Source organism: Muscardinus avellanarius (assembly GCF_963383645.1).
Source record: "Muscardinus avellanarius genome assembly, chromosome: 14".
Classification (NCBI taxonomy): domain Eukaryota; kingdom Metazoa; phylum Chordata; class Mammalia; order Rodentia; family Gliridae; genus Muscardinus; species Muscardinus avellanarius.
Genome location: NC_137800.1, coordinates 74,484,093 through 74,556,181, shown reverse-complemented (window position 1 = coordinate 74,556,181; position 72,089 = coordinate 74,484,093). Strand labels below are relative to the sequence as shown.

The 72,089-nt window shown below is 44.0% G+C and overlaps 1 protein-coding gene across 1 annotated transcript; it reads right to left on the bottom strand.

Annotated features, from left to right (window-relative positions):
• Nucleotides 1-27,074: 27,074 nt before the first annotated feature.
• STMND1 (stathmin domain containing 1) lies at nt 27,075-57,847 on the bottom strand (the record flags this gene model as incomplete). The annotated part of the gene is made up of 5 exons (XM_080710719.1): nt 27,075-27,356; nt 28,196-28,327; nt 37,389-37,540; nt 43,427-43,607; nt 57,767-57,847. The coding sequence occupies 5 exons, from the start codon at nt 57,845-57,847 to the stop codon at nt 27,075-27,077; spliced, it is 828 nt and encodes a 275-aa protein (XP_080566845.1).
• Nucleotides 57,848-72,089: the final 14,242 nt, after the last annotated feature.

The window sequence follows — 72,089 nt, the reverse complement described above, 5'->3', positions numbered from 1 at the left end:
AGAGAGATCCTGTGAGCTGACTTGCTCTGCCATCCGCGCCTGGACACCCAGCAGTATGGCCCTCAGTAGTAACTTCCGCTATCTCCATCTCTTCGCGGGACCCCCTCCCCCGGAGCGGAGTCTGCCCTCATGTGACCCATGTTACAAGATGTGCTTTTCCTCCCTGGCCAGGGCCTCTCTTTTTCTCACTCCTTTTTCTCTCGAAACCTAGTTTCTCATCAATCTTTCGGATTTGTTTGTGGTTCTTCATGCTAGTTGCATATTAGAATTACCAAGGGGGCAGTTTTGAGATACTTCCCTCCCAGGAATTCTAATATATTTAGCCTGAAGTCGGGAGGTTGGGCCTAAGAATCACTGCTTACAAACAACAACAACAACGCTGCCCAGGGAATTTAATGAGTTGCAGGTATGAAAAGCCTCAGTTCTCTGTGTAGTGACAGCTGGTCTGACAGTTGTAAGAAAGATGAAGTCCTTTAAAAAGAAAGCAGGCAGAGCCAGGTGCGGTGGCACACGCCTGTAATCCCAGTAATCCCAGTATTTGGGAGGCTGAGATGGGAGACCAAGGTTTGAGGCCAGCCTTAGCAGTGTAGCGAGACTCTCAGAAACCTAGTGAGACCCTGTTTCAAAACAAAAAACAAAAAGGAGCTGAGGGTGTAGCTTGGAGGTGGAATGCCCCTAGGTCCAATCTTCAGTACCACACAACACACACACACACACACACACACACACACACACACACACACAGGCAGGCAGAAGGCACTAGAAATTCCCTAAAAGCAAACATTTGAACAGCTTTAGTGAGGGGGTGGTCCCCTGAGTGTAAACCACAGAACTCAAGAAGATATATAAGAAAGGCGGCCTTAGAGGAGCCCAAACGGAGATGCCGGCTCTGTTCTGTAAGCTGGGAGTGAGGGGAAGGAGTTTCATTATTTAAAAGCCACCTGGATAGTTTTGGTAACCAGTGAGATTTCAGAGCTAGTCATCTAGAAGCCCTTTGCCTGTCTCCTGCCAGGCACAAGGCTTCTGAAAGTCCTCCATCCTGTCCTGCCCGCACTTGGGCTCCCGTTATCTTTTTTTTTTTTTTTTTTTTGGTGGTGCTGGGGTTGCTGGAAACCCTTCTATCTCCGGGCTACACTCCCAGACCTATTTTATACTTTTTATTTGGAAACAAAGTCTCTTAAGCCAGCACGGCTGGCTTTGAACCTGCGTGATCCTCCTGTCTCTGCCTCTCAAGCTCAGGGATTACAAGCATGCGCCACCACGCCTGAAGGGCTCCAGTTATTTTACAGGTCTGAGCTATTTGAGCCAACTCCAGTCCACATTCGGCCTGGCGGCGCACCTGCACCCCAAGTGCACAGCAGGATCGCCCGGCTGCATCTTTTAACGGATTCCAAGGCCCTGTGAGAAGAGCTTCTAATCCTGAAGTCTGGGGTGTGAGAATTTGGACCTCTATCAAGTGCCCCAGGCCGCTCCTCGATGCCATGCTTGGAGGAGCACCGTGATTGCCTCCTGCATCCCCTGTGACCCATGAGCACCTATGGGGTCAAGCCTGACCGTGAGCAGGGTGCCGGGCGCCCCGCTCCTCCACCACCCGTGTTCTCTCCCACTGGCAGGCTTTGCAGACACAGTCACCGCCCTGAGTCCCTGGCTCCTGTTGCTATATTGGGCAGACTCCCACTCGTCAGTCAAGGCTCTGCTTAAATGTCACTTTCTCCATGAAAGCTCCACAGAACCGTTGAGAAGTGCAGAGTTTCTCTCTCTTCTCTGCACTCTGATCTAGAGCGCATCTCAAGGCATTGTGTATCCTGTTTGTCTCTCTCCCCCTTACGGGCCCTGAGCCCATATCAACAAAGCAAAGTTGTGTCTTTATTTCTATATTCTCTGTGTCCCTGAGAACCACCGCAGTATCCAGCATAGAATGCATGCTGAATAAACATTGTGTGAGAGACAAAATCAGAGCAAACTACATAAGCGAAGAGTTGGTTGATTTTTTTTTTTCCTTAAAAAAGACAAAACCAGCCGGGCGTGGTGGCGCACGCTTGTAATCCCAGGACTTGGGAGGCTGAGACAGGAGGATCGCACAGGTTTGAAGCCAGCCTCAGCTACTTAGTGAGGCTCTCAGCAACTTAGTGAGACCCTGTTTCCAAATAAAGTATGAAATAGGTCTGGGAGTGTAACCTGGATGTAGAAAGCCCCTGGGTTCCATCCCTAGTACCACTCTCCCTCCCCCCAAAAAAAAGACAAAACCACTCTATTTTTTGGTAAGGGTCCAGGGAAACTGGAAATTAAACCCAGGGGCATTCTACCACCAATCTACACCCCAGCTCTATTTTTTAAATTTTTAAATAGGATCTCACTAAATTGTTGAGGATCTTGCTAAATTGCTGAGGCTGACCTCAAACCTGTGATTCTCCTGTCTCAATCTCCTAAGCACTGGGATTATAGGCCTGTACCTCCATGCTCAGTTCACTCTGTGTGTGTGTGTGTGTGTGTGTGTGTGTGTGTGTGTGTGTGGTACCGGGGGTGGAACCCAGGGGCCTTCTACCTCCGGGTTACACTCCCAGACCTATTTTATACTTTAATTTGAAACAAGGTCTCACTAAGTTGCTGAGAGCCTCACTAAGTAGCTGAGGCTGGCTTCAAACCTGTGTGATCCTCCTGTCTCAGCCTCCCAAGCACTGGGATTGCAAGCACCCAGCTAATTCACTCTTTTTTAAACACTTTTTTTTTTTTTTTTTTTTTGCGGTACTGGGATTGGTACCCAGGGGCATTCGACCTCCGAGCTACACCACCAGCCCTATTTTTTATTTTTTATTTTGAAACAGGGTCTCACTGAGTTGCAAACTGCCTCATCAAGTAACTGAGGCTGTCTGTGAACTGCTATCCTTCTGTCTCAACTTCTCAAATGCTGGGATTACCACTCTCGGCTTAAATACTTTCATTAGTGCATTGCGAGTATACATCACAGTGAGTTCAAAGTGATACAAGGATATACAGGTGCATAGCACTGGTATATTTCCTCTGCACACACACCCTGCTCTCCTCAGAAACTACTCTTTAGATGGGTATTGGGCCGGGCGTGGTGGCGCAAGCTTGTAATCCCAGCATTTGGGAGGCTGAGACTGGAGGATCGCGGTTCACAGCCAGCCTCAGCTACTTAGTGAGGCCCTCTGCAACTCAGTGAGACCCTGTTTCAAGATAAAGAATAGATGGGTATTGGGTATATCAGTTGAGCAGACCCTGAAAAATGTTTTCAAGACTGGATATTGTGGAAAAGATATAAATTTTCAAAAATCATTTCCTAATACACTGCACTTTCTTTTTTCTTTTCTTTTCTTTTCTTTTCTTTTCTTTTCTTTTCTTTTCTTTCCTCCTCCTCCTCCTCTTCTTCCTCCTCCTCTTCCTCCTCCTCCTCCTCTTTTTCTTCTTCTTCCTCCTCCTCCTCCTCCTCCTCTTTTTCTTCTTCCTCCTCCTCCTCCTCCCCCTCCTCCTCCAAAGGAATTAATGCCATTCTCTCCATCCCTCTACCACTTCCTAAAAAGCACTTAGCACCTTCAATTTTATTGGTCCAAAAGAGAGCTCGGGTGTGGTTCCCTCCTTCTGAGCAAATGAACTACACATTTTTCCACCTGACAAACAGCCAGAGAAATGACTTAATAAAACTCTTCACCTTTGAAATATAAGACATGCTGTGATTTAGAGGACAGAGAATTAAGGCCGTTTCCTTTTATAAGGATGAATAGAAGGATTTAGGGTTTAAAAACACATAAGTGGTCACTGGAGAAATTTAGCATGGTTAAAAAAAAAGACAAAAAACAAATTACAACCATTCATTCTCAGGTTTCTAAAATATGTGCTAGGCTGGAAAACCTTAAGTTTATGGATGACTCTAAGAGTGATGCTTTTTGCTGTTGTTTTGTTTGTTTTCTGTCCCTGGGTGGTATTTTATAAAATATGTCTTTTGTATTCAGCCTTGTAGCATTTAAGCCATGAAGAGTCGTATAGTCAGATAAAAGCAGGCTCCAGCAGAGGAAATTGTTGGCAGAGCGTATGTTGGTCAATGATTTACAAAAGCATATGAGTTGATTTGTTCTGAGTTTTAATCTTTTCTTTCAATAAAACATTGGCCAAGGACTTGGAGACCTGCCTGTGCTTGTTCTTCAGAAGGACAAGGTGCTGTGTGTCAGGCGTGAGAGGTGATATTTGTGTGCCGAGAAATCTGGGATTCAAGCGCTAAGGCAAGGCGGGCTAATCCTTCATTTCTTCAATCAATCGACACGTTTGCGTGGAGGGCCAGCCATGTGTCAGGCTCTCTCTGTGGATCCCGGGATAAAGCAGAAATGAAAGAGACACCAGTTGCTGCCCACAGGGGTCTTATATTCTGCTTGGAGAGAGGCAGGCAACAGACTAGTGTGAGCCCCTACGGAGAAATGCAAAGCCAGAGGCAGCCGAGAACCACCACGGGATGGTGACACAGTGGCCTTAACCCAGGTGGCCTGCAAGAGGGGGAAAAGCGACCCCGGCGGCTATCTGGGCAGAGCTATCAGAAGTGGGACTCATGCCTGGTGTGTTCTAGAAATAGCAAGGGCTGGAGTACTGCAGGGAACCCGTCAGAGGGGAGCTGCTCAAGTCCCAGCGCATGTAGGGGCAGGCTGGTTGTGCACGGCCATGTAGGGTACTGCAACAGTTCTGGTGTTTATTTGGGAATCCATGTGATGCTCTTAGGAAAGCGATAGAGTTTATTTTACATTTTAACAGGATTGTCCCAGCTTCTGTCTTCAGCATGGACCTGAGAGAGACAAGACCAGAGGAGGGTGATGATCATCCAGGTGAGGGGGGGGGGAGTGGAAGGAGGGAAGGAGAGAGAGAGGGAAAGAGAGAGAGGGCTATGTCTTGGATGAAGATTTTAGTGCTTAGAAGGTGGCAGGTAGGCAGACTCTGATCTGTTTTGATAATGTGTTGGACAGGAGCTACTAAAAGCCTAGGTAGACCATGAAAGCAAAAGAGATATTAAGGATAGCCTCAGATTTTGGGCCTGAACCACAGGGCTGGGGGAGTTGTTATCCTTGAGATAGGAGAGTATATGGGAGAAGATGTGGATGCTAAGATGTCTGAGTGGAGCCTGAGGTAAGGGGTGATGTCTGTGCTGGACATATTCATTAGAGAGGCATCCTCCTGTACATGATCTTTTATCCACCAGGGTAGAGGAGGTCACTAAAGATGATTGTGTAGCTAGAAATGAGAAAATGTCCAGTGGAAAAGGTTCTGGGCTTCCCAATGTGAAGGGGTCAGGGACAGGAGGAGGAGCAGGCAGGAGCTGGGAGGAATCCTGGGGACTGTGGCCCCAGGGGCAAAGAAAGGGAAGGGAGCATTTTTGAGAAGAAGGGAATGATCAGTCATGTCAAACGCTGTGATTGATCAGGCACTAAAAGAGCTGAGACTTGTCCAGTTGCCTGAGTAAGCTTTGACCTTAACAAGAATGACTTCAATGGAATGGAGGGGTGGGATAGCATTGGAATTGGACAACCGGAGTAAAAAGAAATTGGTGTGTGGGTAACTCTTTGAATCCTATCAGCTGTAAAAGGAAGGAAAGACATGGAGTGGGACCTAGAAGGGGAAGTAGGGACAAGAAGAAAAACAGGAGCCCGGTATTGTGGTGCACCCCTGCAATTCCAGTACTTGGGAGACTAAGACAGGAGGATTGCAGGTTCAAGGACAGCCTCGGCAGCTCAGTGAGATTCTGTTTTAAAATAAAATATTTTAAAAAGGGGAATGGGGGTGTAGCTCACAAGTAGAATGCCCCTGAGTTCAATCCCCAGTACCCTGAGAAGAAGGAGGAGGAGAACAGGTATTTAGGGAAGTTCAGGTGTAGAAAGAAAGGAGAGAAGAAAGAAGAACCTATTTACACGAAACTGGGCAAGATTCGGAGGAGAAGAGGGATTTGTACAGTTGACATCACCACTGGAATGGGCTTTCTCACCAGGAACTCAAGCAGGAAGGTACAAAATTGGGGCTCAAACAGAGGCAGGCGGGTGGGTGGAGTGTGCGTTGGGGGTTGTGGAAGTTCTCTTTCGGTTGCTTCTGGTTCTCAGTCACTGGAGTGCGAATCAGGAGCATCCTGTGAGGACCAATGCCCTAAGGAGGATGCGGAGTGGGTCCTGGAGTCCCCATGGAGGGCAGGGTATTTCAGAGTCCATTTCTAATAGAGTTGAGTGGATGGAGTAAGGAAGCAGCCAGGTCTCATTAGGAGCCCACCGGATACCAGTAATCATGGGCTCAGTCAGCACCAGGAAGCACTTTACAGGTGATCACAGAGGGACCAGTCAGCGGACTGGGAAATGCCGCTTAGGAACGACCATCAGCGTGCTTATTGGAATTACCAAGAATAAAGACAACAGATGTGTTGGAGAGTGGACAGATGAGCCCAAGACTAAAATGTTGAAGGGTAGGCCATCTATACTTTTAATTATTATGTGATCAAGCAGAAAGACTTAAAATGCCATCATCAAATCAACCGATTTTTTTCTCGTCTATTTAATTTGCAAGAGGCGTATTGATTTTTATTAACTATCCTTTGGCGCCACCTGCTGGACACATCTCAAAGCAAATAAATATAGGAAAGCGGACTTCAATTTCGTGACAGGTGGGCTAGACGCGCTCTTAGTGAACTGGGATTAATTAGAAACGCCGCGTTGTAATTTCACCATGTGTAATCAGTTTAGCAGAGCTTGGTTTCTCAAAGATCTAGAGGGAAATACATAATAAAGAGGAAAGTAAAGGATGGGATTTTAGCTCAGTGGTAGAGCGCTTCCCTAGTATGCGTGGGACTTGGTACAATCCCCAGTACCCCCCCCCCCCGGAAATAGTATGAATAATACTAGAAGAAAACTTGATAGGAGTGTCTAATTAAGCTATTATTTGTCTTTGAAGAATTATACTTTCATCCTGTTATTTATTTTTCTTTTTCCTTTCTTTCTCTCTTTCTTTCTTTCTTTTTTTTTTTTTTGTGTGTGTGTGTGTGTGTGTGTGTGTGAGTCTGGGGATGGAACCCAGGGGCATTTGACCTCCGAGCTACACCCCTAGCCCTATTTTTTATTCTTTATTTTGAAACAGGGTCTCACTAAGTTGCGGAGGGCCTCACTAAGTAGCTGAGCTCACTAAGATCGAGAACCGCCATCCTCCAGTCTCAGCCTCCTGAATGCTGGGATTACAAGCGTGGGCCACCATGCCCAGCTCTGTTATTTTTCTTTCTAAATCAACTAAATTCCTCCATAATCAGGTACATCATCTTAAACATTGCCTGTGATATACCCTCTCTTTTGCTGCATCTTGTGACACAGCTATGCAAAGAGTAAATGCTTAACGTTTACCAAGGATCAGAGTACTGAGAGTAAAGATTGTTGTACACCAATGTAAACATCCATCCTTAACACCACATAATTATACACTTAAAATGTTAAGAGGGTAAATTTTTGTTATGTGCATTTTAACCACAATAGAAAAATAGAATAATTTAAAGAAGGCAACATGAGTCAGACTTACTGGTGCTTCTTTTTTTTTTTTTTTTTTTTGGTGGTACTGGGGTTCCTGGAAGCCCTTCTACCTCCGGGCTACACTCCCAGACCTATTTTTATATTTTTTTTATTTGGAAACAGGGTCTCCTAAGCCAGCAAGGCTGGCTTCGTACCTGCGCGATCCTCCTGTCTCTGCCTCCCAAGCGCGGGGATTACAAGCGTGCGCCACCACGCCCGGCTGGTGCGTGCTTCTAATCCCAGTACTAGGTAAGCTGAGACAGGAGGATCACAGGTTTGAGGATAGCCTCAGCGATGTAGCAAGGCCTTCTGCTGCTTAGTGAGATCCTGCTTAAAAATAAAAAATAAAATAGGGCTGGAAGTCTAGCTCATAGTAGGATGCTCCTGAGTTCAATCCCCAGTGTGGCAAAAAATAAAATAAAAAGGACAACATGAAAGATATTGAAGTGATGGAAATTTACTTATTTTTTTATACTGGGAACTGAATGCAGGGGTATTCTACTGCAAGCTATGCCTCCTGCCCTTTTTATTTTTTTATTTTAAACAGGGTCTTGCTAAGTTACTGAGGCTGGACTCAGACCTTTGATCCTTTGGTCTCAGCCTCCCAAATACTGGGATTACAGATATGAGACTCCAGTGTGATGGAAATACTGTATATCTTGACTGTATTAATGTCAATATCCTGGTTTTAATATTGTATTATGCTGGGCATGGGGGCGCACGCTTGTAATCCCTGCGCTTGGGAGGCAGAGACAGGAGGATCGTGCAGGTTCGAAGCCAGCCTTGCTGGTTTAAGAGACCCTGTTTCCAAATAAAAGGATAAAATAGGTCTGGGAGTGTAGCCCGGAGGTAGAAGGGTTTCTAGGAACCCCAGTACTATATATATATATATATATATATATATATATATATATATATATATATATAATATCTTCTCGCTATATATATTATATATATTATATATGTATATATGTTATATATTATATATACCTATATAATATATAATATATATATATTTTGTGTGAGATGCAGAAAGGGAACATGGGCTCTCATTATTATTTGGAGTTGCAAACTGCAAAGTTTAATTTAAAAAGAAGAAACATGTAAAAATATGATTGGGTATTCAAATAAATTGACCACAGACTAGAAGCAGAAATGGATTCTTTCTTGGTGGAACTGAAAGGATAATCCAGAGCTCATTAGTGTGGCTGTTGCCAATTCAGCAAAGTTGGATGTAAATTATTCAAATCCCTTGAAGATAAATGATCAGAAGGAACAATATCAGAAGATTATCGGACCCAAATCTAGCTGATTGAGAGGAAGATGGGCTGCATAATTTTAGGCTCAGGCAGAAAATTCTTAAGACATTCTTATATAATAAAGAAACCCAGGAGGCCTGTTGTGGTGGCGCATGCTTGTAATCCCAGCATTGAGAGGCGGAGACCTGAGGATCGTCATTCGTAGACAGCCTCAGCTACTTAGTGAGGCCCTTCGCAACTCAGTGAGACTCTGTTTTAAAAAATAAAAAGACTAAAAAATAGGACTGGAGGTATACCTTGGAGGTACAATGCCCCTGGGTCCCATCCCTAGTACTGAAAAAAGAAAGAAGGAAAGAAAGAAAGAAAGAAAGAAAGAAAGAAAGAAAGAAAGAAAGAAAGCCAGCCAGCCAGGGTGGGGCGTGCAAAGTGGTGGTGCACGTTTGTAATCCCAGCATTTGGGAGGCTGAGACAGGATCAGCTACTTAGTGAGACACTGTTTCAAAAATAGAATAATAACAATTAGGGCTGGGGGTGTAGCTCAGAGGTAGAATGTCTTTGGGTTCCATCTCCAGCTCCACAAAAAAGAAAGAAAGAAAGAAAGAAAGAAAGAAAGAAAGAAAGAAAGAAAGAAAGAAAGAGAGAGAAAGAAAGAGAAAGAAAAGAAAAAAGAAGGAAAGAAAGAAAAAGAAACCAACATACTAATGATGCAAAATTCAATTAAGATATTAAAAATGCAGCCAAGGGCATTATATTAAAATAATAACACTGTGGCTTACATTACCACCTGCCTCTACAACATCTCTTTGCACTTCTCATTCCGTTTGGGATCCGATTTTATTCAGGTACTCATCCATCCCTTTCCAGCTTGCCTCAGGTACAGCCAGCCTATCCTACTCCAAAGGACGTTTGTTTGCTGAAGACTGACTTCAACTCCTTTGACCTTGACTGGTTTGGTAAATGGCAGAGACACAGTTTAGGTATCCAGCATGCAAGGAGACACTTTCAGGGCCTCGGGAAATGTTCTCTTTGCTTTTGTGGGGGAAAAAAAACTTCCCTAAATGACTCTTCTACTAGATGTAAAAGAGGAAGTACACAGCCCAGTTGCCACATGCCATCATGGTGCCCAAAACACCTGATGGAGACAACTTAGAGGAGGAAGGGTTTATTTGGGGCTCACTGTTTCTGAGGTTCAGTCCACGATCGGTGGGGTCCATTGCTCTGGGCTTCAGGTGAAGCAAAGCATCATAGTGGAAGGACGTGGTGGAGGAAAACCACTCAGCTCATGGCAGCAGGGAAGGAGGGTCAGGAACAAGATAAACCTGACCTATTTCCTCCAACTAAGTCCCATCACCCTTCACTTCACTTGGTTCTAATGGTTGAATCCACAATGAGGTTGGGGCCGCAATGATCCAATCCTTGCCTCACAAATCCCCACCTCTGAGCCTTGCTACACTGGGCACCATGTTTTCAATGCATGAGTTTTTTGGGGGACACTCCAAGTCCAAACCCTGACACTACTGAAAACCATCTCATGATCCCCAAGAGTATGAATGAAGCTGATACTGCAGGTAGAAGACAGTAAAACCTGAGTCCTGGATCCCTGTTGAGAACCGGATCAGTCAGCCATGAAGCTGCCTTACTTTTTGTGTTCTAGTTCGGACATCTATACACCTCTTTACTCTTTAAATTTGTGTGAGTTGGGCTTTTTATTAGTTTAAAGTGAAAGCATCCTGTCTTAGCATTCTCACTGCTATAATTGAAAGAACTGACCATACAATTTAGAGGAAGGAAGATTTACTTGCTATGGTTTCCTTGGGGATTAGGAGTTCAGTCCACATGAGGCCCGGGACCGGGAATCTCAGGGCATGGCAATAGGATGTAGAAAGAAGGAAAACACAAGGCTTCAGTCTTATGCCGTGGAGGTCAAAAGCAAGAGAGCAAATGAGGGAGGAGGGACCAGATATAACCCCCAAGGGTGTATCCCAGGGACATCCTACCAGCCAAGATTACAACCAAGTCCGATTTCCAACATTGCTACCTTGTTTCCCTGAAGGCCAGGGGGACATTCTATTTCTAAATCATTACACATTCCAAGTGACAGAATAACTAGACTGGGCATTTAATTCAGGAGTGACAGTGGTGTTCTCTCTTGGCAGAAGATGCAACATAATTTGGTCCATCAATAGGTTGGAGGAGAAAGGCAACATGATCATATGAATAAACATCAAGGGAACATTGGGGGAAACCCCAAATAGATCTGAGGGTGAGAGGTTCTGTCTTTTGAGCAATGAAGGTAAAAATACTTCCAAGCCCTCTCAGAGCCTGCAGAGACACTTCAGGACTTAGTTATTTGAGTGTGGCTGTCTCTTCTTGGTTGCTCCCAGGTCCAATTCACATGGATCTTCCGAACCAACCAACCATTGGGGTCTATAGGAAGCTGGATGAAGGCGTCTCATGTTTAGTTGGACTCCTGCAGAGAGAACCAGCCCCGGAGGGCAATATCAGAGTCAGGTCTGACAGTGCTGGGCATTGACAAGACTTCAGTATTCTGAGATAAAAGAGCCCTAGGGAAAATTACTCCTCAACCTGACCAATGGATATGGCTACTGGGCCTCCATAGAGGCCAGAAGAAACTGAAGGGGCTAATTCCTCCCTGCCCATGGGATTGGTAAAGTATATGGAGACCTCTATCAGGAAGAAAAGGCCCCTGTGCGTCATCAGGAATTGGGAGGCTTATTCTACAAGGTAACTGCTTGGAACAGGAAATTCTTTGGCTCTCTCTTCCTGGCTGATGACCTTTTATAGTATATAAACAATTTTACTTGTGTACCCCAATCAAATATTTAACAATGAATCCTACTTAAGGAAAGTTGTGGCCGTGTACCCACGCGAGAGAAATTGTCCAACACCAATTGAGTTTGTAATGGTCACACTTTATTACAGGTTTGAACCTGTACCCAAGCGCATCTGTCTCAACAGAGTCGGCAAGGGCCCCGATTCCAGCAAAAGGGGTGCCTTATATACTACTATTTTGCAAGTCATTCTTATTACATCAGCCTTAACATTCTTTTTTTTTATTGGTGCACTGTATTCATACATCATAGTGGGATACAAACTTTTGTAGACATACACGCACACATCACCCAGTCAGCCCCCACCCAATCCCCACCCCATTCTCTCCCCATCCCTCCTTCCCATGCTTGGCTTAGTGGTTGACATCTAGTATTATAGCAATTTATCCAAAATTAAAAATGATAATCTCACATAACAGTTTCATTTGTCTGATACCAAGCTTTTGATGACTTAAAGATAACATTTCAATATTTCTTTTTACTTTCTTTCTTACCAGAGAATATTTTTTTTCTATTTTTTTAGGTGAAACTATCATATATTTATTTTTCAGAAAAAAAAATCTATCCTAATATGGAATATGGATTCTAGATACCCAAAACGATCTTGAAAAAGAACAAAGCTAGAAGATATATATTTTCTGATTTCAAACCATATAAAGATACAATAATTGAAACAGTGTAGTACTGTTATAAAGGCAGATATAGAAACCATTGGAGTTAAATACAAGCCTAGAGCTAAATTCTTCCATATATTGTCAAGTTATTCTTGACAAGGTTTCCACGAACATTTGGTGGTAGAAATAATAATCTTTTAACTAAATATTGTTGAAAAATAATACTTACATGGAAAAGAATAAAATTGGACCCTTACCTAATCCCATATACAAATATTAACTCAAAATAGATAAAAGACCTAAATATAAATCTTAAGACTATAAACTTTTAGAAGAAAATCTGGGTCATAAAACCTCACGACATTGAAATTGGCAGTGATTTCTTGGATATGATTTCAATGGCACAGGCAACAGAAGAGTATACAAACTCCCTAAAAAATATTGTATATCCAAAGACAATGTAAACAGAGTTAACAGTTACTAATAGAATGGGATAAAATATTTCACAAATGCTATATCTGAAGGTATATTAATATTCCAACTAGAAATCCTAAAAATTAACAACAATAAAGGCAAACAATACCCTTTAGAGATAGGTAAAAGACTAACATAAATAATGAATCTCCACAGATAACCAATCTTCGTTGTCTGTTGGATGGAAAATCTTGTTTCTCTGGTTCTGGTGTGTGTTACCTATTTCTTCTTTGTAGTTAGTTGAGTATTTTCTCTAGCACTGGTTTTGAAGACATAAATTCCTTCACTTTCTGTTTGTCATGGAAGCTTCTTATTTCTCCATCTAATTTGATAGAAAGTTTTGCTGGATAGAAAATTTTTGGCTGGAAGTTGTTTTCTTTCAGAGTTTGGAATATGTTACTCCAAGCCCTTCTGGCTCTCATGACTTGGTTTGGGAAGTCTGGAGTGATTCTAATTGGTTTGCCTCTGAATGTCACCTGGCCCTTTGTTTTTGTTGCCTTTAAGATTCTCTGCTTGGCTTCCACATTGGTCATTTTGACAATTATGTGGCGTTGGATCCTCTTCTCTGATCCTGTCTAAAGGGAGTTCTATAAGTTTCCTGGACCTGTGTATCAACCTCTTGCTCTATGTTTGGAAAATTTTCTGCTATTACTTCCTTGAAGAGATTATTGATCCCTTTGGTTTCACTTTCTTTTCCCTCCTCTATTCCAATTATTCTTAGGTTAGCTCTCTTAAAATGGGCCCATATTTCTTCAATGTCAGATTCCTGCTGTTGGATATTTTTTCTAGATTAGAAACTATGCGTTCATTTTTGGAATCATCATCTTCTAAGAGCAAGATTCTGTTCTCCATGTGGTCTAATCGGTTGTTTGTGCTTTGAATTGAGGCCTTTACTTCATTAATTGCATCCTTTATCTCCTTTTGGCTCTCTCTGAGTTCTTTTCGAAGCACCTCTATTATTTCTACAGTTATTTTCCTGATTTGATCTTCTAGAAATCTCTGATTTTCAGTTTTATCGGGTTCTGATGTTGTGGGGTTGTGGCCATTTATTGCTTCAGTATTATTCCTCTTTCCCATGATTTCCGATGTTTGTGCCTTCTCTGGGTTCGTCCCTTGGGTCACTATGACTTTACTTAAGGTGTTCTGGATCTCGAGTCAGTAGTATCTCAGACCCCACTACTCCTTTACTGGGTTGTATCACAGAGTCTCCGACCCAGAGAGTCGATAGAGGCTGCTTTAGACTGTGGGGGGTGCCAGGTTGCACGTTCTCCTATGGTGTGATATCTCTGCCACCATCACTCCCCCACTGGGTCAAGTCCCAGGGAGTACAGTACTGGGATTTCTCCTCTGTGGCCCGCAATTTGACTCACTGTTCTTGAGTTCGCAGATGTAGCTGTACTGGACTCGGTGAATTCTCTGCTGCTGCCGCCGGTGGCAATATGGCGCCGCTGCTATGCCCTCGGCTGTGAGGCTGGCTTATTTCTTCTTGGTTTTGAGTTCCACTCTGAGTCCCTGCAGCGTGTGCTGAGCTCAGCCACTGGGAGCTTTAGATGCTCCCTGCGCTGAAAAATCCCGCCTGGCTGTTCCGTAGCGGCTCACCTCGGCTTGTTGTAGCCGTCCGGTGAACTCGCCGCTGCCGCCGGCAGTATGGCGCTGCTGCCGCGTCCTCGGGCGTGAGGCCGGTGTATCTCCTCTGTGGCTCTGAGCTCTGTTCTCAGTCTGCTTTCTCTCTGGAGCCTGGTGATTTTTTTGTTTCTCTGGTGATGGTGTTTTCTGGCTATGAAAGGCGCTGATTTTGTGGTAATGGAGATTGGTTGTTAGCGGGGCTCTTAAGCCCCGCTTTTCTCAGTCGCCATCTTCCCAGAAGTCAGCCTTAACATTCTTAACACTTACAACTTCTATATTTTAAAGCAGCTTGCAAAGCACACAGGTGTTCCAGAAGATAGCAGGGACACATAAGTGAGGGTCTTTTGTCTAGGGTATGTTTGCCTGTATACAAGGGTGGAGCTGGGTTACGGGCTACCGCTTTCTTTCTATATCGGGAACCTTCTTGCAAACTATTCCCATCCTGTGCCTGACTTTTTAAAACTTTAAGATGGCAACAGGCTTTAAAATGGAGTCAGTATTATTCAGGGCTGGGTTAAAACTCTATTAAAGCCCACTCTCTAAAAACACTCCAAATTATTAATTAAAACATCTTAATACATCTATACTATTAATTTAAACTAAAACCTAAATATTTAATTAAAAATATAAAGCACAACAAAGTCGCCTGTCAAAATCAGGAAAAGTTCTATTATATAGGATACATTTTGGGGGTGGGAGAGAGCACGGATGGGACCGAATGAGAGAACTTATTGACAATAGAGAAAAAAATCTCGGAGGGTGAAAACCGTAATTTTCCAATTAAGAAATCTTAAAGATAAAAAAAAAACAGATGTTAGCTGGGTGTGGTGGCACATGCTTGTAATCCTAGCATTCGGGAGGCTGAGACAGGAGGATCACGGTTCGCAGACAGCCTCAGCTACTTACGCCCTTTGCAATTCAGTGAGACCTTTTTCAAAATAAAGAATAAAAAATAGGGCTGGGGGTGTAGCTCAGAGGTAGAATGCCTCTGGGTTCCATCCCAAGTACTGCACTCCTTCCCTGTAAAAACAGATGTTTACTGTTAACGCTCAAATGAACCAGATACCTGTAGTTTCAGTACTTGGGAGGCTGAGACAGGAGGATCACAGGTTTAAGGGCAGCCTCAAAGACTTAGCAAGGCCTTCAGCAACTTAAACCCTATTTCAAAATAAATAAATAAACAAACAAACAAACCTGGGGGTGGTGGTGCATGCTTGTAATTCTAGCATTTGGGAGGCTGAGACAGGAGAATCACAGTTTGTGGACAGCCTCAGCTACTTAGTGAGGTCCTTTGCAACTCAATGAGATCTTGTTTCAAAATGAATATGAAATAGGGCTGGGGGTGTCACTCTAGGAGATAGAATGCCCCTGGGTTCCATCCCCAGTACCTCAAGAAAAATTAATTAATTAATTAAGTAAGTAAGTAATGAAATAAATAAGGCTGAGAGTATAGCTCAGATGTAGAGTGCCCTGGGTTTGATCCCTAGTACTGCAAAACAAAACTTAAATGAGTGCCCTGGAAGAACAAGGGGGAAAATAGAAAAAGCAAAGAAAAGGGAAAAAAAAGCAAACAAAAAAACCTCAATGACTACAAAAAGAAAGTAAACCAAGCCAGATGACAAGACACTTTAGGCCTGGAAGTCTAATTCTATCGCAGAGCTTTAGAAGAAGAGGGAATACTGGATTGTAGATTGAAAGGGCAGACTGACTACCAGACTGCATTCATGAGAAGACTTGCATGTAGGCAATGTCCAATAAAATTCCTGAATTCAAAATAGAAAAAGAAAACCATACAATCTTCAGGCATAAAAACCAAACACTTTGCTGGGCATGGTGGCGCACGCTTGTAATCCCTGAGCTTGGGAGGCAGAGACAGGAGGATGGCGCAGGTTCAAAGCCAGCTGCACTGGCTTAAGAGACCCTGTTTCCAAATAAAAACCTAAAAAATAGGTCTGGGAGTGTAGCCCGGAGGTAGAAGGGTTTCCAGGAACCCCAGTACCACCAAAAAGAAAAGCAAACAAACAAACAAACACTTCTCCCCCAGGAGGATGAGGCTGGCATTGGGCTTCTCATAGGTGATGACAGATGCTAGTGGAATTGACTCTGTAGACTTCTTAGAAAAAAGAACTTCTAATCACAATCTTATACCCAGCCACAATATCCCATCTCACGGGGTAAAGAAAGAAATTTGAGAGTGTACAAGAATTCAGAAATTATACTAAGTATCCCCAAGTGAGGGGTTTGCTCAGGGAATACTCTAAACAAATCCCAAATAAACCCTCATAGACATGAAGATAGGGCGAGAGGAGGATGAGAAGACACGAGGTTGAGTGATGAAACTTGAGATACTTACATTTATAGTCTATCCATAGCTATCTAATTACCTAAGCGAATAAGGTAAATATGTAAATAAGACTGTCAGGGAATCCGTTCTATAAGCGCAAGTATGGACTCTGAAAATAAGAGCATACTTTATGGGTAATTTAACAATACAAGAACACACTAAAGCATCTCAGGAAAATGGGAAATTGAAGTGAAGGGGTGGTAACCAAAATCATTCTAAAAGTTTCAACTTAAGATCCAGGAGAAAAGGAGAAAAAAAAGATATTGAAAAATAGTCTATGATATTATGAAAGTGATTTCGAGAACAGAGGAGAAACAGTTAATTGACAGCCACCTGTGGGAGGGCTTTATGCTGGCTGATAGCTACAAGATTCCAGGGGACACTCTGGGGGGTTCCCAGTATTCCCACTAAAAACCTAAGCTTTCCCACCTCATCTTTCTGTCCTGCGTATTCTTGCCTGAGGGTGTGCTGTTTATGCAAGTCCTGAAATGCTCCTTGACTATCAGAAATAGCAGGCTCTACTTAGGCTGAGCGATGTAAAATTGCCAAGGATCGTGAAATGCAATCCTTCCACCAAGCCAGCAGTTCAAGGCCATCTTCCAAGGACATCCTTGGCTGTACGCTGTGTTGTATTGGGGATGGTTGTCTTTCTGGTAAATGTGTGCAGGCCCTAATTGTTCGTTCCCACTCAAGTGCAGACTCAGGTCCAGATGAATTTCTCTAGCTCAGCTGCAAATGGCGATGGCTTGTTTGTTTGTGCTTATTGTTGCCGGCATTCAAGCTGCACAGATTTTTCACAAGTTCAGAAGGACAAAGGAATAAACAGTCCCTCCTTGAAACAAATGGTTCCAAATCGTCTGGGCTAATTAAGCCATCACTCAATGTCACAATATTTTTTGTGGGAGTGGTAATTCTCTGACATTGTCAGATTCTCTGCGATGGTAGATACAAGATACAAAATAAAAATTTCCATTTTATTTACCTTACGAGATTAACTGTAACTTGAACTTAATAAGCCAGCCTTTCTATGTTAAAGATGAAATCATTTACAATAATTTATAATGTTGATAAACTGAAAATAACCTAGACTTCTTTTTTTTTTGGTGGTACTGGGGGTGGAACCCAGAGGCTTTCTACCTCCGGGCTATACTCCCAGACCCATTTTATATATTTTTGGAGACAGGGTCTCACTAAGTTGCTGAGAGCTTCACTAAGTAGCTGAGGCTGGCTTCGAACCTACGCGATCCTCCTGTCTCAGTCTCCCAAGCGTGGGGATTACAAGCATGCACAACCACGCCCGGCTTAACCCAGACTTCTAACACCAGGGATTGGTTAAATAAACAATAGTAGCATCTTCCAATTTTGTTAGAATTGCAAATCCCCTGATGTGGTTTATGAAATATTTTTAGCAATTTTGCATAGCCTATGAGGCAGAAATACTTTTAAATACAAAATATTAAATTTATTGTAATCAACATATTAAGGATTGTATTATAACATTTTCTTAAAATAGTTACAGCTAGTTTGGGGAGAAATTATTCATTAAGAAAAAGTAGTTGTAAAATAATAAGAAATATACATATTGGTCTCTGCCCTAGTTCCTGACACAGAGCTTCTAAGTCCCTTGGACTTTTGTGGGTGATAGGATCGTCTTTTGTTCTAACGAGGAGACCCCTGGTGGGCCCCTGAAAGGAGGTTCATCACCAGAAAGACCAAGCTATGCTTAGAAGCTTACAGCTTTGAGATCCCCTTTCAGTCTTTGGAGAAGGGAGAAGGAGAGGGAGAGGGGCTGGAAATGGAGTTCATGATCCAACGTACCTGTGTAATGAGGCCTCTGTGAAAATTGTTCAATTGTGGGGTTCAGAGAGCTTTCAGGTTGTGCTGGAAGAAAGGCACGCCCAAATTCCACAGGGACAGAAGCTCCTCTGTTTGGGCTTAGCTCCCATGCCCGTGTGTTCTGTACATCTCTTCCATTTGGATATTCTTTGTATCTGTATCTTTGTAATATCCTGTATAATAAATGGGTTAATGTAAGTAAAGTATGAGCCATTCGATTAAGTTAATCAAGCCCAAGGAGGGGTCATGGGAACCCCGATTCACAGCCAGTAGATCAGAGGTAAAGGTGACAACTTACTACTATGGTTGGCATTGGAAGTAGGGCCAGACTTGTGGAACTGAACTCATAATCCGTGGGATCTGACACAGCTTGCAGGTAGATGGTGTCTGAATGAAATGGAAGTAGAGGGCGCTCAGCTGGCACCTACTAGAGAATTGCTTGATTGCTGATGGGGAAAAATAACGGGGTCACATTTTGGTGACAAGTGGTAAAATGTTCTGTGTTGTATTAAATATTTGGGAGTAAAAGAAAGAAAAACATCTAGGTTTTTTCTAGTGGACTATCAATTAATAATTTTAAGACCACCACGGGGTCTTAAAAACAATACTTAAAAGCATCCCAAGTATTTTATTTTAACCTAAAACATTTACATACAGTTTCATTTGAAAATACTTTGATGTGACATCAGTCATGATTAAAATTCTTACATGAAGCACATCCATAATACATTATCTATAATTACAGATTTAGTCCTCTTAAATTAGCGGTGAAATTTGGACATGTATAAAATTATGTGAGTGTAGAATCCTTTGAAGATTTTGTGCAAACTTGTCTATTCTTTTCCCAGTCAGTTTTTTTAAAGTGCTAATCAAAATTAAATATAATAACCAGTACAAATTGCATTGGTAGGTCTTGGAGAAACCCAAATTCATTCAACCCTTGGGGATAGAGGTACTTGGGTATGCTGGAAAGTTATCTGTTGTCATCAGTGTGTAACTTATCATGGGTATGGCCAGTATGTTTAAGGGTTGAATGTAAAGAATAGAGCCAGGTCACCCAAGAGCTTCATAGAACCCAAATTGCTGGGTCCCGTGATCTGATACAGAAGAACTGGGGTGGGGCGTGAGCACTTACATTTATATAACAAGTTCCCAGGTGGTGTTGGAGCTGCTGGCCAGGGGTTACACTCTGGGATTCACCGGCATAAACCTTTCCAGTAAGTTGGCAAATGGAAATCGGATATGTGATAATCCACTCTACGGTCTTTCTCCTACTTCACGATTGCTTTTTATTTTAAATTAAGTGTCAAAAAGCATGCATGGTCATCATACCCATTTTCCCTTGAATATCCATGGTTTCTAAGATTCAAAGATTCAACCAACTATGGATTGAAACTATTAGGGAAAGATTGCATCTGCACTGGGCATGTACAGACTTTGTTTTCTGGTCATTATTCCTTAAACCATGTAATATATAATAAAGCGAGTGTTTCCATAGTCTTTACATTATTCTAGGATTTTTTTTTTTTTTTTGGTGGTACTGGGGGTGGGGGTGGAACCCAGAGGCTTTCTACCTCTGGGCTATACTCCCAGACCTATTTTATATTTTATTTGGAAACAGGGTCTCACTAAGTTGCTGAGAGCCTCACTAAGTAGCTGAGGCTGGCTTAGAACCTGTGCGATCCTCCTGTCTCAGCCTCCCAAGCGCGGGGATTACAAGCGTGTGCCACCACGCCCGGCTGTTCTAGGTATTTAAGCAGTCTAGAGAGTCGAGAACCCTTGGATTTTGGCATGTGGACCAAAGGGGGACTTAGAACCAAGCTTTGAAGGATACTGAGGGGCAGCTATATTACATTTGATTTAGGCATTGAATCATATTAAGACGGAGAGGGGATTTATGTATTAAATACTTGAAATTAACACTGCTTTCATGACCTCGGTGTTTGGAATGATTGCCCTCAGAGCTAAAAATAGCCGATCACTTGATTTTTCTGACTACACTTTTTTGTTTCTAAATGACGAGAGAAAAATTCCAGGCCCTTAATAGCAATCACTTCTCCTCCGATAACAGTAAATGTGGCCAGTCTTTATTGCTGATTGATGAAAAGCCACGTCGGGTATAAGAATATAGCAGTTACTCTCTTCTTCTCCTGTAGGCCTCTGAAGCATACTTGAGCCCTTGGTGTGCAGAATAAAAACTGTCAGGCGACGAATTCAGTTTCCTGAACAGGAGAAGAGTCTGGAGGTGGATTTGCAAAACAGGCTCCACCTGTCTTTCAGCGTTGCTTAGTGCTCGGGGCTTTCATAGAGAGCAACCACGGTGCAGAGGAGAAGGATGTGGGTCACAGCAAGGGCAGCTTCTGCTCTCCAAGGTGCTGAGACTATTCTACTTTGGTGGGAGAATACTCACCTTCTTTTATTTATCAACATTTTCAAAACAGAAATGGAAGCATATGGCATACATACCTCAGACGATGGGAACCCTTCAAGACACGACAGGGAAGCTATCGTGTGGTTGTGATGTTCTTGTATCACAGAGGCGGATGGTTGAGAATGAGGCTGTGGACATGGATTTATTTACACAGAAATTGTTGCATGGGGCGGGAGGGGGAGCAAAGCACAGAACAGCCTATGCAGTCTGAGTCTATTTTTGTAAGGAAAAAGTACTGAAGTACATAGAACAGAATCTTACCAGGAGTTATCCTACGGGGAGGAGAAAAAGTGTGAGATTCCTGGTGTTTTTTGCTTCTCATATTTTTCAGTATTTTTTATTAATTGTTCCTCATGTGATTAAAAAGAAGAACAAAGACAAAGCCATTTTTTTTTTTTTTTGGAAGTCAGCACAAATAACACAGGGAAAAAAAAATGTCACTTCCCACAGTTTATTTTTAAATAACGCTCTTTCTTGACCTGTTTGGGACACCGTTCCACTATCCCTGCGGAGAGGTGTTGTGTATGCAGGTTTTGTGGATGTGAAAGTGGTCTACAGGCTGACACAATGTGGAATTGCATCTTTAGCACGCAGTAGTTACTGTGTAACTACTCCTTGGAGCACTAGCTATTGACAGATAATGGAGCAGAAAACACAGAAATAGGCACAGTTCTAAATTACTGCTAGTGTCACTATGGCAACAAAATGACAGATTCTATTTTTGTCTCAGTGATTACAAAATTAATTTTACTAATGTATTTTACAACATGTGTCATTTTAAATATGTGTAAGATATTTAAAATGTGTCTCTTAAATAATATTTAAAATATGTTAGCTTAAAAATGAGTCTTCATTTAAGTCTCCCAGCCCTAGAGTTAGAGGCTTACTAATTTTTTGGTTTTTTTGGCGGATCTGGGGATGGAACCAAGGGGCATTTGACCTCCGAGCTACAACCCCTGCCCTCATTTTTTTTTATTCTTTTATTTTGAAACAGAATGTCACTAAGTAGCTGAGGCTGTCTGCGAACCAAGATCCTCTGGTCTCAGCCTCCCAAATGCTGGGATTACAAGCGTACGCCACCACACCCGGCTGAGGTTTACTAATATTAAAGTATCTTTTTTTTTTTTTTTTTTGGTGGTACTGGGGTTCCTGGAAGCCCTTCTACCTCCGGGCTACACTCCCAGACCTATTTTATATTTTTGAAACAGGGTCTCTTACGCCAGCGCAGCTGGCTTCGAACCTGCGCGATCCTCCTGTCTCCACCTCCCAAACGCTGGGATTACAAGCGTGCGCCACCACGCCCGGCCTTCTTTTTTTTTTTTAACTGAAGATTAAGCCTCAGGGCATTCTACCTCTGAGCTGCAGAGTTTTGAAGCAGAGTCTTACTAGGTTGCTGAGAATCTCACTACATTGCTGAGGCTGGTCTTGAACTTGTGATCTTGTCTCAGCCGCTGTGGTACCTATCTTTTATTAGGTACAGCAGGGTCATCTCTCATAAGGAAAACCATACAGGCATTTTTTTCAGTTGCCACGAATGAAGATGATTAAAGAGACATTTACATAATTTATGTTCCCCTGGTTCATAATGTCCTAAAAGTTGTGATTTTAGCTGAAATAGCTTGATGACTATTTAAAACTTGAGAAACCATAGATAAGCAAATAAGGTGATCTAACTGAGGGGGGTAGAAGGGAGAAAGAGGAAAATTCCCTAATGTATATAATGTGCATTCACAAAAAAGTCAATCACTAAGCCAAACATGAGAAGGAAGGGGGAGGAAACGAGGGAGGGACTGAGTAAGGGCTAAATGTGTGCTGTGTGCATGTGTGCCTCTACCGTCTTGCACTCCATTAAGGTGTGTGACTACAATGCACCCATAAAAAATTAAAAATCAACAAAGACTGAGAAAACCAAAATATTTCTTTTCTTTTCTTTTCTTTTTTTGGTGGTACTGGGGTTCCTGGAAGCCCTTCTGCCTCTGGGCTACACTCCCAGACCTATTTTAAACTTTTTTATTTTTAGAAACAGGGTCTCTTAAGCCAGCGGGGCTGGCTTCGAACCAGCGCGATCCTCCTGTCTCCGCCTCCCAAGCGCGGGGATTACAAGCATGCGCCACCACGCCCAGCAAAAACCAAAATATTTTATTTCAATACATAAGATTAGCATGACCTCAGAGGCTATGTTTTAGAAATCTCAATCTTTCTGTTTTGAGTACTCTTCAGTGTAAATGATCCTTTAAAAAAAAAAAAAAAGATGCCGGGTGTGGTGGCGCACGCTTGTAATCCCCGCGCTTGGGAGGCAGAGACAGGAGGATTGCGCAGGTTCGAAGCTAGCCCTGCGCGCTGGCTTAGGAGACCCTGTTTCCAAATAAAAATGCAAAAATAGGTCTGGGAGTGTAGCCCGGAGGTAGAAGGGCTTCCAGGAACCCCAGTACCACCAAAAAAATAAAAATAAATTAAAAAAAAAGATGATCATGGGACAAGTCACATTGATATTTGAAGTTAAGAGGAAATGCTAAGGGGTAGAGTTGGCCAGATAGGATTCAAGTCTGAGCTTCGTCTTTGTCTGGGCTGAGGGCGGTGAGCGGTTCTGCTGTGGGAAGTTGCCTTCCGTCTCTGAATCCCTGCTTCCTCACCCTCAAACCTGGAGTGTGTGTGTGTGTGTGTGTGTGTGTGTGTGTGTGTGTGTGTGTAGTAATATAGACAGAACTTTAGAGAGGTTCTGGGCTCCTAGTGTTCAAATTCTGACAATCTCCTTCCCCATCCTGTTAAAGTGGATGGGGTCACTAAGAAAAAACACAGATTTTCATTGGAGACATGTAAGTGTGTGTGTGTGTGTGTGTGTGTGTGTGTGTGTGTGTGTAGTAATATAGACAGAACTTTAGAGAGGTTCTGGGCTCCTAGTGTTCAAATTCTGACAATCTCCTTCCCCATCCTGTTAAAGTGGATGGGGTCACTAAGAAAAAACACAGATTTTCATTGGAGACATGTAAGTGTGTGTGTGTGTGTGTGTGTGTGTGTGTGTGTGTGTGTGTGTGTGTGTGTAGTAATATAGACAGAACTTTAGAGAGGTTCTGGGCTCCTAGTGTTCAAATTCTGACAATCTCCTTCCCCATCCTGTTAAAGTGGATGGGGTCACTAAGAAAAAACACAGATTTTCATTGGAGACATGTAATTTTGTGTGAGTGTGTGTGTGTGTGTGTGTGTGTGTGTGTGTGTGTGTGTTAACTGTATATATGTAGAGAGCCTTTCAAGCCAAGAGTATCAATGGCAATGCTCCTATCTATGCTATACAGTCATTTCTAGATATCCAGGGGAGGATGATTCCAGGTTCCCTCCTCCAGATACTGAGAGCTGATGATGCTCAAGTCCTTATATAAAATGGTCTACAATCTATGCATATCCCACTGCATACTGTAAACCATCTTTAGTGACCTTATAATACCTAATGCAAATGCTATGTAAATGGTTATTATATTGCATTGTCTAGGGAATAATGACAAGGAAAAAGACGGTACATGTTCAGCACAGATACTATTTACTTTTTGAATATTTGCAACCCAAAGCTAGTTGAAACCTTGGATGAGGAATCCACAGAGACGGAGGGCTGACTGTATACATTTCAATTCAACAAACATGTCATTCAAACCACTATATGAAACATAAGCAAGAGCACAAAGTTCCAAGAGAAAGTATTATTTCAATATTTATGAAATTTGTGAATTTAATTTACAAGTACTCTAAATTTGTATTGAATATATTTTGCGGTAATTTAAATTTTACAGTTGGCAGAGACGTGAATGACATTCAAATCTTCTATGTCTTCCTGTGCAATCATTTTAGCTGACATTTTATAAGATTGGCACATGCCATCATGGGAACACCTCTTTAGAAAAATCCTGGGATGGATGAAAAACATCATGTTGCTCACATAGGACTTTATTTAACTAATATTTTATAAATATTGTGTCATGTTCTAGTTTATACAATTTAATTTTTTTTTAATTGGTGCATTGTAGTCATACATCTTAATGGAGCACAAGATGGTAGAGATACATGCACAAATCGCTCATTTAGCCCTTCCCCAGTTCCCACCCCATGCATTAATTCCTTTGATACAACTTGATGTTAGTGACTATCCCAAAATATCATATAAGGTAACTGAAGCACAGAGAGCCCACATGCCCTTCCAAGGCCATGCTATAAATAGTTATTATACTGCGAGTAACCTCTGACTCTAAGGGTTTTGATTCTATCATATCACTCCCCATCAACATCATTACCATTGTATTTCCTTGGCTCCAAGGGTCCAAAGAACTAGAGGGAATAGGAATACAAAGCATTCTTTCGCAAAAATCCCAAGGGAATGTATAAATAGGAGATACTGAGCGATCCTCAAGTCAAACTGGTACTTCTCCCAGCTACTAGATCCTTAGGAATAACCCATCTTCTGGGATGGCCCTCCAGCTTCTGGGAGACCTAGGGACATATTGATCCGTCCACGATAGCAATATTTACACAGCACTTCTCATATGCCACTCACTCTTAGAGGTTAAAAAAATGCAACCACAATCAAACTGGAAAATGCAGGAAACTGCATTTCCTGGCTTTTGTGGGAGCTGAAGATGTCTAGCGGTGAAGATGGAGAGGTACCATGAGTCCAACTCATACACAGGATAAGAAGTGCAAAGACAGAAGTCCAGGGCGCCAAAAGAGGCTGAGGAGACAGGGGCATGACCTGCACTGGGGGTGCTGGAGGAAGAGTCGTATGAGCTGAAACAAGACGACATCCATCAAATCAAACAGCGAGAGAGAAAAGAGGAAGAAGGAAGGAGTGTCTGCAAAGTATGCTGAGTTGGAGGAACTGGAAATTCACCTTGAGATCTTTAAAACCTGAGATCCTTCCCCACAGAATGCAGTCTGGATTTTACCTTGAGAATACAAGGAGGCCAACCAGAGGTCTAAGACCACAGTTGTGTAAACACGGAGGCAACTGTTGTAGTAACCTTGTGGAATGAAGGTGGGTGGGGTGGTCTGCACTGGGTGGAGACAGGAGGAAAGTATAAAAATGGATGCAAGAGGTCTTCCAAATGGAGACTCCTTAGATGTGATCATTGGATAGTAAGGGAGGGCAGGACCCAGGTGTAATTCCAACAGTACGAGGCCAGAAGACTCCCCAGTAGAGACTGCCCCTGGGAAGGAGAGGCCCCTGCTTCCTCCTACCATGGCCCAATTGTAGTTTTTCTTTTGCAATATGAAGAAAACTCAATAAATCTGGGTGTGGTGGTTCATGCCTATAATTCCAGCGTTTGGGAGGCTGGGACAGGAGGATCGCGGTTCGTGGACAGCCTCAGCTACTTAGTGAGGCCCTTTGCAAATCAGTGAGACCCTGTTTCAAAATAAAGAATAAAAAATAGGACTGGAGGGTGTACTTTGGAGGTAGAATGCCCCAGGGTTCTATCCCTAGTAACAGACACACACACAAAAAGAAAACTCAATACTTTACATAATTGGGAGACTTAGATACTGCTTACTTAAATTATTTGAAGGAAACTGTAACTCAACAAACTTCAAGGTATTGCTTTATTCCTTGACAGTCCAAAGAAAGAAAACAAACCTAAACAGATACTACAAGAAGCATACAGTTTATTAAAATATGAATACAAATCCATTCAATTTATCATAAAGCATGATTGGTGGATACAGCCATGGGTCATGAGTGAAAAACAAGGATTTCCATTGGCACAGATTTACTCACGGGAACGGCACAGGACCCATAAATCAGAGGCACCCAAACAATGTTTGGAGAAGCCATATTGAGGGAGAATATCAACTTTATAATATCAACTTTATGATATCTGCTGGTCAAGTCAATCTGTCTTTTCTTTTACTGTGTGTGTGTGTGTGTGTGTGTGTGTGTGTGTGTGTGTGTGTGCATTTTACTTACTCAGCTAATGTTCAGCCCACACAGCACATACAATCATTTTGCTAAGGTCATACCAGAAGTCCCAATGGGTGAGGCCAAATAGTCAAAGATCATGAGACTAAGAGTGTCACAAGTGGGAAAAATGAATGCCTTCTATGTGAGTCATGCACAAAAAATGGCTTTTTAGAATACGTCATCCTCTCGGTTGTAGAACACGTCCGATTCCACCACCCCAAAGCGTTCGTAACTGTAGCCATCTATTGAGCCTGCCTCACTTTTACTCTTCTTCCTCTTCAGTGGCTCTCCTCCCTGCAGGTCAGACAGTTCAAACACGGTGGCACGCATAGGTTGCTGTCCTTTGGCAAATGGCACCTCCATCCCGCTCTGTTCAGCTGAATTTGAAAGACTGTTAGGGGGCAAAAGTCGGTCGCCCCGGAGCCTTTTCCTTATCTCTTCTTCTTTAGTCTGGAAAGCAGTATTGAAGAATGAAAAAGAGCCCAAATGACTTTCTGCAAGTTCTCATTATCATTGCTTGCTATGGACATTTCTGGGTTTTCTATTTCATTATTCATTCACATAAACATTCGGGTTGAGGACGCCCTGTTGGAGGGGCTCGGCCCAGGGCTGCCTTCATGGAGTTCTCAATCTAGTTCTTGTTCCATGGGAGAACAAGCGGGCAGACAGGAAGTGAAGGCTGTTATTGGACTGAACTATGCAGGTTGGTTCCTGGCAGAGGCTCCCGGCTAAAGCCACAAGAGCCGCTGTTGGTCTACAGGGCCCCCTCTCAGCTTAACACCTGCTCTGCCCTTCTCCCCCGACCCCCAACACCGATGGAAGTCATTTTTGTTTGTTTGTTTGTATTCTTTATTTTGAAACAGGGTCTCACTGAGTTGCAAATGGCCTCACTAAGTAGCTGAGGCTGTCCGGAACCGTGATCCTCCTGTCTCAGCCTCCCAAATGCTGGGATTACGAGCGTGCGCCACCACGCTCCCCCCCTTTTTTTTTTCAAATGAAGAAAACCCCACACTGGACTGGGTTCCAAGAACTGGATAGGAAACTAATTTTCAACCAACTTCAAGAATTGCTTCATTTCATCACTATACAAAGATAACTTTGAAAAGAAAAGAAAAGAAAAGGAAAAAAAAAAAAACAAGCACTGAGCCTACGAAGCATACAGATCGCTAAAGTACTGAATATAGATCCGAGCAATCTGTTTTAGAGCTGCTGATAGGAAGGTCTGACGTGAACTCCCTTTGGCAAGCAGTTGAGTTCCTCTGACTTGGAGCGTCTGAGAACTCAGTTACCTTCCGGCGCTCCTCTGCCGCCTGCATCTTCTCCTCTATGTCCTTCATTGTAAGATCCTTTACTTCTTTCTTGACTTTAAGTTTTTTCAGTCGGGCTGGTGGCTTTCTCAGTGGCTTCTCAGTCGTGTCCACCTGGAGGAAGACATTTTTTTTTTTTTAAATACAGAAGCAACCATATTCACGGGTAGAGGAGAAAGGCGGAAGAGGTGGAGAAAACACAGTTTAAGAGGTATATCCTAGGACATTTACCCTTTCTAGTGGCAGATTAAAATAACAATAGCAACTTGAGAGTTGGTAACAAAAGAATTACTTCCTAAGGATAAGATGTATGGATGCCTTGAAAACACCAATCTATTACAAAAAGGCACCAAGAATGCAAAATATTCTGAAACTAGATGGAAGAGGAGTCATAAAAAAGAAAAAGAAAAAATCTTAAGAATGAATAGAAGGTGGAAAGGGGGAGAATGAGCAATTAATTTAAAATTCAAGGTAAAGAGTTCAGATTTTTCCTAGATTGATTGATGTATAATGTTCAGTAATACTATCATCTGATGTTATAAGATTCCACAAACTACGAATTAGTTTCATTCAGACATATAGTAGGGTCTTACAAATTTTGATCTTGTGTTGGAAAGAGACAGTTAATTATTACTGAGGAACAAGTTGGTGGTACATACTTCACACATATTCTCACGACAGCAGAAAACTGTCATTTCATATGATTGGCTACTCTTCCAGTGGTTCAAAGAAGTCATAACAACTTTCTAATTATAATTTCTAGTGTTTAAAAAAGCAAAATTGTTATAAAAGGGTCTATAAAGAGAGTTTTAATGTTTTCTTTTTAAAATTGACATAATGTACATTTTTATGAAAACTTAAAACAATACATAATCTTTTTTTTTTTTCTTTGCAGTACTGAGGATGGAACCCAGGGGCATTCTACCTCTGAGCGATACCCCCAGCCCTATTTTTTTATTCTTTATTTTGAAACAGGGTCTCACTGAGTTGCAAAGGCCTCACTAAGTAGCTGAGGCTGGCTTCGAAACCTACAACTGATACTCCTCTCTCAGCCTCCCAAATGCTGGGATTACAAGCATGCACCATCCGGCCCAGCTAAAACAATACATAATCTTCTAGTCCTCTTTTTAACCACTTGGTATCCAATCCACATGAACTGTTTTTAAAAGCTTCATATGTGTTTTTTCAAATATTCTCTATGTACATGAGTCAGTCAAGGATTTCCATGAAAAAAAAAAAATAGGACCCCTTATGATTAAGAAGTTAAAATCTCTCGGGGAAATAAGACAGCCAAACCAGCTCTCTGTCTTACGGGAGTTAATAGCCATTCCAGAAAAGTAAGTATTAAAAAATGAACTAGTCTCCAAGGCTTTGGGAATAAGATAACATGTCAGGAGATGGGAGAGTGAGACGTCAACTCATCCTTTCTATATTATGTAGCCAGCAGAAACGCCAAGAAGCTGAGGCCAAACAAAGAAAACATCACCAAGACAGGACCACTGAGGCAAGACAAGAGACTGGCTCATTCTGGAAATAATATCAGAGATTTTCCCAGATGAGAAGAGGCAAATTCTAGATGGTGAGGAGACTAATCACGGGGATGACCCACAGTTACCTGTACCTTATTAGCTTGGCGAAACACCCCCCTCCTTTAAGATGGAGACTTAAGGTGGTTTTGAGACATGCAACACACAAAGAAACATGGTTAAGTAGAGCGCAGGCACACCCGAGCCTCTCTTCTGGGTCCCTGCCTATTCTGCAGGTGACATCAAAAGCTTACACGGTTGTCCTACGAGCCAGCCTGACACTCTCCATTGGTGCTGTCTCCCTTCTGGCTGGCGCAGAAGCCCCACTAGAGAGCCTCATTCTTGTGATACTGGTGCATCTGCCGGACTCTTCTGGGAGAGAGCGGGATGACCCACCCCGCTGATGCCACACATATATTTATATACATACATATGTGCAGGACATCTGTAATGTTAAACAAAACCTAAATGGGGTGGTACCCATATGCCCTGTCCTGCAATTTGCTCTCTTTGTTTAACTTAATATGGACATCTTTCTAGGTCAGTATATATAGATTTATTATGGTTGGAGAAAGATTTTAATGAACTCCAACTCTTTGTTCTAAAGTGAACTGAATATTGTTCTAGATAATTTCTTCAGAGACTTTATTTTTTAAAGATGAAAGAACTATTAATATTCACCGTAGGTACTGGGAAAGTAAATCAAGGAGATAAAGAGAAGCACTTTAGTATAGCAAAGAAAGAAATGGGATCGGGACTCACACAGACCTGGGTTAGAATCCTGGCTTTGGTATGGAGGGACTGACTTTCCACCAGTTGTTAAAACTCAAAAAGCTTTGGCTTCCCCATTTGTCTAATGTCGGGGCCCACTCGGCTGGACCGAGATGGCACCCAGGCTTGTTGCCAGCATGGATTCAAGATGGCGCCTAGGCTTGCAGCCAAGTCATGAGACTCACAAGATGGACGTCTCCTTGAGCACGCGCAGTGTGCCATGCTACGTGCCTGCAGAATGATCAGTGACGCAGCACCTCGTGCTACCATCAGCCTGCCTATGAGAGAGTCAGAAGTGTGCATGCCCTAGCTGTGGAAGCTTGGGGTTGGTAGGGAATAGAGGGAGGGATTTTGATGCTGATATATATTGTGCTTGTTGTACGCATTGTCAGACATATTAGAGACATATTGAGAGACATATGAAGAAGAATTAAGGATCCATTAAAGAAGAATTCATATTTCAGCTGAAGAGGTGTCTGTGTCGTTCTCTAAGCCCCTGCGGGTCGGAGTCTTAGGGGAAGATAGTCTAATACTTTTTTTTTAACTGTATTTTTTTTAAAAAAGGAAGTAAAAGATATGTAATGTCCATTCAACAATGGTAACTACATTTTAGCAGGTGAAATCTATTATTTTTTTCAGTGACAGCAACACAAAACTCTAACCAGGATAGGAATTCTCATAATGGCAAGGAAGGGGAACCACCAGGGGCTTTATGATGGAAACTGGAGCTGAAAGTAGAGTAGCCTCTCTGCTGGCCTAGGAAGACTCTCTCTTCTCTTTGGACTCAGTTTTCTTAACTAGGACACACACAGTGAGAGGACAGAGGATTGCTAAGTTTATGTCTAGTGTTAATACCTACAATTTTTCTTTCTTTTTTTTTTTTTTTTTTGTGGGTCTGAGGATGGAACCCAGGGGCATTCGACCTCCGACTACATCCCCTGACCTATTTTTCATTCTTTATTTTGAAACCGGGTCTCACTGAGTTGCAGAGGGCCTCACTAAGTAGCTGAGACTGTCTGCGAACCACAATCCTCGGGTCTCAGCCTCCTGAATGCTGGGATTACGAGTGTGTTCCCCCACGCCCGCCAATGCCTACAATTCTCAGAAAATCTTTTAAAAGGCAAACATTTGTTGACGTTTTGGCTCTCTTAGAGGCATCTGTCTTCTGTGGTGTGAAGGTTTTCACTAGACAGAAACTGATCTGGTCATTAAAACAAGCCTGCTCCCCTTTCCCTCATTTTGCGTTATTTTTATGACAGTTGGCTCTTAAGCCTCCCACTGGCAAAAACCATTTAATGGTAAAGGGGTAATCTCAAGTCATTTTTTACAATATGAAATATTGTAAAATATTTCATATATATATATATTATATATATATATATATATATATATATATATATATATATATATTGCTGCTAGAGGTGCTCACTGTCATTTTATTTTCCTCTGTCATCTCCAATATGGGGATAGTAAAAGGGGCATACTTGCTATGGTGGCTCAAGTAGAGCTACTATCAAATCAATGTGATAACCTTTCTTGGGGATATTCCCTCATATTTTTTAGAAGGCTAAAGGAAAGCAAAGAGTAAGCTAATATCCAAGAGTTAGACTTTACATAGCAACTTGAACCTTGAAAAAAAAATTCTGGAACTAGTTAACAGTCCTGAGAAAAACTGGTATTTTCTGGTTTGGGTAGATTCACCTACGGCTTGGTTTGGGTAGATTTTACAAGCGGATGCTTGTAAAAAGCATCTCCCTGAGAAGGTACATCCTAGCTGTACAACTTGTCTTGAGTTTAACACTTTATGTTAAAAAAAAAAACACCTCATACCTGTATAAGCATATCTGTATTCTTTATAACTAAATTTGATGGAGTCAAGATTCATCAAATGACACTTAAATATGATAAAAAAAGTCCTTATTATTTCCACCAGTTGAGACCAAGTCACCACCACCTTAAGCCTAGAAAAAGTTACCTGTTTAGCTGGGCATGGTGGTGCACGCTTGTAATCCCCGCACTTGGGAGGCAGAGACAGGAGGATCGCGCAGGTTCAAAGCCAGCCGCGCTGGTTTAAGAGACCCTGTTTCCAAATTAAAAAAGTATAAAAATAGGTCTGGGAATGTAGCCCGGAGGTAGAAGGGTTTCCAGGAACCCCAGTAACACCACACACACACACACACACACACACACACACACACACACACACGTTACCTGTTTAATTATTTTTCTTAAGAATACCATCAGCTGGGCGTGGTGGCGCACGCTTGTAATCCCAGCATTTGAGAGGCTGAGACAGGAGGATCCTGTTTTGCAGACAGCCTCAGTTACTTAGTGAGGCCCTCTGCAACTCAGTGAGACCCTGTTTCAAAATAAAGAATAAAAAAAAATAGGGCTGGGGGTGTAGCTCGGAGGTAGAATAACCCTGGGTTTCACCCCTAGTACCACAATGAAAAATAAAAAAGAATACCACCAATACCGTCAGAGGACTGCCAACTAAATATGTCGCAATAAGATTTAGTCTTGTTTCTAGCCAACTGAACTTTATATTTTCTGCCTTCCATCCTCTGTATATTCCTAAGAGCTTTCCTAACTAACTATTGACCTGTGGGTGAGCTTACCTTGATTTTGTGCTCTAGGGAAGCCTTGTGCTTAGCTTAGGGAAAAGATTCCTATAAATGACCTTGTCTTTCCTGTTCCTTTAGACCTCCCGGGGAAGGTCCCTCATCATTTACTGGCATTGCTTAGTCCTAACTTAGCCAACTTTCTCCTTCTTCAAACACTCCCCCTTAATTAATAACATTATTAATTAATAACATTAATTAATTAATAATTAATAATTAATTAATTAATAACATTATTAATTAATAACATTATTCAACAAATAATGTTAGAGACTCTGATGTAAGGGGAATAAACTCCCTAACTCCACTAAAGGTTACCAAGCACAGAAGCTGCACAGAGAAGAGAATAAACTTTGACCAGACACAGGAGGAATTAATAGAGAATTCACTGAATCTCTGTAAAGGGACCTAGAGTGTGCTAAGAGGGAGGGAGAAACGAGTTTGGAATAAAAGACACTCAAACATTAATAAATGAGAGCCGAGTCTCATCTCTCTGAAGAGGTCTCTGCCAGCCCACACACATACCAATATGTGCACACAAATACACATTTACAATATAATTGCTGTCTCATTGAAATGTTTAAAGATATACTGAAAGATTAATTTAATGATCGATATTTAGCTTCTTAATCTTATACTTTTTATGTATCATTTTAACTCAGATAATCATAAAATCTCTTAACTGAAAACCGATTATCCAGAGAGCACTATGGAATTATTGTAGTACTCACCATCAAGTGAATGATGATGATGATGATGATGATGATAATAATAATAATAATAAGATGAAAGGGGTCCCTGTGGTGAACATACTCCCATGGACCAATGGGAAGAGAATGCCTCTCTGGGATGCCCCTGATTTAGAAGAGGGCCCTTATTTTTCAGAATCTTGTATTCTATTTTATTCTTAAAAACCCAGTGAAAGAAAATGACCTAAGAGAGGGACATATCGATGTCAGAATTCTCTTATATTTAACTATGCTTTGGCTCACACAAGAAACATTACTTTTAAAGTATTCCTATATGTAATTTTTTCCCATAATGTTTTATTTAAATACTATTTTCCCCATAACAATGAAGAAATAATGTTCACATATCTGATTGGATTCATCTCACTGTAGTAACTGCTATCACTGGTATCCTATTTTATCACTCCCTTTTTATTTCCTTTTAATCCTTGGGGTTTTTTTAGCCAAATTTATCAGGGTTTATATTTTTGTAAAAATGTATTAAGTATTAGGTACTTTCAAGTATTAATAGTCTAGTATTTACATGCATTACATGACTCCCCACCCCAATCCTTCAATCTCGATTCTTACCTCTGTTCACTGGCCTTATTCTTACCTCTGTTCTCTTCCCTAAATGTTCAAGGTGTCTGGATTCTAACCCTGCCACATTCTTAGCGCACCTGCTTTACTGGTGACACTTGAGCAACTCGTTTTTTCATTTCCCTCAGCTCCCTGGGTATAATTGAAGTCACTGTTCCTGAAAGGCTATATTTTAGTTAGGATTATCTTCCCCATGGTCTTCAATTCAGAAGGCATTCACTGAATGTCTGAATGAGGGATAGAATATGGCTTCCAGAGCTTTAACTCTTCCCAGCTTGGTGATGCCTTTGAGAGCTCTGTGCACAGATCTGAGATAGCTTTTGGGTGGTGGTTCAGCCTGAGCTGCCCCACAGGAATCACCAGGGAGCTCTCCAATTCATGAGTGCCGGGCCCCACACGCAGGCACTGGTCCACGGTGGAACCTGGGCACTAGGATTTTTAAAAGCTCCCTACATGACAAAGAGCTGTATGCTGCTGCTTTGAACTGTTCCAAGCCTATCTTTTGGTGGGACATCTTGGCCCTCTATCCAGGAATAATAATAATAATAATAATAATAATAATAATAATAATAATAGAATCTTGCATTCTTGTAGCCTCACATTTAAATCTTGAGAATGTACCTACCATGCTCCTAATAACTATTCAAGTTTTATATACTATGAATATGATCTTCACCCGTGGTTCACTTTACGATGTTATTGAAAAATCAAGCCCATAGTTGTCACGATCAGATATATCTCTTTCACAGTGGAGCTTATGTTAATGGACCTGTGGGCTCCCTTGCGAGATGGAAGTCAGAACTCATTCATCTCTGGCAATTGAGTCACTAAGACATGTTTTAAGGTTATTCCCACAGGTGTTAGCACTAAGGTGTCCACCGCATTTCTGAACTACTGAATGCTTCCATTATCTGTCCCTCTTCACTTGGACTGCTTCCCTTCCCTTCTTTTTTCTTTTCCCAAGAAACTCAACTACAGTTGGGGGAAAAAAAATCCTCTTCCACTCCATATGGAAGATCTGTTCTTCTCTTAGTACTTTCAAACAAGGCATTCCAACATGCCCTGCATAATAATGCAAATATATAAATTGTCATTATGATGGAAATAGCTTTTCTATTATATGATTCATTTTTGCATGTTCCTTTCTTCCATATCCATTTATTATTGGCAGTCTGATAATATTCTTAAAATTTAGCGATCTCTTCTTCTATCATCAGGTACTTTCTGCAGGACTTGTTTCCCTTTTTCAAAAGAAAATGCCACTTTGGCTTCAGTTCCATGAGTTCTTAACATTCCCTACACACAGAGAAGGAAATTAACTTATTTACGCACTCAATGACTTGGTTTGGGTGCAAACCTGATTTAAATAATGAGTCTTTTTGTTCCCAATTGACTTGTTTCCCCTACAACGCAGGGATAGGTAACAATCATAGAAACTTTGATGTAGTTTCTGGTCTCTGTTTCCACCATGTCTGTTTCTTTTCTATTCATTTTTTCCTCAGGCTTCTTTTAATTATTTCTCCTTTTCCTCATGTGCTCCAAGAATGACCTACAAGCATTGTCTTAACAAATCAGAGAACGAATCAAAACAACAAAGCATACTATCATTTCCCAGTTATATGTAGAGCTTATGAAAAATTAGCGCCCTAGACTTTAACCAAATCGGTTGAAACCAGAGTGAAAATATTAGTCAGGCTAAGGAAAAAACAATGAGAGATTGATCAATCTGAATCAACCAAGAAAAATAACGACATATCAAGTTCTAGGACTTGTATCTTCTCAGGTCTGACTTTAGGGTGTATGTTGTATGAATATATAAAGATATCTCTTGCAGCCTTGGCAGTTAGGCCTATTTTCTGATTGGATATATCTACAATTCAGTTTTATCATCCAAAAGGCAATTATTCATAAAGATTGCCAAAAGAATGAAGGACTGTTGTTAAGTGGGGTTTATTGTGTGGGAGTAAAGCCCAAGAAATGTTTTATTGGATTCATTAATCACTAATGATTAGGGAGAGTCCTGAATCCACCGAGAATGGTAGGCAGAGGTGTGAGGGAACTGATGGCAAAAAACATGGCTTAGATAAATATCATCTGGACTGTAACTTATGCTGGAAATAATGACGCAGGAGCAATCATATTTGATTCTCAATTTCAACTGTAAGTGAATGTAGATTGCAAAATGACTTGCCATGATCAGAGCCTTCCATGAGGCAAGGCCGCTACTGAGGCCTCTGAGGCCAGGATCAGAGCCTGCCGAGGGGTTAGGCCGGTGCCGAGGCCAGCAGCCGACATCGGAGCCTGCCGTGAGGCAAGGCAACTACTGAGGCCTCCGAGGCCGGGATTGGAGCCTGCCTTGAGGCTAGGCCAGTGCCGGGGCCACCGAGGCCGGAATCGGAGCCAGCTGAGGGGTTAGGCTGGTGTCGGGGCCAGCGAGACCAGAATCGGGGCCTCCCATGAGGCAAGGCCGCTGCTTGAGCCAGCGAGGTCCGGATCAGTCCACCAGGTAGCCAGGCCACTACTGGGGCCGTCAAGAGTATTTGCAACACGGCATGCACAGAGAAATATCGCAGGAAAAAAAAAAAAAACCCAGATGCTTCCCCTAATCAGCAATAACTAGGAGGAAAGGGGCAACAGGAAGAGGTCGAGCTATAGAAAGGGCCCTATACTGAAGCAACTAAGGTGACCAATCAGAGGGTATGGAATAGTGGAGGATGGAGCCTCTTTAAAACGCAGGAGGTACATAAACAAATGTATCAAAGTTAATCACCAAACAAGCATGGGATGGAGGGAGGGGGAGAGAATGGGATGGGGGCTGGATGAGGGCTAATTGGATGATGTGTGCTTGTATATCCTCTCAAGTCTTGTATTCCAATGTGATGTATGATTACAATGCACCAATAAAAATAAATTTAAAAAAATGACTTGCCATGACATCATAAGATTCCCCATTTCTAAATACTCTGCTGCGGCTTTGTATTATTCCTTGAACCATGAGTTCCTCCAGGATGTCTGATGACCTTTGTCGCTCCCCATCCTGTCGGGCTTGGGGCTTATTGATGAATCCACTGGTCACCGAGTCTGACAAAGGAAAAGAAAAGGAAACTTAAGAATGAATATTTTTATCCATCAAATGCTACATAGGTGCCATATAAATCATGCTACTTAATTAAATCTTAGTCTCAGCACTCTTACTTAAGCATCTCTTTATTAAAACTTTGTACTCCCTTCGAAGTTCAAATTCTTAGAGAGGAAACACATCAACGTAACATATTCCTGACTTAGCGGGTCTCATATCAACATAGCAAAGTCTTTCCTGTGTTGTAACAACACGTATACACTAGGGTAAGATGGCATGGGCTTGCGCCACTAATTATGAAGCTCCTCGGCTACAGCTGAGACTCAGACATTCTTCTAGTGACTACGATGAGTTGCAGTTTGGTTTCTATGCTTTGTATACAAAGGATAAACAGCCCGATGTTGCCAAGAGACGTGGAGTTCTGCAACCCTGAGTGTACGATTACACCATCTGCTAGATTTGCAGAAGTAAACGCACGCCTTTTGGAAGAGAGTCTTTGAAGCAAATCGGAGTTGGAGTTAGAGGGCTATCAGCTCAAGTTGTCTTAGTAAGTCTACCCGAGAGCGTGGAAATGGTGGGTGGGGAGCCTGTATACGCTCCACTCGCCAGAGAACACTCCTCCCGGCAAATTCGCACACTGATATAAATAAGGAGATAAGCAGTCTCTGTTGTCATCACATTAGAAAATACAGATCCACCAACAGCTTTGCTTTTCTTGTAAAAATTGATGCAATGTGAAGTCCTCAGAAATGAGCTCTCCTCTCTTTTTGTGGGGTAGGTACTAAGGATTGAACCCATGAGAATTCTACCTCTGAGCTGGACCCCAGCCCATATTTTGTTTTGAAAGAGGGTCTCACTAAGTTTCTGAAGCTCGCCTCAAACCCTCAATCCCTCCTGTCTTAGCCTCCCATATACTGGGATTACAGGTGACTCCACCATACTTGTACTCCTTCTGTTTTTATTCATTGAGAAGGCCCAATAGTGACCAAGTCCATTATACTTAGTGGAATGGAACTTTTTATTTAAATTTATATTACAATTTCTAACCTTAACGATAACAACAACAACTTTCATGAGTTTGTGCCAGAAGGGTAGAAAACATACCTGTGGACGCAAATGCATCCTAGTCAGACCTCTCTTGCTTTAGAATGCTAACCGCGGGCCAGGATAAGAGCCTGCTGAGGGGTTAGGCTGGTGCTGGGGCCAGCGAGGCCGGCATCGGAGCCTGCCTTGAGGCAAGGCCGGTACTGGGGCCTCGAGGCCAGGATAAGAGCCTGCCGAGGGGTTAGGCCGGTGCTGGGGCCAGTGAGGCCGGCATCGGAGCCTGCCGTGAGGCATTACCAGTGTTGGGGCCTCCGAGGCCGGGACTGGAATCCTGCCAAGGGGTTAGACTGGTGCAGGGGCCAATGGCCAGCATCGGAGCCTGGCGTGAGGCAAGTTCACTCCTGCGGCCTCCAAGGTCGGGACCAAAGCCAGCTTAGGGGTTTGACCGGTTCAGGGGCCAGCGAGACCAGAACTGGGTCCTCCCATGAGGCAAGGCCGCTGCGTGAGCCAGCAAGGTCTGGATAAGTCCACTGAGTAGCCAGGCCACTACTGGGACCATCAAGAGTGGGATTGGTACTTGCAACGCAGCATGCACAGAGAAATATCGCAGAAAATATAAATCAGACGCTTCTCTTAATCAGCAATAACTAGGAGGAAACGGGCAACAGGAAGAGGTTGAGCTATAGAAAGGGCCCTATAGTGAAGCAACTAATGTGACCAATCAGAGGGTATGTAATACTGGAGGACGGAGCCTCTTTAAAATGCAGGAGGTACATAAACAAATGTATCAAAGTAAATCACCAAAGAAGTGTGGGATGGAGGGAGGGGGAGGGAATGGGACGGGGGCTGGAGGAGGGCTAATTGGATGATGTGTGCTTGTATATCCTCTCAAGTCTTGTACTCCAATGTGATTGATATATGACTACAATGCACCAATTTAAAAAATAAATTAAAAAAAAAAAAAAAAAGAATGCTAACCGCGCTCTGCTGAGAGCTTTCTCTAACTCACCACCGCAGGTGGCTGCACACAGACTTTCTACTGTTCCAGTACATTCCCAGTGCCGGTTTCTGCAATCTGGAACATGAAGATGTTCCCAATGGAACCAACTCACATTTTAAAGTGCTCTGTACAGATTTAGCGCAAAGTAGTAAAATATGTTATCCAGATAGGTGAACGAGAACCTTGAAGTAATGGAGAACAACCCAACATAATGGTCAGAGGTGAATTCCCTTTGAGGAATTGGAATAATTTTTTTTCTTTTTAGCTAGAAAGTGGACTTATCTGGAAGGGTGAAAAGCACCGTAATTATTATTTACTGAGCATGTAAGCAACTGTACTATATATGTTGTATTATATCTAATCAAACACAAGTTCTGCGAGGAAGGTGTTATTATCCTTGTTTTATAAATAAGCATGCTGACATGATTGAGGCTAATTGACTTTCACAAAGAGCACAGAGAGCAAGGGTATTAACTAGGACTGAATCCAATTCAAACACCTTCAAAAGCCCTATTCACTGTTCATGGTACCTTTCTCTCCCAAGATGTTCTTTAAAGGGATATCATGATTGACACCTGCCACTAACATAAAAAAAAATTATTATACTCATTCCCACCCATTTGTTTCTGAGTCCTCTAAAATATTTGCCTTGACATGTGTTGTAAGTAACCTATAGTAGTAGGTCTGTGGTTTATTCTCAGAAAATATAGACTTGTATCTGGGGGGATATAATCATTTTCTTGGGATACTGGAGAATATTGAGGAATTTTAAAAATAACATTGTTCTACTATTTTATTATATAAGTAATACATGATTACCATAGTAAATTTAGGAAATATAAAAAATAAAAGACGGGTAAAGTATCTGTCATCTCACATCTAGAGATTACCATTGTCAGAAGGAACATTTTATGTTTATAAATTTGGCATCATTTTCTCAGGTCATTATAAAATCTCTATAAGCATAAATATAAAAAGTAAAATCACACAAAACATGGGTAAAGTAGTTGTGATCTTGGTATGGGAAAGGTTTTTTGAATTTCCTCAAAATCCAAATTCAATAAAATAGAAGATAGATTAAATTTTACTACAAGAAAAAAAAACTTTTGCAACAAAAACAAACATTATGAGAGTCAAATATAGATATCGTGCGCCTCCTAATGTGATGTACTAATATAAACCCATCATTTTTGGTATTCTTGCCAAAAATGCATAGCCTGAACCCAATCATGAGGATATCTCAGAAAAACCCAGATTGAAGAATGTTCTGCAAAATATACAACTTGGACTCACCCACTGTATCACAGTCTTAAGAGACAAAGAGGCAGAGGGCTTGTTCAGACTAAAAAATAAACACACAGTCCAGGACTAGATCCTGAAACCAAAATTTATTTATAAAGCATATTTGTGATACAGTTAACAAAGTGTGAATAAAGTTTAAAGATGAGATAATAGTATCGCATTCATGGTAATTTCTTGATGTTGATTCCCGTGTGGAGATTATTCAAAGAATGCCCTTGATTTTTGGGAAATACATACTGGTGTGTTTAAAAGTAAAATTGCTTTAAGGCTGTAACTTATTCTCAGAAAAAAATTTACTAGTATATGGTAGAGGGAAAGAATCATGCAAATGTGGTAACATGGCAAACCTGAAGGAAAGCGTATGCTCTTTTTTAAAAATCTGATGTTATGCAAAATGAAGTTTTATTTTCTTTAAAAAGAAAATACTGATGATTCTAGACTTGACGATGGCTTGACTTATGATTTTTCAAGTTTCCAGTGGTTTAACAAGCACATGGATTCAACAGAAACTGTACTGTGAAGTTCCACTTTGGCTCTGTCCCTGGGCCAGTGCTGTGTGGTCCCATCCCCTCCTGGATGCTGTTTCCTGGGGAAACAGCCCACACTCTAGTCACCCTGCTGCTCAGCTAGGGCAGCGCAGGAACAATTAAGGCATTTTCCATTCAGTATATTTTCAACAGATGATGGATTTATCAGGAGACAACTCCATCTTAAGTCGAGGAGCATTTGATGTTGAAAATGTTAGTGTGATACTAAACATTTTTTTTTTATTGTGGTACTGGGGTTTGAACCTAGGAATATTCTACTTCCTAGGTATACCCCTAGCCCTATTTTATTTTTTATTTTGATACAGGATCTCCCTAAGTCTCTGAGTTGTCCTTGAACCTGTGATCATCCTGTCTTAGGATGCCTGGCTACACTTGACGTTCTTACATATGTAAAGGCTAGGATGAAGAAAAGAGCAAGCCAAAGACAGGGTGATAGAGAGGAAGAGTGTGCAGAGAACACACACGGAGTCCAGGGCATTCTGTGACAGGATGCTTTCTGGAAACCCATTTAAGCTACAATTTAGGAACATCTGCGTTGGTAGCTGACTTCTTCCCTGAGCTGTTCTCCCTTACCACCCTCCTGCCTACCTGCCACCCTCCCCAGGATGCCTTTACCAGCATATAGCTGGCAGGACTGAAAACCTGTCCCCAGCTGCCTGACAACCCGCAGTCTGCTAAGCACACGGGTACTTAGCATTCGTGTTGCCATCAGGAAGGGAGCTGCATCCACAGAGGCCATCCTCAGAGGGAGAAATGTCTACCCACAGGTAGAAGAAAGGGAGGTGCCATCCCAGGACAACTCACTCTTGGTGATTATGTGGATACTACATCACAACCATAAGGGGGGCGGGTGAATATAAAATCTGAGATAGTCTGAAAGTGCCAGGAAAGCCCAAGGAAAAGATGTTTATGCTAAGTGAGAGCAGTCAGTCGCAAAGAGTAAAAGGTCAGATGTTTTCCCTCATTTGTGGATACTAGGGAGAAATTGGGACACCGGAGGAACTCCAGACAAAAATGGAGAAACCTTAGCAGAGCAAGGGGACCTAACTTCTGGAGGTGGGAGGGGAGAGGGAACACTTCAGTGGACATGCTATAGGTACACAATTTATCAATGCTAGTCACAATGTCACCCTCAGGGAGGAGAGGGAGTTGGAGGGGAGCTGGGAGAGGGTCTACCAAACCAAGGCATGTGTTCATATATGCCTCTATCTCTTTGAACTTTATCATGTTGTCTGATTACAACAAAAATTTTTTTAAAAAAGAAGTTTTTGGACTGACTCACCTACTTCCCAACCCTAATTTATAGCAAGGAAAGAAACTCCAGTGACTAGGAATGAAATGAAAGCCTTTTCTCCAAACAAAACAGAACTTTTCCTTGAAGTCTGTGAAGTTTGCTTTGTTCTGAAGGCTGATCAAATATAAATAAGATTTCATGAGTAAACACCAGGGACTAACTCAAAGAAAGAAAACATGTACCATTGGGGGGAAAAAAAACCACAAATAGTTTCTCTGCAGCCCACTAGTCATAATTACTTCTGTTATGTTTTTGAAAGATTCTTTTATTGTTTATTTACTGATTCTTTGGAAGGGGAGAGACGGGGGACCGGTTTGATGAAGGTTTTGTTTATTTTTGCAAAGGTAGGGCTTCCTTGGGAAAGATGTTAACCTAGTGGGATTTTAAATCCCTCTAAACTGTGCAACTCTTATGCTGAAATTCTGTTTCCAATTCCCAGTGAAGGTTCCAAGTTCGGAAAAAAAAAAAAAAAGATGGCTTTAATTACTTCATCGACAAGAAGATTAATGGCTAGCATTATTTACCCACATAATGGAGGCCTAAGGCTAAACTTTAATGTCCTGGAGATAAGAATTTTGCCATTTAAAGTACTTAAAAGCCCACAAAGCAACGAAAAGAGGTCTACCAATATGCATTCTAGAATATAGTTAGGGAAATGATGTTTTGTGAAAATCAGCATCAACAGGGAGGGATGAGTTACCTGGATTTATGCTTCCATTTCTTTCGCTAGGAGGCGGAGAACTTTCTGGAATGGTTCCGGGTAGGCTTCCTATCTGGGTTTGCCGTTCTTGGCCTCCTGCATTGTCGACAGCGTCCTGGGGAGGTGTGCTTCCTGTCTGGGGAGGGCAGCTCTCCCTGGAATGAGTCACTCTGACATCAGCCTGTGAACAGAGAGTACTTTGGTGAGAGTCCAGACTTCCCAGAGAATAAAACAGTGTGACAGCGGGGCTGCTCCGTAAGTGTTCAGACAACTAGATCTGCCGTGGGTTGAACAGGAACCAGAGGCCTGGAGATGCCCTGTTACGTGGCAAAGCTGCCTAGCAGGTGTGATTTAGTAAATGTTCTAGGTGGCAGTATTATCCCGCATTACCCAGCTGGACCCTTTATGCAGTCACCGGTGTTCTTATGAGAGAGAGACAGAGTCGGTATGATGGTGCAAGCCTGTAATCCCAGTACTTGGGAGGCAGAGACAGGAGGATTGAAGATTCGAGAACAGCCTCCGCAATTGAGCAAAGCCCTCAGCAACTTAGCAAGACCCTGTTTCAAAAATATAAATAAATAAAAGGAAGAAGGGAGGGAGGGAAAAAAGAAAGAGACTTGGGGTGTAGTGGTAGTGAGGAGATAGAAAGGAAATAGGCAGATAGGGAAAAGAAAAAAACCTAATTTCCTGAGGGGCAAGGGGCCAAGGTTCAGAGATAAGAAGGACCAAAGCTTCACAAAGCCATCGGTTTACTAATCAACAAACCCAGGAGCAAGTCTGACACTTTACTGAGAGGAGATTCTTCAAAGGACTTGCAAATACCCAATGCAAATTCTGAGAGCTGCGTCCCAGAATTCCCGGAATCCAAAAGTCACCATAACCAAAAGAGGACACACAAACATCGGCAAAGGCCTAGCCGGCCACCCAATTGGGATTTTCCCTCTCAGGACTCCCTCCCATTTGGGGGAGCTTTTCTCTCTCTCGCAGGTCGTGTTAGCCTTGAGAGAAGGCAGAGTGCAATTGAGGGCACGTGGCTTGGGCTGCTCTCGAGTAGTGACCTGAAGGCCTTTGCTGGACATCAAGGCTGACCAGGATCCCTAGGGGTGACCTGCACTTTTCTGGCAGATCGCGTGGACCCTGGGAGAAAGTAGGTTGCAACTGATGGCACTTGGCTCGGGCGACACTCAGGTAGTGACCTAAAGGCAGCTACTGGACAACAGAGCCCTGACAGCCCCTTTGGGGTGTTCACCCACTTTTCCCTATTCCCTTCTGGCAGATCACATGGACTCTGGAAGAAAGCAGCCTGCACCTGAAGGCAATTCGGCTTGGGCTACTCTCAAGTATTGTCCTGAAGGCAGCTGCTGGACCCCAGAGTTCCAGCCCCTTTAGGGTGTTCAGCCACCTTTCCCCATTCCCTGCTGCTTCCAATAAACCATTTACTCCCCTTCCTGCGGTCTGCGGGTGTCATTCTTCGCTCACCGTAGACAAGAACCCAGGAAGGAAATGCCAAGTTTCTTCTCAAGAAACTCCGTTTCATCTCAAGGAAACACCAGGTCTTTTCTCAGGAAACCCCCCGTTTCATCTTGGGGGCTCAGAAGAAACCCCCGTTTCAGTAGAATGCTTCTGGGTTCGATTCATAGTAACCAAGAAATAAAATTTTAAAGATATAGTTGGGGTGGGGACAGAGGGGTGCAACTATTAGAAGAGGAAAAAGGGTGAAGTGGGAACAGATGTGCAGGTGCCATGGTGCTGGAGTTGCAGATGGAGAAAGGGGCCCCTAGCTACGGGTTGTAAGGAATGCAAGTTGGGAGAGCCAAGGAGGAGGACGCTCCCCTCCGAGTCTCTGCCCATGACCAGCCCTGCCAGCACCTTGTCTGTGCCCAGTGCAAGTCATTTTGGACTTTTGACTCTCAGAACTGTGAAAAAACGCATGTGTATTGTTTGAAGCCACCACATTGGTGTTAATTTGTTAAGGCACTAATAGAAACCTAATGTACCTTTGCTCATTACTGAGTCCCTAATAGGGATCCGTCAGATACAAGCTACTCTACCGAACTTCCTGGAGGAAGGATATCAAGATAATCAAGTTCATGATCATCAAGTGTGAAAGCAGAGCTACTACTCTGTATAAGAAGAGTATTTTCAAGCCGGGCATGGTGGCGCACGCTTGTGATCCCAGCATTTGGGAGGATGAGACAGGGGATTGCGGTTCGTGGACAGCCTCAGCTACTTAGTGAAGCCCTTTGCAACCCAGTGAAACTCTATTTCAAAATAAAGAATAAAGCCAGGCGTGGTGGCGCACACTTGTAATCCCCGCACTTGCACTTGGGAGGGTGAGACAGTAGGATCATGCAAGTTTGAAGCCAGCCTCCACTGGCTTAAGAGACCCTGTTTCCAAGTAAAAAATATAAAATAGGTCTGGGAGTGTAGCCCAGAGGTAGAAGGCCTCTGGGTTCCATCCTCAGTGCCACCATAAAATAAAATAAAAATAAAATATTAAATAAAAAATAAAAAGTAGGGCTGGGGTGTAGCTTGGAGGTAGAATGCTCTTGGGTTCCATCTCCAGTACCACAAAAAAGGGTATTTTCTAAAAATTGAAATTATATTGTTTTTTGCTTATTAAAATTACAATGCAGACACATTTTTAAAATAATTAAGTAATAGAGAAGGAAACAGTGATGGTCAGCATCACCTAGACACAAGAGCACTGTCAACATCTTGATATTTCACTTCCGAAATGTATTTGCTCATCTAAAGTCTTTAAAAGTATTTGGATACTGCCAATAAGCCCATGAAAAGTGTTCAATATTATTTAGTCATGGGAAATAGAAATCAAAACCACAATGAGATGCTTCACACCCACTAGGATAACTACAATGCCAAAGACACACACAAAATAACAAGTGTTGTTAAGGGTGTGGAGAAACTGGTCCCTCAAACATTGCTGTAGAAACACAGAAGGGTGTAATTACCTTGGAAAACAGTTTGCAAGCACCTCAAAAAAAGTTAAACATAAATTGACTGTCTGACCCGGAAATTCCACTCCTAGGTATATGCCTAAGAAAAATGAAAATATATGTTCACTCAAAAATTGCATACAAAAGTTCATAATTATTATTCATAATATTCAAAGTTAGACAATTAATATTCATAACATTCAAAATTGGGAACAGTCCAAGGGTCCATCAACTGATGAATGGGTACATACAAGGTGGCACATACAAGGGAATACTATTTGGCAATAAAGAGTAAATTTCTTCTGAGAAATGTTTAGTTGCCCATTGATTGAGTTGATTTTTAAAAAAGATACAAATGTTCAAATATATATAAAAAAAGTTCATCATCCTTAGCAATCAGGAAAATGCAAATCAAAACTGTACTGAGAATTCATCTTGCTCCGGTTGGAATGGCAATCATCAAGAATGAAAAAAGAAAAAAAAAAGAAGGAAAGTAAAAAAGAAAAAAAGAAAACAAAGCTAATGATAGGCTGGGGAAAAATGAATGGTAGGATTACTGGTAGGATTGTAAATTAGTACAATGAATATGAAAATCAATATAGAAATTCCTCAAAACACTAGGAATGGAATGACCCAGCTATACTACTCCTCAGTATCCAAAAGAATTGAAGTCAGAATCCCACAGTGATGCATGCACACCCATGCTCATAGCAGCCCCATCACACAGTCAGTTATGAAGGTGTTGGTCAGCAGATGAATGGGTGAAGAAACCGCGGTGAATATGCACAGTGGAATTTTACTCATCCATAAGGAAACCAGAATTTCATTAATTGCAGAGAAATGGATGCCTAAAAGTCAAGGGCTGCATGTGGAAGCCAGAGAGAAAAAAGGAAAAAAAAAGGCCTCATGAAAAATAAAAAAGACCACTAGAGAACTAGGCAGGGGGTTGGGAGAGTGAGGAGAGGGGAGAATCGGAAGTCCAGGGCAGGAAACAGACCAAATAATGCTCTGTGCATATATAAAAGTATCACTGTGAATCTTGCTATCATTTACAATGACAGTGCACCAAGAAAAAAATGTAGAAAGGAAATTAAATACTGGCACATGTTACAACACAGAAGATACTTGAAAACACTTTGAGAAAAAACATTCACAAAGACCATTCGTGTTCAGAAGAGACAAACATATGGAAATAGAAAATAGATTTAATGGCTGTGTAGGCTCAGAGTTGGGGTGAGGTGAAGGAAGGAAGGATTGGCTGTGTGGGGGCAGTCATGTCTTTCAGAAGGGATAAAAAATGTCTAAAATTAGATTGAGGTGACGGTTGTCAACTGTATGCTTTAATCAGATGAGCTGTGTGGTATATAAGTTATATTTTAATTATATTGCTTTCAAAAGTAAAGTTTATCTGATTATGTATTAAATGATGCTGTGTTTCTATAGCACATTTCCCCATTAAAAATATATTAGAGACATTTACCTAAGTCTATCTCATCTTAATTAATGAGGGAGAAGAATTGTTTGACAAAGGCATTGTAGTCCATTATGTAACCATATCCACATTTATTTAACCCATCATTAGGTTATTTTATTTTATTTTATTTTATTTATTTATTTTTTGGTGGTGGTGCTGGGGTTCCTGGAAGCCCTTCTATATCCGGGCTACACTCCCAGACCTATTTTTTATTATTTTTATTTTTGGAAACAGGGTCTCTTAAGCCAGCGCGGCTGGCTTCGAACCTGCGCGATCCTCCTGTCTCCGCCTCTCAAGCGCGGGGATTACAAGCATGCGCCACCACGCCTGGCAGGTTATTTCTAACTTTTCAATATTATGAACACTGCCGGAATAATGTTGGTGCAAGTACGTCCTTGTGAACTCCTCCTATTGTTTCCTGAGAAAAAAATCCCTAGATGTATGTAGATGTGCATTGTCTATTCAAGGCTATTTTTTCCCACAGTTCGTTGCTTGTGGAGCGCATTGGAGTTAGTAAACCACTGGCCCTACAAGTACTGGCCCAGGTGAAACTTTTCATAGTCAACACTGCAAAAGAAGAAAAAGAAAAATCTAATGAGTTTTTTTTTTAATAAAGCTACCATAATTCAGCATAAGGAACTACCATTTATTTTGAGAGGAAGTATACTTTAAATAGTAATATGTCAGGAAAAACTTTTCTCATGTTCCCTGCACCCTGTCTGCTCTCTCCCAGTGCCACCTTCAAGTTTCCCCACTTCTCATTTCAATGGATGCTACCAACCTTTTCTCCATCTAAGACACAAATACCAGAGGAAGTTGCCTTGATATTCCCAGAAGAGACAAGGACATACTATACTTCCGCTGAGCATTGTCTTTGAACAATTCAACTTCTGTCTATTGACTTTCCTTTGTTGGTGCAATGGGTGCTCTTCTTCCCCTTGAATCTTTGAAGGTCTTAGGACACCTTTCTGCACTTGGCGGTACAGTCCTGCTGTTCTGTGACACAGGTTGCATCTGATCCAGAGTAGCCAAGTACTCTCTTACTGGGTGTTACAGGAACACCTCTCACAAGACGTGTTGAAGAGAAAGGGATGCTTCACCGGGTCTTGATGAATGAGTTTCCAGCCAGCAGGGAGAAATGGCTTTCTAGACCGAGGGAACACAAAAACAAGGGTATGAAACCACGTTGTGTGTCCAGGAACTGTTCTGGAGGTTGTCAGTAGGAAAGGAAAATCTTCTGTGAAAGTTAAGAAGGCTGATTATCTTTTGAATTTGCAGGAATCCTCTGTATGATTTTTCTTTTAATCCAGAAGTGAAATAAAATAATCGTCAGGTGTTTTTTTGTTTGTTTCAGAAACATCATTTGTGGATAAGTGCAAGTGATGGGCGTCATCATTAAATAGGGTACTAGTCTAGTTGGGATGAGTACCCTTGTCCAGGTGAGATCTGATCCAGCATAAACTGGTCCATGGCAAAGTAGGAGGCGGGACCAGAAACACCGCATAGGTAGGTGACACCTGTTAGCACACAGTCGACGCTCGAAAACACTCTAAGTGAGACAAGCCAGTCACAAAGATCATTCGTGTTCAGAATAGACAAATGTATGAAAATAGAAGGCAGATATAGAGGCTGCATAGGCTCAGGGCTGGGGTGAAGTGAGGGAGAAGACTGGCCATGTATGGGCAGCCATTTCTTTTAAGAGAGATAAAAAAATATCTAAAATTAGACTAAGACGACAGTTTTCAACTCTCAGAGATTCTATCTGAAGAAAGAAGGTTCCTCCTGGCTTCAAAATTAGGATCCCAAGAACCAGAGAAGCAAGAAACATTCCCTTTAGAGAAACAGACTAAAATATAGGACTGTAAACTGAGTGTGGTGGCACATGCCTATAATCTCAGTACTTGAGAGGCAGAGACAGGAAGACTGCAGATCTGAGGACAACTTCAGCAATGTAGGGAGACTCTGAGCAACCTAGCAAAAACCTGTTTCTTATTTATTTATTTATTTATTTATTTATTTATTTATTTATTTATTTATTTATTGTGTGGTACTAGGGATTGAACCCATGGGCATTCTACCTCTGAACCACATCCCCAGCCTGTTTTTTATTCTTTGTTTTGAAACAGGGCATCACTAAGTTGTGGGGGGCCTCATTACATAGTTGAGGCTGGCTGCAAACCTGCAACCCTCCTGTCCCAGCCTCCCAAGTACTGGGATTACAAGTGTGTGCCACTGTGTTCAGCTGTGAGACACTGTTTCAAAACAAAAAGTAAAAAGCCGGGCGTGGTGGCGCACGCTGTAATCCCCGCGCTTGGGAGGCTGAGACAGGAGGATCACACAGGTTCAAAGCCAGCCTCAGCTACTTAGTGAGGCTTTCAGCAACTTAGACCCTGTTTCCAAATAAAAATATTTAAAAAAAAAAAGGTCTGGGAGTGTAGCCCGGAGGTAGAAAGCCTCTGGGTTCCACCCCCAGTACCACCAAAAAAAAAAAAAAAAAAAAAGTAAAAATGGCTGGGTATCTCTAGATTTGGTTCCTGGTAAACACACACACACACACACACACACACACACACACACACACACACCTTAATATGACATATGACCTTAATATGAAGCTCTTGGTACTTTTACAGTAAAAATCATACTGAGGCTCAGTAGAAATCACAATAGCTAGGGCGCAGGTCCTGTGCAGGATATTGTAATTCAATTAGGGATTCTTGTGTGTTGGCAGGGAGATTTGCACCACTTCTTACTGTGTTTACATAAAATGATCACTCCAGCTAAACCAATACCAGTGCATTGTGTTGAGGGTTAATTAGATTGGTGGCTCAAGAATACACAGGAAAATAAGAAAGTCAACCAACTGACCAACCAACCAACCAACAAGTAAGTGAACAAAATCCATTGGGTCTGAAATATAAATTGGCACGAGGAGCAAGCAACTATGAGCATTTCTCTCTCCCCTTCCACCTGTCTTTCTTCACAGACATGGCTTCTGACCATGAGGTTCCTGCAGAGTAAGCAGGTCCAGATCAGTCTCTGCATATCACATACAATAAGTGCTATGCACATATGTAACTACCTGACACATATACTAAGGGAAAAACAGACTCTGTTGGATGATTTTCTTTCAGGGGTTTGTAGTTCATGCAGAAGGTAGAAATGAAAATCATGTTGAGAATTCTTTTCCTCATTTCCAGATGAACTATGAAAAGCCAGCGTCTTCAATGCTAGAAGGACAAGTATTTTCACAAGTTAATTTTCTTCTGCAGACTCATCATTTTTCTGGAAACAGCAAAATGCTGAGTTACACACAGGGACTAATTTTATCGTCCAATGTTTCCAAGTAGAGATCCTAAAAGAATTTAATTGATTCAATAATAGCAACAGCAGTAGCAACCACAGTGACAGAATACTCACATTGGAATTGAGTGCAAATTTGAGCTTCTTAGGGGCTGAAAAGATGGGTTTTCACAAAGACATATTCTGTAAACTATGACTTGGAATAGATTCAAAAACCACAACCCCACATGGCCTCATGATTGCTTCACCAATGCTGCTCTAGCCAGTTGGGATTGGAATCCAGGCCCAAGCAAGAATATCTACCCATTTGTGCTTGGAGAAAGTCTGCTTTTAGTAACCCAAATGTTAATCATAGCAGACAAATCACAATCTTTAAGCATCAAATAGTATACACCAGTGTTCAGTTTTCAGAATAGAAATTTAAGGTTCATTTCTTTGCAAACTAAGAACATTTTTCAGATATCAATGTGCAATGCATTTTGGGAGTTTTAACTCAATGTCATAATCTAGACTTGAGAACACACTTAGTTCAGAGACCAGAGATATTGGCAAATTAATTAAATCTATGCCACTTTGTGGAGATGGGCAACAGTGTTCTTACTCCTCCTATACATGTGGCGTTTAAATTTACACAATAAGATGTGTGTCTGCCAGGCACAGTGATGCATGTCTGTCATCCCAGTACCTGGGAGACAAAGATAGAAGGATCACAAATGTGAAGGCAGCCTCAGCAACTTAGTGAGATCTATTCCAATAATAATAATAATAATAATAATAATAATAATAATGATGATGATGATGATGATGATGATGATGATGATGTCATCTGGGGATGTAGCTTAGAGGTAGAATGCCCCTGGGTTCAATTGCCAGTACAACACACACACACACACACACACACACACACACACACACACACATCAGCATTATATAAGAAATGGCAACAAGGGTTGGTGGCTGGAAAGTTTCCTTTTTTCTTCCTTTTTTTTTTTTGGTACTACTGGCGAATGAACTCTGGATCATTCTACCTCTGAGCTTTGAGAGAAGCTGGGGTGCAATTGAAGGCACTTGGCCCAGGATATACTCGGGTAGTGACCTGAAGGCCTCTGTTGGACATCAAGGCCGACAAGGGCCCCTAGGGGTGACCTGTACTTCTTTTCTGACAGATTGTGTGGACTTTGGGAGAAATCAGCTTGCAACTGAAGGCGCTTGGCCCAGGCTACACTTGGGTAGTGACCTGAAGGCAGCTGCTGGACACCAGAGCCCTGATAGCCCTTAGGGGTGTTCGGCCACTTTTCCCTATTCCCTGTTGCTTCCAATAAACCTTTTACTCCCCTTCCTGCAGTCTGTGGGTGTCATTCTTCGCTCACCACAGACAAGAATCCTGTAAGGAAATGCCGAGTTTCGTCTCAAGAAACCCCGTTTCATCTTAAGGAAACGCCATGTTTCTTCTCAAGAAACCCCATTTCAGTACTACTAAAAATCATGAATTCCAAGGTAACCACTATAAATGAATAGTCAGCATTTTAAAAAGCATTGCTTTTTAAAATATAAAAAGGTGTTTGCTGTTTTTGTATTTTTATTTTTTGGCTGAGAGGTATTATATGTGTTCTACAACTTTGAGGAAACAAATTTGCCAGACAACTTAAAGAGAATGATTTGTTGAAGCTTCTCTGTGTGTGTGCTTTACTGGGAATTGAGCCCAGAGGCATCCTACCTCCGAGCTCCATCCCCAGCCCTATTTAATTTTTTTTGAAAGAAGGTCTCACTAGGTTGATGAAAATCTTACTACTTTTTGAGGCTGTTTTCGAATCTTTGATCCTCCTATCTCAGCCTCCCAAGTACTGTGATTACAGATGTGCACCACCGGCTTGATAGCTTCTTAAATCAAATTAGTAGCAGGTATATTTATAAATATAATTGTGTATAGGCAAATAAGATTTTTTTCTTCAAAATCTGACACTTTTTCCTCGTTTACTTAGAGAAAAGCGACTCTTGGGGGAAAAAAAAAACATTTGGGAGTGTGATTGCTAAAGGGGGCTTAACGAAGGAAACATTTCAAATAATGCTGTGTCCATGTATCCAGCTATCACTCCCAATCTCACCAAAAAGTATGGGAGCAGATGGGAACTGAAGAGAATCACACCAAGTGAAGTATGTGCTGGATGCGTCTATTACAATGAACCTCACTTTGATAATGACAATACACCAACAAAAGTATATTAAAATAAAATATCAAAAAAAGAAGTAATGTGGACCTTTTTCTAGACAATACGGCTAGGACTTTCTTACCACACGTTAAAATCCGAAGGACCCTTGGACATCACCCATTGCAACTCAACCTGTCCCTTTTTCTAACAGGGAACGGACTGAGTGATTCCGACACAAACGAAGCTTATCTACAGCCAAGAAAAACTTCCCATGGTTTTCTGATTGTTTTGTGTTAATTCATTGCCCTGTCTTCTTGGCACTTTAGACTAAGGTAGAAGTGAAGAGGAAGTCCGTAGACAGTCCTCAAGAAGTTTAATTCAGAATATTTTAAAGTTGCACCAGTAAAAAAACATAAATATTGCATGCAAGCAAACACACACGTTCGTCTCATTTTAAAGACTTTGCTGAACTCCTGAACCTTATGCCTTCATGAAAGTAGTGGAAGCATTACTATTCTGATAGCTACAGCGTGTTTAATTAATAATAATCATACCCTTCCCAGATCAGATTTCTAAAGTCAAGAGCTTTGGGCACAGAATAAAAGGTATATGCGTGAGTCGACTCTGGGTCTATTTTCAGGTTCTTTTAATATTGAATTTCCTCCTTGCAGACTGTCATTAATCTAGTTATGCTACTAGGAGACAGAACACACCAAGGAATCTGGGTAATGGGGGGAGGGCAGGCAGTTACTCAAGAAATAGTCATTAGTGCCTGGCCTGCACTGAACAATGTAGGACGCTCCAGCAATGCAAAGATGGTAAAAAACAGTTCTTGGCCTCAAGGAGGTGACAGCTCAGGACGCCAGGTGAAAATGGAAACAAATAAATATAATACAATGCTTTGCAGCCTGATAGGAGCAGGTCTGAGATCCACCCCAGAGGTGTGGTACCAGGGACAGGGTTTCTCCAGGAAAGCTGAGGGAGGAGTAGCCAGGACTTGTCTTGCATGATGGGTGACCTTGGGGAGGAGGAGGGAAAGTCTGGAAGGAGAGAGAGGCCACGTGGGGAGCTAGAAGCAGAATGGGCTCCCTGAGCAAGTCATGAGGTTAGCTTAGAATATGCATGTGGGCGGGCTTGGTGGTACACACTTGTAATCAATCCCAGTTTTCAGGAGGCTGAGATGGGAGGATCCCGGTTCGCGGACAGCCTCAGCTGCTTAGTGGGGCCCTGTTTCAAAATAAAGAATTAAAAAATAAGACTGGGGTTGTAGCTCAGAGGTAGAATGCCCCTGGGTTCCATCTCTAGTGCCGCCAAAATAAATAAATAAATAAATAAATAAATAAATAAATAAATAAATTAAGCACGGGGGAGAAGTTAGCAGGGGTCAGTTCAAGGATGGATAAGGACAGAAGCCAAGGAGTGAGGATTTTATCTTATAATCCTCCTCTTCTTAATAACTTATATTAAGCTCTCCTGTGCCAAGCATGGGTATGAGCACTTTATGTGAACTGAATTCATTGAATCCTTATAACAACTCTGTCAAATAAGTATTGCCATGACCTTTCTTTTACAGATAAGGAACCGGGGCAGAGGGAGACTGAAGACCTTGGCCAAGACTGCCAAGTGAGGGAAGAATTCAAACCTTGGTCGTAGTCCTCTTGACAGTGGGTTGGTGTGCTCACTGGGTGGGCTGGGAGCTTTGTGCAGCAGAGGGCTGGCAGAGCTAACCTTACGTTGGAGGGGCTAGTCTGGGGGCCAGGTGGAAGAGCAGAGCAGAAGGCAGGTAGGGGTGGAAGTGGAGAAAGTACTCAGAGAGACTGACTAGGAGCCCTGTACAAAAATCCCAGCAGGTAAGGACTAGCTTAGCTATAAAATTCAGGCAGAAACCCAAGAACCCTCCCAGGCTTTGGAGGAGCTGACCTCAAGAAACCTAGGAAACATGACAGCTAGATGGAATGGGTCTTAAGCACTCCATCCCACTCCAACCAACACAGTTGTTTTCAGTGATAATCATGCTATTGAAAAGCAATAATGGCCCAAACTTTGAAAAAATTTTTTGTATTAAAGTCTTATATGTAATTGTACCTGTGGGGGGGGAGATAAAATAGAGTCGGGCAACATGTTAGCACATGCCTATAATCTCAGTACTTGGGAAGCTGAGACAGGAGGATTATAAATTTAAGGATAGTCTTAGTAACTTAACAAGACCCTCAGCAACCTAGAGAAACCCTGTTTAAAAAAAAGTAAGTTTTTTTTTGTCTGTGTGTGTATTAAAAGGGGGAAAGACAGCAAATTTTTGCTTTTACAGGACATTAATGCAGCCGGGCACTGTGGCGCACACTTGTAATCCTAGCATTTGGGAGGCAGAGACAGGAGGATCCCGGTTCGTGACCAGCCTCAGCTACTACTTAGTGAGGCCCTTTGCAGTTCAGTGAGACCCTGTTTCAAAATAAATAATAAAAATAGGGCTGGGGTGTAGCTTGAAGGTATAATGCCCTTGGGTTCCATCTCCAGTAACACACACACACACACACACACACACACACACACACACACACACACAACATTAATGCATATTTTGGAAAAGAGAGGGGATAAAAGTATTCCTAGAGATTAGTCTAAAACAGTAATGAATCCTAACACAGATGACCAGAGTGTTACTCAAAAGCCCATGAGGAAGAAGGACCTTTGATCAAACATGTACCAGGTGGGAAGGAGGAGACACATGAGTTGTGAGGGGCTCAGTACAGAAGCACGAATTAGGAGCTCATCATGCCGACGGGGCTGGGAAGGGACTTGGCTTTCACAGGAGAGGGGGGCATCTTGGGTAAAGGCAGAGAGGGGCGAGGAAGCCTGTGGGGACCCAGCACTGCAAGTCCTTCAGTCTGGCAGCCCCAAGAGGAACCAGTTGTAGAGGAGAGGGAGGAAGTAGGAAGAAAGGATGGGCCAAATGAGAAGGGTTCTGTACACAGCAGGCATCGTTCTGGGCAAGACAGGTGGCAGTGTGGGAGGCAGACTGGACAGGAGAGGCTGGAAAGTCCAGTAAGAGGACGTGGGGTCCTAAATGCAGCCAGCAGTCAGTCTCACAGGGGAGGAAGGCAGAACACAGAGTTCAGACAGGCAGGTGTTCGGGGCGTGGGCTTCCCCCAGGGCAGCCTGGAGTCTCCGCCTTTACTAGACTCTGGCTGGCTTTTCAAAGAGCCCAGCAGGCCTCCTCACCTGTGGCAGGTGTTGTAACTGCCACCCGCTAGGGTCCTGTGCTGCCCGCGGGAGCAAAGCCTGTATCTGCAAACTGTAGCTCTACAGATGCCCTTTAGCAAAGGTGTCCCCAATCCTAGTGTGCCGGGCGCCACCGGTTCTAGGGAACCGAAGTAAACGTGTTCCTTTTTACTCCTCAAAGCATGATGTGGATACTCCTCTGAAGTGGACCCTGGCTAGTTCTGTTTATGGAATGAATCTTGAGGGTTAGAAAAGACAAGAAACCAGGGAGGACCTCATTTCTGCTACAACCAACCCACCCTTCCATGGCCACTCTGGGAAAATTCCCCTGAATGTCTTCAGAATTAGAGGGGACTGGGGATGGAGGTGCAGCTCAGGGGTAGAGTGCCTGTTTAGCATGTGAGAAGTTCTGGGTTCCCTCCCCAGCACCATGCCAAAAATAAATAAATAAATAAATAAATAAATAAATAAATAAATAAAATAAAATAACAGGGGATGCAACATTGAGGAACGGTACACTAGATTCTTCTCCAGCTCTGCCCTCAATCAAGCTGGGCCACATGGAGCAAGCATTCCACCTCCCTGGGCCTCGGGGTCCTCCTCATCTAGGAAGCCGGAGGACGCAGCCAGGTGCTGGCTTAGCGCTCCTGCCGCTGCTCTAGCTACCTCCCCAGAAGTAGATTTTGCATGGCAGTTTCCAGGAACTCCCAACCTCCCCCTGAAAATACTGGCCAACCTTACTCCCTGCAGGACAAGTAGGGTTCTGCCTCTGCCCTGGGGCGTGAGGGAGGCTGAGACTACAGGGATTGCAGGCTCTGGGTCAGCCTCGGCAACGTAGTGAGACCCTCAACAACTTAGACCCTAATTCAAAATATACAAGAGAGAGAGAGAGAGAGAGAGAGAGAGAGAGAGAGAGAGAGAGCGCGCGCTGGGGGTGTAGGTCGGAGGTAGAATAACTCTGGGTTCAATTTCCAGTACCCCCCAAACCTCTCAAATAGACAAACAATACCCCCAAAGTCTCTCAATAGTGGCCCCCACATTACTGAGATTGCAGCTAAATTCTGGCAGAATAAAGTTGCCCCCAATCGTCCACCCTATTATCCTTTCAAAGCGGGTCGACCTCTTGCAGCCCACTACAAGCTGTCTCCAAGCCTGAGGCTCCCCAGGCACGGCTGTAAGTTTGCTTGTTCAACTTCACCACCACCACCACCACCATCATCATGACTGTTGCTGTTACCTGGGCTCCCTCCTCCCAGCCCTTCCTGGGCGCACGCCTGCGTCTCGGGTCCTCGGCGGGCTGGGATGCACCGCAGCCCATGCTGGCTCCCGCCCCGCGCGCCGCCGCCCCCACTTGTGGGCCTGGCAGGCGGCGCTCGGTGTCTGGGCAGTTGCCTGGAACTGTTGCCACAATAAACCGCGTCATGCAGACCTGGCACCTGGGAGGCGGTGAGATTTTGTAAGTGAAAACTAGGAGACTCGGGGCGTCTCAATCCCAACTAAGGGGCAAATCGCAGTTCCCTTCCCTGCACAGTCAGGGGAGGGCAGCCCCTGTGCTCTGCCTGGCTGAGTTGGTTTGTAAAAGATAAAGGAATCCAAGCATCCTGCGGGGACATTTTCCGTTTCTTATTTACGTTTCTTATTAAGGCTTTGAAGACTCCTCTCACTTGCAGTGGCCACAATAGCTCAGAGGGCCAAGTCACAGGGCGACCTCAGAAAGGGTGTTCACATGAAGGGAAAGCCACGCAATGAAGAAAACCAGATGCCGAGGACCATAAACAGTTCAGCAGCTGCCAAATGGATCATGCAAATTATTTTTTATGGAAGGTGCTTTTTATGAGCCGTTCAGCTGTAAGGAAAGTACACAAGCATGCCTGTTTCTTACAGAGAATTAAATAAAAACGATATAATAAAAGGGGCGAGGAGGGTCACTCAAAGGAGCAACACGTTTGTCTTTCCTGCATTTCTTTATTTTCACCTTATTTTGAAAAAAAAAATTTTTAGTGATTGGGGATTTATAAAAGAAGGGGATCTTAGAGAAATACTCGACCCTTCATTTGACTGGCTGCAAATTTCAGCTGGAGAAGCTGTCCCCAAACCACAAAAGGAGTTTGCTATGCAAGGGGCTGGGATGAGGATCCAGGTGGCCTGACTCAGCCCTGCTTCAGATCCAAACAGGAAAATACAACTAAGGGTTCTTGGAAATGTAAAAACTCTGGGTCCTCCCAAGGAAACTAATGGTCAGCTCTGTTAGAAGTTGATTATTTACTTTGTAGCATACAAACGCATTCTACTCTCCCTCCCTCCCTCTCACTGCCCCAGTGATGCTGCTTGTGATTATCAAAATTTAAAAAGAAGCCGGGCGTGGTGGCACACTCTTGTAATCCCAGCATTAGGGAGGCTGAGACAGGAGGATCGCAGTTTGCTGGATGACCTCAGCTACTTAGTGAGGCCCTTTGCAACTCAGTGAGACCCTGTTTCAAAATAAAGAATAAAAAATAGGGCTGGGGGTGTAGCTCGGAGGTGGAATGCTCCTGGGTTCCATATCCAGTAACACACACACACACACACACACACACACACACACACATATTTTGTTTTGAAAAGAGGAGATGAAACTCAAATCGAATCATTATAATTTCAGAGCGACAAACATTGAAGAGAAATGAAGAGTGGGAAAGAGTTAAAATGGTGTTTGGGGAACATCTCTGACAGTATTGATTCCTGGGCACAATACATCATTCTGTAGGTTTTAACAACAACAAAAAACAAACAAACAAACAAACAAACAAAAAAAAAAACTGGGGGATTCTCAGCTAGAATATTCCAATGCAAAGGATACCTATAAAATATTCTTGGGCAAGTTTAATGTATGTTTGTAGCGCTGTAAGAATGAAATGCTGTGCACAACTTTTGTTTTCTTCTAAGGCTATCTGTGAACAAAGCTGGCATTAAAATGCGTTATGCAGCTATTTATTTGAAACATTCTAGAACTACAGCCCAGAGACCTAGATGTTAAACAGAGTCATCATTACAGTTAACTATGTTGAAACAAAGGTACAAAATAGTCATACTTTGGGGAGTACGGGTGTACGTAGACCACCTATTAATAGAAAATGTTAAATCAACACTTAAAAAGATAAAGGGAAACTGAAAAAAGGAAGAAAATGAAGGGGAAAAACTAAGACAAAGTCCATTATGTAATCGAGTATAGAGAAAAAGAAACACTGTCCTCATTTCACGAAGGTTTTTTTAGTCTGGGAAGACCTTTATGCAAAAATAAATAGAGGTAGAAGCAGTTGCTACACCACCTTCTTGTCCCTCTTCCCTGGTAAAGAAGGGATTTCTGTAAGTCAGGGTACAGGAGAAGAGAAAATCCTTATTTTCCAGCACCCAAACTCTGGAGTCTTTTCCCTCTCTCTCTCTTTTTTTTTTTTTTTTTTTCTGGTACAAAGTTCACCCCCACTGGAAGGAGAGGAACCAGAGACTGGGATGCATGCCGCTGTGCCCTGTGCCTTGGGGACAAGGGGTTTCCGATTCTCTCTGGAAAGCTTTCTCATTCCAGACTCTGAGCTTTTCTAGGAAGTGGAAATCAGATAAATCAGTTCTGGTTCTCATCCCAATTCCCCAAGTTTGCTAGCATCCTTCCTATGAATAGAGAAATGACATGCTGACTTTTATTCCCAAACAGTCCCCAACTGACTAATTATTACAGTAATAGCTGACATCTCGAGTGCTTGCTAAGGATGATGTAAATGAGGGAGGCTGATGGCTAGGTTGGTATTTCTGTTTTATCAGCCCTTTACTGGTATAAAGCAAAGATTAGAAAACAATGACCTTTGGCCAAATTTGGCGCATTGCCTGTCCTTAGCACCGGAGCTAAGAATGGGTTTTATGTTTGTAAATGGTTGGAAAAAACACCATAAAAAGACTATTATTTTGGAATTTGTAACAATCATATGAAATTCAGTCTGGGCATAGTGGTGCATGCTTGTAATCCCCACGCTTGGGAGGCTGAGACAGGAGGATCACGCAGGTTGGAAGCCAGCCTCAGCTGACTTAAGAAAACCTGTTTCCAAATAAAATATAAAATAGGTCTGGGAGTGTAGCCCAGAGGTAGAAGGCCCCTGGGTTCCATCCCCAGTACCAAAAAAAAAAACAAAAAAAAATCACATGAAATTCCAATTTCAATGTTTGTAAATAAAGTTTTATTGGACCATGAGGGCCCTCTGATTTGTTCACACCTTATCTGTGGTTGCATTGTTGCTGCGGGCACTGTTGAGAGCGGTTGCACCGAGATCATCTGGCTTGCAAAGCCTGAAAGATTTATTATCTAGCCTTTTACGGAAAATAATTTACTGATCCCTGGTTTTAAATGATAAAGTAATTCTCAGAAGGTTATGAAATAACCACAGGGGGTCAGAATGGCTTGAGAGAGTTTGGGCTGCTTGCAGAAGGGAAAAAGGCTCCCAGGGAATAGCTGCCACAAGGGAGGGTGGGGTGTATGTGTGTGTGTGTGGGGGGACTTGTCTCATTAAGTAGCAGAACTCTCAGGCCTGTAAAACATTTTAAGTGGCTTCATTCAGCTGAGCAGACCCACCCAGGCTGCTGGAGCACCCTGTTCAGCAGGAGGGCTATGGAGTTTGAAACAAAAACTCACTGTGCTGCTGGGCTGCTCTGCACCAGGGATGTTGTGAAGGAGGCATTGTGGCTTCTGGAGAAAGAAAGGAAAGCGCCAGATTGTAAGAAGCGGGTGGCATTTTGAGTATCATCTTTAATTCAAAAGACCTAATTTTAAAGTCTCACGTTGTTCCAGTTCTTTGTGTCACTTTGTCAGACAGCTCAACCCAATCATTGTGTTGCTGGAAAACAGTCCCCCCAATCACAGATACATTGTATTGCTCCAATCTATGGTTTCCATCTCAGCAATCTGCTCTACCGCTCTACCAACCGCATTTAGAAAGTTCACAGTTCTGTCTATGAACCACGGTGACAAAGAAAGCTAAATACAAGTGACATCAGACCATTGTCATTAACACACACACACACACACACACACACACACACACACACACACCAGCAGCAACAGATCTGCATAATCAAGTTTTTTTTTTTTTTTTGCAAACTACATGCCAAGGGTCACAATAACAATAGCAATGAATCAATGGAGTTGCCCCAAAACGCAGAGTGCATATTTTAGGGATCCCAAAGGGACTTGGTATGACAGATTCTTGCAGAGAACGGCCAGAAATAAATAAGCAGGCCCACAAACAGGGGAACCATTGTTTGCTGAACCTTGGCATGAGGCCAACCATCTTGATGTTTGCTCGTTCCATTCAAACTGAGTAAATACAGAGAGAAAACACCAATCTCGAGGATCAATCACTCAAAGAACGGCAGCTTGCAGTAAAGTTAGCTGCAATAATCTCATGGAATTAGAGGGCTTTCATTGACGTCTCCCCCGAAGAATCAGTTCGGGGCTGCATTTAGATACTGTATAGGTCTAATAGTGCGCTGAGAGCTGCACTGGGGGAGATGCTGGAAGAAAAGAAACGGTCCATGCTGAAAGACAGTGGGAAGGCGAGCTCGCTTTTTAGAAAACGGTAACAACTCTTAAGGTTACACTTGGCAATTTTCGCACACGGATATTCTCACAATTAAAGAGAAAAGTAATATTTAAACGATTTTCGCTGCTTCCAATTTTGGCAGTACGTGGGCACAGAGCACGGAGACTTTTTGAATTAGTGGTGTGATTTTTCCGCGTTGGCCTCGAACATATTGTTTGGCGCTCCAGGGGAGTTTGGCTGCTTGAGGAACAAAGTCCTCTAAGAGACTTCGATTTTTTTTCTCTCTGCTGGAATGTGGTAGAAAGAATGCTGGGCCAGCTGGCAGAGATTCTCATCCCAGCCCTGCTCTGGGCTTGTGGACTGGGGGCCCCAAGGAAGCCACTGAATCTGGCCCCTTGCTCTTCAGATGAGGGGGCTGGACCAGGAGGGGCAGGCTGTTAAAAAAAACCCTGGAGCTCTGGCTTTCAAAGTGAGGCCCTATCACATCTGCTCTGGAATACTCTCTGCTGCTGTCCTAAGAGCAGGTTTGCAGCAGCATGAGCGGATGCGTGGGACTGGAATCTCCAGGCTGGATCCTTCAGATTTTCATGTTTATTTATTATTATTAGTAATACTGTGGTGCTGGAAATTGAACCCAGAGCTCCTGCAAGAGCTCTACCATTGAGCTACAGCCTCAAAATCTGTGTGTGTGTGTGTGTGTGTGTGTGTGTGTGTGTGTGTGTGTGTGTGTTTATTGGGGGTTGAACCCAGAGGCATTCTACTTCTGAACTATATCCCAGCCCTATTTTATCTTATTTTATTTTTTTTATTTTGAAACAGGATCTTGCTAGATCACTGAGGGCCTTGCTAAGTTGCTGAGGCTGGCCTCAAACCTCTTGTCTTAGCCTCCCAAGTACTGGAATTACAGCCATGGGCCACCACACTCAGCTAGAATCTTTGTGGGTTTTTTTTTTGTGTGGCACTGGGGAGATAGAACCCAGGGGCATTCTACCTCCGAGCTATACCCCCAGCCCTAGTTTTTATTCTTTATTTTGAAACAGGGTGTCACTGAGTTGCAAAGGGCCCCACTAAGAAGCTGAGGACCCCAATCCTCCTGTCTCAGCCTCCCAAATGCTGGGATTACACCATGACATCCGGCAGGAAGGCAGGAATCTGTATTTTGAATGCATCTCAGGTTATTCAAATACAAAGGGTCCTTGATACAATGCAGAAAACAGAAAAGAACCAAGGCCTCAGAGAAAGAGAGAGAGAGAGAGAGAGAGAGAGAGAGAGAGAGAGAGAGAGAGAGAGAGAGAGAGAGAGAACGCGTGCGCGCTAGTTTTATTTATTTTTGACTTTGGGAAGTTATTCCACTTTTCCACATCTCAGCTTATTCTTCTTTAAAGTAGAGTAATACCCATCTCCCAGGGATATTGAATGAATTATGTTAGGAAAAAATGAAAGGCTTGGCAGGTGTTTCCCTCACAGTAATGATGTAGTACATAGCAGCTGAGATGATGTAGTCTATCCTTTGACATTTAGGGTTGACATATTTTATTGTAAGGTAGATATAATTGTAAAATGTGGCTGTCCACAAATCTATCAAATTATCCTCATTTCAAGTCAAATGATCTTTCTTTCTTTCTTTCTTCCTTTCTTCCTTTCTTTCTTTCTTCTTGGAACTGAGGATTGAACCTAGAGGCATTATTCTACCTCTCAGCTACATCCCTAGCCCAATTTTTAAAAATTTCTTTATTTGGAAAAAAGGGTCTTCCTAGATTTCAATAATCTGGTTTTTGAACCAGACTTTTTTTTTTTCTGTAAGCATAATGACATCTCATTTTTATACCAACATAGGTCAACTATTGCCTTTTGTCTTCATAATGACAAAAGCTTTAGGAAAATAAGAAAGGGTGCCAGGATCACATTATGTCCCCCCCAAGTGGCCTTCGACTTGCCCTTCTCCTGGGGGAGATGAGGTTGAGCTGGGTTCACACCAGCTCCCCAACGCCCTCCTTCCCTCGTCCTCTCTGTCATTGGCTCTATAATTATAGCAGGAACAGGGAGATGCCTGTTGTCGGTTCCCTTTCAGAAAAAGCAGTGAGAGTCCAATTACGTGGAGAGAGTTGGTTCCTCTTCCCTGGGAAAGCCTGCTGCAGCTCACCAGGAGCTGCACCTCCAGATGGCTGCTACCAATTTCGTTTTATTGTGAGGGCTGTGACACTCAGGTCCAAGTGTGGCTTTAGAGTGTAAGGGGCAGAATGAAAGAGGAAAGAGAGAAGAGAAGAGAAGAGAAGAGAAGAGAAGAGAAGAGAAGAGAAGAGAACAAGACAGAGAAGAAGAGAGAGAGAGGACATGGACCAAGACAGAGAAGAGACAGAAAAAGACAGACTGAGAGAGAAAGAGTGAAGGAGATCATGGATGGATGGATGGATGGATGGATGGATGGATGGATATTGTTTATTAGAGGAAAGCATAAAGTCAACTTTCCCAAACAGAGAAGGGTGCCTAAGTGTGCCTGGACCAGCTGGAGGAAACTGGTTCTCTATCCTCCCTGTGCCTGCATGTTTTTTATGCACACCAGGTGGCTCCAGCCTTATTTCCTGCAGAAATGCCTCTGCTCCATTTAACTCCCGAAACATTTATTGGGCACCTGCTAAGTGCTCCGCTGGGTCTATTTTTTTTTTTTTTTTTTGCTCATGGTAACTTTTGACCTGCCTTTCAACGGGCTGTCAGCAGGTGAAATTCTCACAGTGATAACCACTAAAGAGTAGGGAAGCCCGAGATTCCGAGGTACCAAGAATGAGAAAACGTCATTCAACCTTAAAAAATAAAAATAAAAAAGGTGGCGCATGCTCATTCCAGTTCAGTTCTGCCAATGGCCCAGAGCGGCTGCTCATGACCCCTTTCTATATGTGGTCAGGTGCCTTGACATCGCACATGTAGCTGCTAATACTGAGCAACTGTGTGCATCAAAATAAACCGTGCCCCAGGCTTAGGCTATGGCGGCTCCCAATGCCTGTAATGCCACCGCGCCTGCGTGGACCTCTTCTCGGAGCCTCCCTAGCACTCAGCAGGGGATAACACTGTCTTGTATTCTTTCCAAATGCATTTTACTTGACAAACAGGTGGTGCTGGCGTGGCGGGGATGCTGCTCAGACGTGGATGTACTCCAGCAGGCAGGCACTGTGGCAGGGAGCGCTGTTCTCCCCTGACAGGTTTTAGAGCTGATAATACCAGCCGGGCTTTTCAGCAGAGAGCCTCTGAAGACTTAAAGGAGTAATTGAAGAAATATCCGTAGTAGGCAGGCCTGAAACTTTCCTGCTGAGTTTCTTCTCGTTCCCCTCTAGAGTTAATCCCGATGGACTAGTAATTAGACTGAATATTTACCAGATAAGTGCTGAAAGAGCAACAGTGACAGATATTTGCAGTGATATTAGCACAGACATTCGCCTAGCAGGGAAAATCTTAATTTCAAAGGATGCTGCGCTACGTAGGAAGATGGTATTTTCAATTGTTCAGAGCGGATGCGAGAGAGATTGCCTCACACTCCAAGAGGGAAACGTTCAGCTTGTTATTTCCTTATACTTGAAGCTGGGGTTGAATTAAATTCAATAATGATTTAAACATTCTTTTATTTCCTGTTCCACACAGGAGAATGATTTTTTAAAAAACTGTCTCTAGTTGCAGCAAGCAAACAAAACAGACCTCCTACCCATCCCCTGTCCTCTATCTGTTATATAGATAGAAACAGAGGGTGGAACAGAAAAAAACGATCTCAATTGTATGATTATCATTCTATATAGACAGCTGCAAGAAATTTGGTAGAATAATCCTCTCCCTATGACCTTTCTCCTAATGGAGCATCGTTTCAGATGGACTTCTGCTTCCAGATCAGGCGTAGTAACAAGCACTAAATTTATTCTTTCCCAGAAAACAATTAACAAACAAAACACGTGAAACAATAATTGTCAAGACATTGGGCATCAGGCAGTGGAGGAAAATCAGGCAGGACATGTGATCATCCCAGCTGATGGCCTGGAGGAGTTTTTCAGGTATGGAGCAGGGAGAGGAAACCCAGACAGAGGCTGGGGACAGACTGCATCGAGAAGAAGAAACTGAGAGCCCAGAGAAGGAATTGGTGGCTAGAATTTGTTTCAAGAGTTAACTGGAATGAGCATGCGTCACCTTTTTTTTTATTTTTTTTTAAGGTTGAATGACGTTTTCTCATTGCATGACAAAGTAAATCAGAGTTGTCAGAGGATCTGGGAGAGTTGCAGAGTATCCCCCTGAGTATTTAGCAGAGGACTGACCCACACTTTCATATGAGAAAGTCACTCAATGCTGGAAAAAGAACCATCCCAAAGATGAGGAGAAATGGGACTCAGGCTTCTCGGCATCTGTCCTCACCAACAAACTAAAGAGTCTCACAAGGCGTAAATCAGAGTACTCGGGCATAGTGGTGGGAAAGTTGAGTCTTCATTAAATGCCCACCTAACACATCAGAAAACCAAGACCTGGAACTATTGCCAAGTAATGGTACCACATCCCGAAACATTGCTTGAGGATATTTATAGAAACACAAAGCTCTCTGGCACCCACCAAAGCAAAACTGACAATGTCTGACATCTAATAAGAGTCTTACAAGACGTGCAAAGATGAAGGAAAATATGATCCACAATGACCCAGATGTTAGGTGCAGATATTAGCATTAGCAGACAAGGGCCTAGAACTCATCATTACTGTATTTCGGATGTTCAAAGAGCTATTATTAAGTAGAGATTTGAAAGGTATTTTAAAAGACCCAAATTCAACTTTTGGAGGTTAAAAATGTATAAGATTTAAAAATATACATTGAATGGGATTAATGGCCAATTAGACATTGTAGAAAAAAACAATAGTGAAATAGAAGACATAGCAATAGACACCACAGAGAAAACACAGAAAGACTGAAACCAAAAACGAATGTAGTATTAGTCAACCAAAGAAACACTTCACGCAACCCAATATAAAATCAAGACCTATTCCTCTTCCGAAGGAGAGTAGAGGAATGAGGAGTATCTGGGGAGAGAAAAATATTTGTTTAAATAATGGCTTAAAAATCCCCAATTTAATGGAAGCTATCAATCTGGAGATCTAAGATGTTCAATGAACTTCCAGCATAAGAAACATAAAAACCAAGTACACCAAGAAACACCTTAATCAAATTGCTCAGAACTAATGATAAAGAGAAGCACTTCAAAAGCAGGAAGAGAAATTATGTTCTGTGCAGAAGAACTTTAAAGTACTGAACACCTTAAAAAACAGAAAGTATTGTAACCTATAGTTTTATGCCCTGTGAAAATCTCTCTCATAACAAAGGCAAAGTGAACACCTCTTTATATTTATTTATTTATTTATTACTTTTATTATTATTATTTTTTTGCGAGTCTGGGGCTGGAACCCAGAGGCATTTGACCTCCGAGCTACAACCCCTGCTCAATTTTTTATTCTTTATTTTGAAACAGGGTCTCACTGAGTTGCAAAGGGCCTCACTAAGTAGCTGAGGCTGCCTGCGAACCGTGATCCTCCTGTCTCAGCCTCCCGAATGCTGGGATTACAAGCGTGCGCCACCACGCCCAGCTAAAGTGAACACCTTTTTAGATATTAAAAAAAAAGCTGAGGTTCTGGGCGGGGGTCGCGGGCGGGGCACGCCTAATGGGGCCCGGGTCGCGGGACTCTGGGCCCCGGCCGAACTGCGCGTAGCACGCCAGACCCCTGGAGAAACCAGACCCAGTAAGACGCTGGGTTCTGGGCGGGGGTCGCGGGCTGGGCACGCCAGATGGGGCCCGGGTCGCGGGACTCTGGGCCCCAGACTGAACTGCGCATAGCACGCCAGACCCCTGGAGAAACCAGGCCCAGTAAGACGCTGGGTTCTGGGCTGGGGTCGCGGGCTGGGCACGCCAGATGGGGCCCAGGTCGCGGGACTCTGGGCCCCAGGCAGAACTGCGAGTAGCACGCCAGACCCCTGGAGAAACCAGGCCCAGTAAGACGCTGGGTTCTGGGCGGGGGTCGCGGGCGGGGCACGCCTAATGGGGCCCGGGTCGCGGGACTCTGGGCCCCTGCCGAACTGCGCGTAGCACGCCATACCCCTGGAGAAACCGGACCCACTAAGACGCTGGGTTCTGGGCGGGGGTCGCGGGCTGGGCACGCCAGATGGGGCCCAGGTCGCGGGTCTCTGGGCCCCTGCCGAACTGCCCGTAGCACGCCAGACCCCTGGAGAAACCAGACCCAGTAAGACGCTGGGTTCTGGGCAGGGGTCGCGGGCTGGGCACGCCAGATGGGGCCCGGGTCGCGGGACTCTGGGCCCCAGGCCGAACTGCGAGTAGCACGCCAGACCCCTGGAGAAACAAGGCCCAGTAAGACGCTGGGTTCTGGGCGGGGGTCGAGCACAGGGCACGCCAGCTGGGGCCCGGATCTCGGGACTCTGGGTCCCGGCCGAACTGCAAGTAGCACGCCAGACCCCTGGAGAAACCGGGCCCAGAACAGAAAAAGATAAAGAAAAATATCTGAGAGGTGGTAAGAAAGCCGTTATGGATGCCAGGACACTGGAGATGCAGACAAAACTTATCTAAATGCACTGGAACTTATGGAAAAATTCGCCGTGAAAGAGGACTGCTATTTCTCTATATTGTTAAGAATCTCAGACATCACATATAAGGAGAGAGTTTAGCGGAGACCAAGGAAAAATGCGGTGTTGAAAGAGTTCTTCGCGATGGTGGTAGAGACTTGTATTCAGGAGAAGCAGAAACCGGATCTTACCAACTTTATTTTTTTGGAGAAATTACACCAAATGTCGAATGCTACCATCACGCATGCTTAGGAACACTGGACAACCTTCAGAGTGGAAAAAGAGCCTGGGAAGGATTTGAAACGGTGGAGGCAGTGGCAATGCCAGTGGCCAATATTCGGGGGAGGCAGAGATCTGATACATTACAACTGGAGCCTTTGAAATACTAACCACAGAGACAGTGATCGGAACCTGCTGAGGGGTTAGGCGGGCGCCGGGGCCAGTGGCCGACATCGGAGCTTGCTGTGAGGCAAGGCCACTACTGAGGCCTCCGTGGCCGGGATTGGAACCTGCAGAGGGGTTAGAACGATGCTGGGGCCAGCGAGCCCGGCATTGGAGCCTGCCATGATGCAAGGCTTGTGCTAGGGCCTCCGAGGTCGGGTCCGGAACTTGCTGAGGGGTTAGGCCGGTGCTGGGGTCAGCGAGGCCGGCATCGGAGCCTGCCGTGAGGCAAGGCCGGTACTGGGGCCTCCGAGGCCAGGATAAGAGTTTGCCGAGGGGTTAGGCCGGTGCTGGGGCCAACGAGGCCGGCAGCGGAGCCTGCCGTGAGGCATGACCAGTGCTGGGGCCTCCGAGGCCGGGATCGGAGCATGCCGAGGGGTTAGGCCAGTGCTGGGGCCAGCGAGGCCGGCATCGGAGCCTGCCTTGAGGCAAGGCCGGTACTTGGGCCTCCGAGGCCAGGATAAGAGCCTGCCGAGGGGTTAGGCCGGTGCTGGGGCCTCCGAGGCCAGGATAAGAGCCTGCTGAGGGGTTAGGCCGGTGCTGGGGCCAGCGAGGCCGGCATAGGAGCCTGCCTTGAGGCATGACCAGTGCTGGGGCCTCCGAGGCCAGGATCGGAGCATGCCGAGGGGTTAGGCCGCTGCTGGGGCCAGCGAGGCCGGCATCGGAGCCTGCCTTGAGGCAAGGCCGGTACTGGGGCCTCCGAGGCCAGGACAAGAGCCTGCCGAGGGGTTAGGCCGGTGCTGGGGCCAGCGAGGCCGGCATCGGAGCCTGCCTTGAGGCATGACCAGTGCTGGGGCCTCCGAGGCCGGGATCGGAGCCTGCCGAGGGGTTAGGCCGCTGCTGGGGCCAGCGAGGCCGGCATCGGAGCCTGCCTTGAGGCAAGGCCGGTACTGGGGCCTCTGAGGCCGGGATCGGAGCCTGCCGAGGGGTTAGGCCGCTGCTGGGGCCAGTGAGGCCGGCATCGGAGCCTGCCGTGAGGGAAGGCCGGTACTGGGGCCTCCGAGGCCAGGATAAGAGCCTGCTGAGGGGTTAGGCCGGTGCTGGGGCCAGCGAGGCCGGCATCGGAGCCTGCTGTGAGGCAAGGCCGGTACTGGGGCCTCCGAGGCCAGGATAAGAGCTTGCCGAGGGGTTAGGCCAGTGCTGGGGCCAACGAGGACGGCAGCGGAGCCTGCCGTGAGGCATGACCAGTGCTGGGGCCTCCGAGGCTGGGATCGGAGCATGCCGAGGGGTTAGGCCGGTGCTGGGGCCAGCGAGGCCGGCATCGGAGCCTGCCGTGAGGCAAGGCCGGTACTGGGGCCTCCGAGGCCAGGATAAGAGCCTGCCAAGGGGCTAGGCCGGTGCTGGGTTCAGCGAGGCCGGCATTGGAGCCTGCCTAGAGGCATGACCAGTGCTGGGGCCTCCGAGGCCGGGATCGGAGCCTGCCGAGGGGTTAGGCCGCTGCTGGGGCCAGTGAGGCCGGCATCGGAGCCTGCCGTGAGGGAAGGCCGGTACTGGGGCCTCCGAGGCCAGGATAAGAGCCTGCTGAGGGGTTAGGCCGGTGCTGGGGCCAGCGAGGCCGGCATCGGAGCCTGCCTTGAGGCAAGGCCGGTACTGGGGCCTCGAAGCCAGGATAAAAGCCTGCCGAGGGGTTAGGCCGCTGCTGGGGCCAGCGAGGCCGGCATCGGAGCCTGCCTTGAGGCATGACCAGTGCTGGGGCCTCCAAGGCCGGGATCGGAGCTTGCCGAGGGGTTAGGCCGCTGCTGGGGCCAGCGAGGCCGGCATCGGAGCCTGCCTTGAGGCAAGGCCGGTACTGGGGCCTCTGAGGCCGGGATCGGAGCCTGCCGAGGGGTTAGGCCGCTGCTGGGGCCAGTGAGGCCGGCATCGGAGCCTGCCGTGAGGCAAGGCCGGTACTGGGGCCTCCGAGGCCAGGATAAGAGCCTGCTGAGGGGTTAGGCCGGTGCTGGGGCCAGCGAGGCCGGCATCGGAGCCTGCCTTGAGGCAAGGCCGGTACTGGGGCCTCGAGGCCAGGATAAAAGCCTGCCGAGGGGTTAGGCCGGTGCTGGGGCCAGCGAGGCCGGCATCGGAGCCTGCTGTGAGGCAAGGCCGGTACTGGGGCCTCCGAGGCCAGGATAAGAGCTTGCCGAGGGGTTAGGCCGGTGCTGGGGCCAACGAGGCCGGCAGCGGAGCCTGCCGTGAGGCATGACCAGTGCTGAGGCCTCCGAGGCCGGGATCGGAGCATGCCGAGGGGTTAGGCCGGTGCTGGGGCCAGCGAGGCCGGCATCGGAGCCTGCCGTGAGGCAAGGCCGGTACTGGGGCCTCCGAGGCCAGGATAAGAGCCTGCTGAGGGGTTAGGCCGGTGCTGGGGCCAGTGAGGCCGGCATCGGAGCCTGCCTAGAGGCATGACCAGTGCTGGGGCCTCCGAGGCCGGGATCGGAGCCTGCCGAGGGGTTAGGCCGCTGCTGGGGCCAGCGAGGCCGGCATCGGAGCCTGCCGTGAGGCAAGGCCGGTACCGGGGCCTCCGAGGCCAGGATAAGAGCCTGCCGAGGGGTTAGGCCGGTGCTGGGGCCAGCGAGGCCGGCATCGGAGGCTGCCTTGAGGCAAGGCCGGTACTGGGGCCTCTGAGGCTGGGATCGGAGCCTGCCGAGGGGTTAGGCCGCTGCTGGGGCCAGTGAGGCCGGCATCGGAGCCTGCCGTGAGGCAAGGCTGGTACTGGGGCCTCCGAGGCCAGGATAAGAGCCTGCTGAGGGGTTAGGCCGGTGCTGGGGCCAGCGAGGCCGGCATCGGAGCCTGCCGTGAGGCAAGGCCGGTACTGGGGCCTCCGAGGCCAGGATAAGAGCCTGCTGAGGGGTTAGGCCGGTGCTGGGGCCAGCGAGGCCGGCATCGGAGCCTGCCTTGAGGCAAGGCCGGTACTGGGGCCTCGAGGCCAGGATAAAAGCCTGCCGAGGGGTTAGGCCGGTGCTGGGGCCAGCGAGGCCAGCATCGGAGCC